This window comes from Cibotium barometz, chromosome 44, assembly GCF_041138505.1.
Source record: "Cibotium barometz isolate CiBa-2024 chromosome 44, ASM4113850v1, whole genome shotgun sequence".
NCBI lineage: Eukaryota > Viridiplantae > Streptophyta > Polypodiopsida > Cyatheales > Cibotiaceae > Cibotium > Cibotium barometz.
The window spans coordinates 41,187,375-41,259,463 of NC_141089.1; the positions used below are offsets into that span (position 1 = coordinate 41,187,375).

The 72,089-nt window shown below is 42.3% G+C and overlaps 2 protein-coding genes across 2 annotated transcripts; one reads left to right on the plus strand and one right to left on the minus strand.

Moving 5' to 3' along the window:
* The first annotated feature begins 14,781 nt into the window (after nucleotides 1-14,781).
* LOC147613294 (glycosyltransferase BC10-like) lies at nucleotides 14,782-42,218 on the plus strand. The gene is made up of 2 exons (XM_086782580.1): nucleotides 14,782-15,885; nucleotides 41,472-42,218. Exons 1-2 carry the CDS (start codon nucleotides 15,262-15,264, stop codon nucleotides 42,108-42,110), a joined length of 1,263 nt encoding a protein of 420 aa, XP_086638706.1. The 5' UTR covers nucleotides 14,782-15,261; the 3' UTR covers nucleotides 42,111-42,218.
* On the minus strand, nucleotides 26,128-28,860 carry LOC147613295 (uncharacterized). The gene is made up of 3 exons (XM_086782111.1): nucleotides 28,760-28,860; nucleotides 27,459-27,845; nucleotides 26,128-26,214 (listed from the first exon to the last, which is right to left on the minus strand). Exons 2-3 carry the CDS (start codon nucleotides 27,762-27,764, stop codon nucleotides 26,128-26,130), a joined length of 393 nt encoding a protein of 130 aa, XP_086638237.1. The 5' UTR covers nucleotides 27,765-27,845; nucleotides 28,760-28,860.
* Nucleotides 42,219-72,089: the final 29,871 nt, after the last annotated feature.

Below are 72,089 nucleotides of genomic sequence, written 5' to 3' on the forward strand. Positions count from 1 at the left end.
TTCTCTCTAAGAAAGTAAATCCAAGTCATTCTGTTGAAATCATCAATGAATGTCAGATGGTTTTGTGCAGGACCCCATACATCACTATGAACTATCTCAAGTAGCTTGCTACTACTCATGTTGCCTTCTTTAGGAAATGGCAACCTTGCTTGCTTTCCAAACTGGTAAGCATCACAAACATGCATATTCCCATCATACTTGAATCTAGGCAGCCCACCAACAATGCCTCTTGCCTGCATGTTCTTTAACCTTTGTATGTTCACATGTCCAATCCTTTTATGCCACATGTCAATGTCTTGTACCACATTTCGGCTTTTAGAGAACATGGCCGATTTCAACTTAGGAATCCCAGCATCCAACTTAAATAACCTGCCTTCTTTCTTGCCTTTGGCAATGACTCTACATCCATTTTTGAAATCCTCAACAAAGTAACCATGCTCGTTGAAATGAACCTGTAAACCTTGTTCAACCATTTGACCAACTGAGGCCAAACTTTTTGTAATAGAAGGCACATACAAGACATCTGCCATAGACTTTGTTTCACCATTGTGCATCACCAATGGTACACTTCCAACATGAGTGATAGCATGCTAGGAATCATCACCTGTCTCCACATAGCCTTTCACATCCATTGGCTTCATATGTTCAAACCATTTGCCATGACAAGTCATATGGTTTGATGCTCCAGAGTCCATATACCAAGTCTCATCATTGTCACCATTTGTCATCATAGATCCCACGACATGTTTAATGGTGGCAAACAAGTGATTTGCACTGCCATCATGACTGCTTGATGCAAAATTTGCATAATTTCCACCATGTTGTGCAAAATGTCCACCATGTTGTGCTCTACCCCCTCTCAAATCATTTTGTTTGCAGTAACAATCACGTGCCATATGACCAAGCTTTCCACAATAATGGCATTCCACATTTTGCATAGATGCTTGTCCTCTTCCATGAGGATTACCTCTTCCTCTCTGAGGTGTATATCCACGACCACCTCTAGCACCATATGAGCACTGAAAATTCTATTGTGGTGACCTATCCTGCCATCCACGAGACCATTACCACAACCTCATGATGCAAATCTCCCCGTGCCTCTGAATCCCCTTTGTGAATAGAAAGCCTCATTCCTACCATTATCATCATGGCTAGTAGATGCATCATGAGAAGAGTCACTAAGTTTGATTTCCTCAACAAGCAATAGGGAAACCAACTCATCAAAATCTGGTAAACCTGTACTCCGAACAAAGATAGATGTAAGACTTGTACTCCTTGCCAAGACCACGCAAGGCAATGTCTACCAAATCATCATCAGGCATGGGGGCATTGATAGTTGCCAATGCATCTGCATATTTCTTTATCTCTTGTACATAATCATGAATACTCCTTCCTTTCCACTTCACATTATGAATCTGTTGTCTCAACTGAGACTTACAAGCACTAGTATCTGTATCAAACAGCTTTACCAATGTATCCCATGCACCCTTGGGATTCTCAGCATCATGTATATGTATGAGTATAGCATCCGAGATACATATAGACAAGTAATGCAAAACTTTGTATGCTCTCTCTGACCATTGCTTATGAGCTACAACTTGTTGTTGTGTAGTTGTCAGGGTAGATTCGGCTCTGGCTCTGCACCTATAACAAGATTCCAAAATCCTTTTCCTTTCAGAAAGCTTTTAATCCTATACTTCCATGCCTAGAAGTTCTTTCTATCCAACTTCTCACCCACAATGTGTACTGGGTTATCTGACATTTGCTCAATGTGCAAATGCACATTGAGCAAATATGTCAGCACCTTCCACATACGTCCAATTCTGTAAATGAGCCTTCCTCAGCTCATCCACACTCTAATAAGTGTTCCAGATACTCCAAAGTACTCAACAAACTTCACTGTTGATGTAGAAAATCACACTGATTGCATTCAAATTGAACTAGCTTACACAATCCAAAGTACCCTGTTTTGGCATGCTTTCCAAGGCTTCAAATTGCAATGTATGATTCAATCAAGTGTGGATAACTTGCATTGACACCCAAACAAGCTCAATGTTGCATATTAACACCAACCAAGGTGCATATATACCAAAAATATCAAATCCCCTTCTCTGTTTTGAGAAAAACCAATAAAACCAGTAGGAAAAGTGCTCTAATTTCTTTAGTTCTTGTCCAAATTGAGGGACCAAGCATTCATTAGTTTAGCAATGATGTCTACTAACTCCATGTAAAAGGAATTAGACCAATTGTAAAAGTCGAGAGAGTAATTAGCCAATTAATGACCCTCTATTTCACTAATCACAACCTCTTTAATCAGCTCATAATTAGCTCCAAAATGCATAATTGCTCCAACTAACCACATAGCAACCTTCTCATCTCTGTGTGTCACAAAATTTCTAAGAAAATTTTGAAGTTAATCAATCACCAAGCTTGAATTTGGCCTCCACTTTGCAAGACTTCCAAAAGACTACCCTATTTCTGGCCTTTAGGCTGCGCCGCCTACTGTAGGAGAGGTTTGGAGAGTTAATTGTGGCTATTGACGACACATGAAGGTTCCCAACACTCCTAGGCATGCACACAATCCAGCAATGTGCTGATTTTTGCAAAAGACTGGCTTCAATTGCACCAAAAATGGACCTCTATTCTCTATTTTGGTGAGGGCTTCAAAACAGTAAATTTCCAATCACTCCAATGCATCAAACTTGCTCCAAATTCATTGTAGGGCTTGCACATGAGTTGCCAACACATTCCCATTTACCAGATACATGAGTCTTTGTCAGATTTGCAACCATTTGCCTCATACATTCACCACAATCAAGCTTCAATGGAGAGCTTGCAAAACAGAAAATTTTCTTTGCTTTGGGCAACCCAAATCTGATGTTGTTTGTGTTTTTGCACTGCAATCCGCTCAAGGATGTTTAGTATTCCTTACCCGGTAGGCCAAGCTCTCAGATTTGATGAAAATCGGTGTGCTCCAAGCTTCATAGCTCCAATGGCAAGCTCCATAGCTTTTCTTCACAGCTTCTTCTCCCTCTTCTCTCACTCACTCATAAACCCTAATAGAGAGCACCAGGCTCTGATACCATGATGAAAAATAGGTAGAGGGAGAGGAGACACACCCACAGGAGCAAACCCTAATGTATTAATCAAACCCTAACCATAGAGGGAAGCCATGTCCCATCTCACACAATGCATAAAGCCATAATCCATAAGCCACAACACACTACATGTGTTGTGTCCACACACAGCTAACCCTAGCTAATGTCCACACACTATGACCAGCTCAACGCGGTCATTTATGTCTCACACATGTTACTACCTAACATGCCAGCACATAGTGCAACTGGCACAAGCTAACATCGAGCTTGAATCTCAACACAGACTGCCTACCCACCATAAGAAGACGGTGGGCATGGAATCCATTCCATGAGAAGCAGAAGAAGAACCTGAAGCTACAATTCAATTTTATGTGGTTCGCTCCTCTAATGGTGCAGCAGCTCTGTACTAAAGACACAATGATCAAGCGCTTCAACGAATTCATCCGCCATCGCTATGATCAAGTCTGTAAGATTCCTCCCTCTAGCTTTTGAGGTGTAAAGGTATAAGAACCTCCCCTTTAGTTCTTGTAATTATTCCCCTCTCTGAAATAGAAGAAAGATCTTGTTTTACCCTGTTTTGGCCTCTAGAGAGATAATCCAAAATTGAGATATATTTTTATATAAAAATTCTCCTAGTGTCTAAAATGGATTCCCCTGAAACAGAAGTTCAAAAGAAACTTTCCAATGTACATTAGGAATTAATTGAAAATTGTATAAGGAGCCTTAGCCTAAGGGTCTACATTTTCAGAAATTTTTGGATTATGGTCCAATTAAGGTTCCAGTGGGCCAATTGGATTAATCCAAGTGTTGGGAGGATGAGATAAATCCAAAGAATAAAAGAAAATACCCAAAAATGACTAAATGCTCACATAAGATGAAGAGTTGATTGAGACAAGGTTTATTAGTTAAAAATTATGAGATATTACTAAAAAAATGAGATATTTTGGAATAATGATGCATTTTTTACACCTTGGTAAGGAAAGGGGGACTCTTGAGGTAGGCGCCTCTTTCACATGTGTGAAAGGGTTTTTAATTCAAAAAAAAATGTGATATTTTTATCTCTCTCCTCTCCTGGATCAAACCAAATAAAAAAGGGAGCCATGTAGAAGAATGTGGAATAACGAGAAATGATGTGGAACAATGTGAAAGATGAGAGTTCATTAGAAACTGTATTTATGAAACCTATTTTTAAATGACTATTTTATGTCAAAAATGCTGGGAAAGCATTTTTGACCATCTTGTGAATGAGGTCGTGGAGACCTAAGTGATAAAGTTGCACAACAGCTGACGGAGAGTCAATGGAGGACGTCTCGTGTAGCAAGGTCGGCTGAGGTCTTGACCAGCCTCGGTTCGATTTAAATGGTGAGCTTCTGGTACAGTGAATGAGGGACCAAGGAAGCGGCCTATGAGTGAAGCGCTAGGTGACCTGTGTGACGGAGCCTAGAGGGTGCTGACCATATGGTGCTCGGGCTTTGGGTCGTCGAAGATACCCACGCGTGCATCAGGGAAGCAAATGGAATAAGGAGTTAGAGTTGTTTTCTGAACTCGGGCATGGATATGGTTGATTGGCCTTGCTGGTCCTCAATGGATGAGTCCATGGCTCTTTTATATGGATCTGTTGGTTGATCTTACTGATCTTCAAATGGAGAGTCCATCTGGATTTTCTTAAGTGAATATATTTTCGAGTACTATGAGCTAGGAACTATTGAAAAGGCCCCTGAGTGAATAGGTGGTGAGCGTTCTGGTTACCAATGATGCCATAGGTACACCGATGAAGGAATGATTGGAAATTAGAATTCAAGCTAGATATTTTGGAGGATTATGATCCGTGATACTATGGTTTCATTAAAAGATTGTTTTAAAGACAGATGAATCTGTGAAACAGGGAATTTCATATTGGGTGTGTAAGTGGTGTGAATCTGTGAAACAGGGAATTTCATATTGGGTGTGTAAGTGGTGTGACTATCTTGAAGTTTGCTTGAAGCGCCAGCTAGGGGGCCTGGGAACTCTTTCCCCTGGTACCCGCGGGGGCCTGGGAACTCTTTCCCCTGGTATTCGGGGCAAAACATAACCAAATTTTTAAATGGATCCTATCACTACAATGGTTGGGCGGTTGGCTAACACATGGGATGGGGTTAGGCTAGACTAATGGATCTCTAAAACGAGACTCAATTCTATTAAGTTACGATAGTTGAAGTAAATACCGGATAACCCTTATTCTATGGAAAAGAATCAACGGATGTGCCTCTTGATGAGGAAAAAATCGTTGGACTCTATGATCTAAGTGCAAGTCTCTTCCTTGATCTAACCATGAGACTTACGGGTTCGATCGGATCAGTTTGGTTAGTTAAGGCTCTTGACTACGTTAAAAAAAAATATCTTGCAGGAATCACCTATGTCTGCTAGGCGAGGGAAGTTTTTCTGGGCTCGATTTTGGAAGAACCGAGGGATTAGTCTCTTGTCTGGATATCCATGGGCGAGGCCTCGAGTGAGAGGCTCTGCCCTACGCGCAAGAAGTGCTACTTCCGCTAGTACCCCCGAATTCATTGCGCGGAGGGGGAAAGGATGTTTCAGCTGGTATCAGAGTGAATTGGCTAAAGAGGATCAACCGAGAAGCAAGAAATGTAAAAAATTTATGTACCAGTAAAAGATTGTAATTTTGTGATGAAATTCATACAAATTGATACTCAAAATGAAGATTCATAAATTGGAAATTGGGTCTTCACATGAAAGTACCGCAATTGTATGGAATCCCTGACTTGCTTGAGGCCTAGATATGATGATATTTACCTTATAACTCCAAGAATTGTGACTACCCGTATATACCGTGGGGTATATCTGCAGCTCTTTTACTCACAATATATACGAGTAAATCTAAGACCTTGAAGTTATAAGCAAAATGCTATCTAGAGGATGAATTCGAATGCTAGTTGATATGGTTTTAGAATTTTGGTTGAGAATTGATGAGTTGATTTGGATTCTGATTGAAAGATGATGATTTTTGAATTCTGGTTAAAAGAAGACAAGTTAAACAAAGCCACAATGAGGATGAATGGGATGAATCCCAGTGATGATGTTAGTAACTGGAATGACGATTATGACTTCAGCAAATCCGTATAAGATTAGTGGATTGTGCTGACAGATTGTTGCTGTTTAACCTTTGACCTAGTGAATCTAATTAAGGAATGACAAATTGAGAACTTGCATAACTGGAATGACGATTATGACTTCAGCAAATCCCTATAAGATTAGTGGATTGTGCTGACAGATTGTTGCTGTTTGACCTTTGACCCAGTGAATCTAATTAAGGAATAACAAATTGAGAACTTGCATAACTAAAATTTTCGTGATAGGAATGTTCAGATGGAATTTCCGGTCTGAGATCAAACTTAGGATATGGGAAGTTCCAAAATGGAAGAAAGGTCTTTTTCTCGAAACGCAATCCCCTAGAATTTAACTTCAAAAGTTCCAGCCTTGAACAAAGAAGTGAAATGCTATAACTGTCAAGGATTTGGACATCGCAGTATGGATTGCCCAGCTCCTTAGAATCAAGATTGTTGGGGCAGGGAAGTCAGGGACCAAGATTCTAGACTCCAGCTCCTTCCTTCCAGAGTAATCAGGTTCCTTTCCGTCAAAATCAAGGAAATCCCAGAGGTAGACCCTCTAACCAGCCCTTAGTTTCAATCCAAAGTAATGCAAGACCTTCGCCCTCAGAATAGGGAAAGTCAAAGAGAGATGTTCCCAAATCAGCCGTCCACTTCCAAGGCAGTAACGTTGGAAGTGATTGAAGAAGAAGAAGATGAAAGAGATTATACTCCACCTGCTCTGCTGCTACTGCTACTGCTGCGAGATGAGGACATCTCGCGTTTTTTAAGTGGGGTAGGATGTAAGATTCCTTCCTCTAGCTTTTGAGGTGTAAAGGTGTAAGAATCTCCCCTTCTATTCTTGTAATTATTCCCCTCTCTGAAATAGAAGAAAGATCTTGTTTTACCCTGTTTTAGCCTAGAGAGAGAAAATATCTAGAGAGAGATAATCCAAAATTGAGATATCTTTGGATATAAAATTCCTCCTAGTGTGTAAAATGGATTCCCCTGAAACAAAAGTTCAAAATGAACTTTCCAATGTACATTAGGAATTGATTGAAAATGGTATAAGGGACCTTAGCCTAAGGGTCTACATTTTTAGAAATTTTTAGATTATGGTCCAATTAAGGTTCCAATGGGCCAATTGGATTAATCCAAGTGTTGGGATGAGATAAATCCAAAGAATAAAAGAAAATACCCAAAAATGAGTAACTTCTCCAAATCTTGTCCAAATTGAGTCAAACTGAACTTGGAAAATTCTAAAATCCAGTTGGACTTGGTTAGTGGCCTCCCTCACCTATAAATAGACCCTGTCATTTGTAATTGAATATTGGAGCTATACTATGCCAGTATTATATTAAAATAATCATATTTTTTATTATCCCTTAAATTTTTCTCTCTCTTGGGAGCTTGGAGCTCTCTCTCCCTACAACAACTCTTGGAGTTGCTCTTCCCCTCTTGGTGGACCAATTGATTGGTCGGGGGCTTCACTGCAATTAGAGAATCAAGTCAAACTTGGAGGTAAAATCAAATTTTTTGGTTTTTTTTAATTTTCTCAATAACTTTCTTCTTCTCAACCCCTCTCAAGCTTGAGAAGCTTTCAAAATGATTGTTCTAATTCAAATCAAGATTTTTCTAAGTTTCTTAATGTTTAATTAGCATTAAGTTAACCTTTATGCTTAAATTATAATGCTTTCTTTAAGTAAATCTCTCTCTCTAAAAGAATAGCCATCTTTATGGCTAAATCCCTTGGAAAAAGATGCTTCTCAATGATAGTCTCTTAATTCAAAGCCAAACTCTAGGCTTGATAAGCTAGAGATTAAGGAAATGATATTTTCATGATTTTATACTATTAAAATAATGGTAAAATCTTTTAGATTGTTTATGAGTAGTTGAAAACTACGCTAATTCATTCTAAATGAGAAATGGATTATCCTAAAAATTTGGGAAAAGAGGAATGTTGAAATTAGCTTAATGTAGTGGGATAATCGTAGTTATGTTTAATTTTATGGTTAAAATTATGATTTAAATTCATAATTTGATTTTAAGTATAAAAGAGGAACTACTATCATATTTTCATCACAAGCTTTTATTCTTTTAGAAAAAAAAATGAGAATTATCGGTAATAGCAGCGAAGCTATGGCAAAATTTTTGAAAAATAATACATATCTTATTTTTATGCATAATGCTAAAAGAGGACTTCCTACCATACTCTAGGATTGCACATCCTATGCAAAAAGAATGATTTTCATCATATTCATGAGAAATAAATTTTTTGTAACTTTGCATAACTAATTGATTATGAGAAACGAGTAAATTTTGGTAAATTTATTTTTATACAAAAAGAGGAATTCCCATGATATTTGAGATCCAAGTAATTAAATGGTAAAAGAGGAATTTTTGGTTAAAAAAATTATGCAAAAAGAGAAATTTTTGGTAAATTTATTTTTATGCAAAAAGAGTAAATTTTGGTAAATTTATTTTTAAACAAAAAGAGAAATTCCCATGATATTTGAGATCCAAGTAATTAAATGGTAAAAAAGGAATTTTTGGTAAATTTATTTTTATGCAAAAAGAGGAATTCCCATGATATTTGAGATACAAGTAATTAAATGGTAAAAGAGAAATTTTTAGCATAATTCAAAAGTGAAATTTTGAGCATTATTAATTTTATAGAAAAATATGGATAGAATTGATTTTTGTAAATCCCATGAATCTTTTACTCAAAAAGAAGAATATTGAATATATTTCACTTGAGAAATTTGAGAAAGAATATGAAGATATCCATCGAGAAAAAGTACCTTTAACTAGGCCAAGCGATTGGCAGAAACTTAGAAAAGTCCTAAACGGTACTAAATGTGAATAAGATGTAATGATATGTGAAAGGATGTGATGTGATGTAAATGGATGATAATGAGATGTGATGATATGTGAAAGGATGTGATGTGATGTAAATGGATGAGAATGAGATGTGATGTGATAGATATGCATGTGAATGAATGTGGGATGTGATGTGATGTAAATAGATGAGAATGAGATGTGATGTGATAGATATGCATGTGAATGAATGTGGGATGTGAATGGGTGTGATGAGATGTGAATGGATGAGATGAGATGTGAGTGGATGTGGTGAGATGTGAGTGGATGTGGTGAGATGTGGTGAGATGTGAATGGATGAGATGAGATGTGAGTGGATGTGGTGAGATGTGGCGAGATGTGAATGTGATGTAATAAGATGTGAATGGATGTGATGTGATGTGGATCTGGTTAGATATGAATGGATGAGATATGATGTAGATAGTGAGATGTGATGTGATGTGGACTTGGGTAGATGTGAATGGATATGAAGTGATGTAAATAGATGTGAACATGATGTCATGAATGGATATGAAGTGATGTAAATAGATGTGAACATGATGTCATGATGATATGTGGATGTGATGTGTATCGGAATGAATGTAAATGGATGTGATGTGATATGAATGGATGAGATGTGATATGAATGGATGAGATGCAATGTGGATATGTTGTGATGTGATGTGATCAGGATAGATGTGGATAGATATGATGTAATTGGATGAGAATGGATGAAGGACGATGGGAATATATATGATTGGATGTGGAATAAGCAATGTGAATTGATGTAGAAAAATGTGGAATAACGAGAAATGATGTGGAACAATGTGGAAAGATGAGAGTTTGTTAGAAACTGTATTTATGAAACCTGTTTTTAAATAACTGTTTTATGTCAAGAATGTTGGAAAAGCATTTTGACCATCTTGTGAATGAGATCGTGGAGACCTAAGTGATAAAGTTACAATAGTTGACGGAGAGTCAATGGAGGACATCTCGCGTACCAAGGTCGGCCGAGGTCTGGACGAGCCTCAGTTCAATTTAAATGGTGAGCTTCCAGTAGTACGGTGGATGAGGGACCAAGGAAGTGGCCTATAAGTGAAGCGCTAGGTGACTTGCGAAGGAGCCTAGAGGGTGCTGACCATACGGTGCTCGGGCTTTGGGTCGCCGAAGATATCCACGCATGCGTCGGGGAAGAAAATGGAATAAGGAGTTAGAGTTATTTTTTGAACTCAGGCATGGATCTGGTTGATTGGCCTTGCTGGTCCTCAACGAATGAGTCCATGGCTCTTTTATATGGATCTGTTGGTTGATCTTACTGATCTTCAATAGAGAGTCCATCTGGATTTTCTTAAGTGAATATATTTCTGGGTACTATGAGCTAGGAACTATTGAAAAGGCCCCTGAGTGAACAGGTGGTGAGCGTTCTGGTTACCAATGATGCCATAGGTACACCAATGATGAAGGAATGATTGGAAATTAGAATTCAAGCTAGATATTTTGGAGGATTATGATCAGTGATACTATGGTTTCATTGCTTTACTATTGTAACTCCTTCTCTCTTTGACTGTTGTTTTGACTGCAACCCTTTCAACTAGCTCCAAAGATAGATAGATAGATAGAGAGAGAGAGAGAGAGAGAGAGAGAGAGAGAGAGAGAGAGAGTTTTGGATGAAGAGACAGAGAGACTTCTAGAGAAATATAGTTCTAGAGAGATAAAGATAGATTTTTGGAGCTGAACAAACAGCTCCATAGTGCAAATAGTAAAAAGAAGGACACAAGAAGCAGAAATGAGGAAAGAGGAAATGGAGGCTCACATGAGAGAGAGAGAGAGAGAGAGAGAGAGAGAGAAATGTCATGACTCTAGAGAGAGGGGTCCACACACAATGCCATCTCCAAGATTCAATTACCAAATTGGTAGCTCCATCCTTGCATGTGTGCACATACACACACAGTGTGTGAAAGAAATTTCATGATTCTAGAGAGAGGGGTTCACACATGATAGCATCTCCAAGATTCAATTACAAAAAAGTTATTTTGGTAAACAAAATTATAAAGGGATTTAATTCTTTTCCCACTCTTTTTGAAACACTTAGATAGGAATGTCAAAGACAATGCTTCTTGTACCACCAATCCATGATTACACCCACAATAATAATAAAGGGGATCCAAGGAAAGACCTTTTTTCTTAGAGGATAAAAAAAGAGAGGCCATGGGAAAGACTCCCTTTCTTAGTGAAACAAAGGGGGGCCAAGTAGCTCCCCCTTTTTATAGTGGACCATAAAAAGGGGGGCCAAGTAGCTCCCCCTTTTTATAGTGGACCAAAAAAAGGGGGTTCAAGCAAGGCCCTTTCGTGGAAAAAAGGGAGGGGAGGGCAAGTAAATCTCCACTTTAATTAGTGGCTGAAAAGGGGAGCCATGTAAATCTACCAGGTAAAGCCCCTCTTTCTTAGTGAGAAATAAAGCCCCCCACCCCCTTCTTAGTCAGGAAAAAGGCAGGCTAAGGAAAAGTTTCCATTTAATTCACCTTTTGAAGGAGAGAATTTTTTTGCCTCCCCTAAAGGGAGGGGGACCTCAAAAGCTTCCCCCCTTTTGTTATGCCTTTTTGACCACCTTTTCTTGTAGTGAAAGGAGACACCCAAAGGGTACCTTTTAAACTAAATGAAGTAGGAAAAGGGTACCATTTGGACTAAGTGAGATCATGCCATCTTGCTTAGAAATTTGGTTAATGTCCTTTATTTATCTTCATCATCCTTCATGTATTTTGTGTCTTCCTTGCCCTTTATTCCGATCTTCCTTGTCCTTTTTTTTTAACATCATGTGTTTGTTACCGCAATCTGTAAAGCCTCAACCCGTCTCTTCTTTTCAGTTTGAAATTGCTGGGCTTGACTTTATTGCTCTTTTGAAGTGATTCACTAATTGATAATAGAAAAAATCTCATCTTACTTGCGAGTGCTAGTGTCTGTATCAAATAGCTTTACCAATGTATCCCATGCATCCTTGGGATTCTCAGCATCATGTCAAAATAGGTTAATTTTTTATGCTTGCTTTTTTGTTGGGAGAGATTATTTTTTATGCTTGCTTTTTTGTTGGCGGAGAGAGAAGGTTGTGTGATGGTGGGGTACTTTGTGTGTCATGATCTTTTCCTCCACTACCAAGTACCTAAAATTTTGTTTTGCATAATCAATAAAAAAATTTAGTATCTTAAATTGTATTTTGCATGATGAATAATTGACTCATTGGTAATAAAATGATTTTTTGATTCCCAAATTATTTTGAAAATGGTAAAAAGTAGGGGCAAAAATCGATGCTAATTTACGAATGGTAAAAAATAAGGGCGAAATGCCATGTCATCATGACGTGTTATATGGCTAGTCAAGTCCACAAGGGTGAACATGATCATGTTGATGAATGTGCAAGGTTGTAGAGTTGATCGAAAGGCACGCCATAGTGCCAAATAGCATGGGCTTTGCTTAAATGTCGTGCTAAGCATCTCATTGGCATTCTTTCAGGAAGAGCTAAATCAGCTTTGTGGCTAGGGACAACGAAGTTAATGACAAAAGCTGTCTTGAAAAGAGGTGATAGCCTAAGTGGGTGAGATGAGGGGCCCATGTCATGGAAGGTTGTATGAAAATAGCTTGTTGAGGCGAGCGGGGGAAAAGCTTTTGGTAGGCTAGAGCTAAAATTTCGGGGGGGCGGGGGGGTGGGGGCAACCACTTTAATTAGTGTGTGAAAAGGGCAACCACATAAAGTTTCCAGGTAAAGCCTCTCTTGCTTAGTGAGAAATAAAGAGCCCCCCCTTCTTAGTGAGGAAAAAGGGGCGCCAAGGAAAAGCTTCCATTTAATTCACCTTTTGAAGGAGAGAATTTTTTTGCCTCCCCTAAAGGGAGAGGGACCTCAAAAGCTCCCCCCCTTTTGTTCCGCCTTTTCGACCACCTTTTCTTGTAGTGAAAGGAGACACCCAAAGGGTACCTTTTAGACTAAACGAAGTAGGAGAAGGGTACCATTTGGACTAAGTGAGATCATGCCATCTTGCTTAGAAATTTGGTTAATGTCCTTTATTTATCTTCATCATCCTTCATGTATTTTATGTCTTGCTTGCCCTTTTTTCCAGTCTTCCTTGTCCTTTTTTTAAACATGTGTTTGTTATTACCGCAGTCTTTTTGACACTAGGAGGGTTGGGTGTAAAGCCTCAACCCGTCTCTTCTTTTTAGTTTGAAACTGCTGGGCTTGACTTTATTGCTCTTTTGAAGTGATTCACTAATTGATTAATAGAAAAATCTCATCTTATAATTTATATGAGCAAAATAGGTTAATTTTTTATGCTTTCATTTTTGTTGGGGGAGAGAGAAGGTTGTGTGATGGTGGGGTACTTTGTGTGCCATGATCTTTTCCTCCACTACCCAAATACCTTAAATTTTGCTTTGCTTTATCTTAAATTGTATTTTGCATGATGAATAATTGACTCATTGGTAATAAAATGATTTTTTGATTCCCAAATTATTTTGAAAATGGTAAAAAGTAAGGGCGAAAATTAACACTAATTATTTTGAAAATGGTAAAAAATAAGGGCGAAATGGCATGTGATCATGTCATGTTATATGGCTAGTTGCATCGGATAGACAAGTCCACAAGGGTGAACATGATCCTATTGATGAATGTGCAAGGTTGTAGAGTTGATTGAAGGCACACCATAGTGGCAAATAGCAAGGGCTTTTCTTAAAGGTCGTGCTAAGCATCTCATTGTCATTCTTTGAGAAAATAGCAATAGCATGGGCTTTGCTTAAATGTAGTGCTAAGCATCTTATTGGCATTCTTTGAGGAAGTAGCGAAATCATTTTTGTGGCTTAGGGGGACGACCAAGTTAATGACAAAAGCCGGCTTGAAAAAAAAAGAAAAGAAAGAGGCGATAGCCTAAGTGGGCCATGTCATGGAAGATCTTATTGTCATTCTTTGAGGAAGTGTCTTTGTGGCTAGGGACTACGAAGTTAATGACAAAAGCCGGCTTGAAAAACACAAAAAAAAAAAGAGGTGATAGCCGAAGTGGGCCGAGGCGAGCGGGGGAAAAGCTTTCGGTAGGCTGACGGCGTCCGCCATGTCTGAAATGAACTTCCACGGCCTGCTGCACGGGGAGCTTTCTGCCGCCCTCACGTGAACCGGGGCTAATAAAGTGCAAACGCAAAAGCTTCCTGGTCACCTGGTGTATCTACGCTGCTCGACAAACTTAATTACCACGTCGTTGCTAGATTATGAAAGCCATGGCTTTCTCACAGCGTTGTCAGCCCTGAACGTTAACGCACGTTCTCACGGTGCGACGGCCAAGTAATATGATGTAATGACCTAATTTGTACACACTCGAGGGGCACGTGCCTAAAGCATGGGCGTGCAAAAATACACATGGGCACTCAAGGATAGGCGCCCATGTTACATACTCGTCATAAAAGTGTTAAAAAACCAAAACTTGAAAAAGGGGAAAATTTGATTGGTTGGGAAATGGGGTGCCCAGCCTCGGTGACTGCACCCTCGAGTGTGTACCGGGCCTCAAGCAATTCCTAACTGGTTCGATTTCGGCATCGTTAGGAATTTTATGAGCTAACCGTGTGAAAGCCTATTACACGTGTAGTGGGTTTTTCTTTTTTTCTTTCGCGGTCTTGAATTTCAGACAGGGGGTCAAAATAGCAATCATGCAAGAGGATCTTGCATGATTCTAAGACCCGTTGGATGGGATCGGACGGTTGAGATTGAAAGATTTGGGTTCAAATGTACATGCTGGCATCATATATTCGTAAATCATTAATTATATGGTGAAGGGTTTAACTGTCTGGAGGTTTCGTTTGAGCATTAGTGGACGTGTTCTAGACTCTAAACCGTCGATTTCAAAGAGGCAAATTTTGTTTGCAATTATTCTCCGACCTTGCTGCAATTCTGAACCCGTAGATCATCTCTTCAGAGCTTTCACACTTTTCTGTTGAACAATCATCTCTGCCAAATTAGTTTTCAACAGAGATTTCTGTATTGAATTTGGGTCTTCACAGAGGTTCTTCATCACCCTGTCCATTAGCGGCTGGTGGAAGAGTTTTCCTGTCAGATTAGGTTTTATTTTGTGGCGCAGATTAGTTTTTCCAGATAAGGGTGATGGCATATGAGCAAGATTAGGGCAACTGCACTTGGGATCGAGGGCATTACAACTAATGCAGTGATGATTATGAGCGGATGAGCAGGATTGTGTATGATCTGCTGTGGTTGGAAACTCATCTCCAACACATTAATAATGCAAATGCGTTCTGCGCCATCGCCATCACCATCACCATCACCAGCAGCAGCAGAAGAGAATAGCCATCTGCTGCGAGAATCCATTAGATCGGTGAAGCGAGAATGGCCTATCAAGCTCGCCAAGATGCTCTTCATGTTCATCCTGCTGGGCGCGGGGGTGATCTTGGGCGTGTTGTTTGCCCTACACATGTCTCAGTATGTAACTCCAGGGACCTCCTTCTTCTCCAACTCCATGGCTCTGTGCAGACAAAACCCAAACCCAAACCCAAACCCTAAAATGTATCAGTGGATGAAGCCACAGGATTGGCTTGGAGGGCGTTCAATTCATCACAACATGTCTGATTCTGAGCTTCTGTGGCTGGCTTCGATGGCACCCAAAAGGAAAGGGATGCCCATAAGGAGGGTGGCCAAGGTGGCCTTCATGTTTCTAACCAGGGGCCCATTGCCTCTTGCACCCCTGTGGGAGAGATTCTTCAAAGGGAACGAGGGCCTCTACTCCGTCTATGTGCATACACATCCTGGTTTCACACTTGATGTTCCCCCCTCTTCGGTCTTCTATCGCAGACAAATTCCGAGCAAGGTGAGTGTTCCATAGCTCTTCTTACGTTGGTTCATCAAAATTTCCTACAGTTCGTATAGATAAGGTACACAATCTATTGGTTATAAACCTATGGTATGGTAAATGGCTTGATCTATGCATAGATAACATTGATCGGATTCTTGTAAATGTCTATGTTGAGGGGGACTTGTGGTGCGGTAAATGGCTTGATCTATGCATAGATAACATTGATCAAATTCTTGTGAATGTCTATGTTTAGGTGGCACGCGTGTTTTCTCTTCAGTGCTAGGCTTCATCAGGGCTGAGTCTACTGTTCACCTCTAGAGAAGTGATAGGAACTCAGTATGATGGTTTGTATTTGAAGACTTGTCCACAAAGGTGGTGATATCTTTATGCATGAACCTACACCTACTCTTGTGTGCTGATGACATGAGTGGGAATTTTATTGTCTTTGCCATGCACCATGGAGTGGATGATGTGAAGCTTTGTGGGTAGACACTCATGGAGTTAAGATTGCATGTAAGGTTTTTGTTCAAGTATGAACCTGAACTTTCCATCGCGCCGCCCGGGGGGGGGGGGGGGGGGGGGGGGGGTGATGGGTGGGTGGGTGGGTGGGTCTGTGTGTACACACACACATGACATGTATGAAATTATTTTTTAATACAAAAATTACTTTTAAAAATAAATAAATGTATGCGTATATTTTATATAGACACAACACATGCACACATGCAGTGGGTGGAGGGGATAGTCCTAAAAAGTGCTTCATTTTTGAAGCTCTATAAGATGGAAATAACTACAATTATAAAATAAGTGCTCAAGTTTTCAAGCAGATGTATTTTTTTTGAGCTTCAGCGACCCATAGAAGGTTCAACAGTGCTGCTCATACAATATTACTTAGGTAATCCCAGAATGAATGCACTTTGGTTGGTACCTGATGTGCATCATTACGGCATCCTCCAATGGATGGGTACCTTTCACAAAGTTTTTTTGGCCTTCATCAAAAGCATAACAGTATGAGCTATTACCAAAACTCGCTGACTTTACTTCCTACCCCCCCATGTGTAATGGCTGTGCCTGCTAGTTTTCACCAGTCGTGATTCATCAATTACATGTACCAGGTTGTCTATTTCTTACAATCAACAGCTACTGCAGACAGTAATAAATAAGGGAGTGCATATAAGACCACCTGAAGCAGAGTTTATGGGGTCCATAGACGTTCTATGTGATGAAGGACATTGGCCAATATTTAGAGGGGGGGATCCTTCTTGTGGTTACACGGATGTTGTAGTTGCCAGGAAAGGAAACTCCTATGAGCAAACACTATATTGACAAGTCTGCCAACGTGGGATAAGGCTGAAAATTGAAGAATACTAAATTTTAAAATCCAAAGCGGGTGTTTTGTTGAGGATGGTATGGTACTGTAAACTGGTGTTGAATTCCATGAATTTGACAGTAATTTGTGAACTCTGATGATGTGTATTCGCCGCCATTATCAGTTCCAATTGCTTTTACCCTCCTGCTTAACTGAAAATGGCATGGATGTAAGGTTTTTTTTTGCTGAAATGTGTTACTGAGACCTGTATTATGAAACCAACATACAAAAACTCCATGTTAAGCTTAGACAGTTTGTCCTCTCTATGGACACACTCACTCTTAGGGATTCTCGTGACCGAGCCCTAAGCATGGTGGCCAGCCCTTATAGGGCATGGGCCTTGATGGTCAGCTTCTAGAAGAAGGCAAGGGGCCAGTCGGCCAGTCCCTAGTGGGCATGGGCTGTTGGCCAGGCCTAGAAGGCGTGGACAGCCAGTCGGCCAGCCCCAAAGGCCTGGGCAGCCAGTCAGCTAGCCCATAAAAGGCCAGCAGCAAGGCGGCCAGGCCAAGCAAGGCCATGGGCCTGGACAGCAGCCAGAGCAAGGTGGCCAAGAGCGAGACAAAGGTGCCTATTTAAAGAGCATAAAACAGGTCGTGGAAGGAATAATAGCAGGCTGACAGCCACTAGAACCCAGCATCTTAATTGACTATATAAGCATGGGCTTAGTAAAGTGCTGAAGTGTTCCAAGGGTCACGACAGCCAAAGGGAGCATAACGCAAAGGTGAACTTGAAGGTCAAGAACCTGATCATCTTCAGGCTGAAGGTTTACAACCAAGGGAAGATCTACAGATTTGAGTCTTTTTCTCATCATTCAATAAATCAAATACACCATCCTTGGTGGGGGCCCTGCCCTCGTATTTGGGACCCAATTGGGTGTACCGTGTCTTTATTGTGATTCTCTCTCTCTCTCTCTCTCTCTCTCTCTCTCTCTCTTGCACTCTTACTTCCGCTACATCGTGCAATCATTAGGAACCAAGGTGCTGAATATTCATTATTTGAAGTGTAATCCTATCTGTGAGCTTCCGCATCTTACTTCCGCTACATCGTGCAATCGTTAGGAACCAAGGTGCTGAATATGCATTATTTGAAGTGTAATCCTATCTGTGAGCTTCCACATGTTATAGTGGTACCAGAGCTTTACCTTTGGTAAAGAGATTCAGCCAAAAAAAAAAAGACGATTTTTTTTCTCTTGTGTTGTTGGTTTTTAGACACCGGTTGCACTCCCATTCTGGTGTGACTCCTGTCCCTCGAAGGACGGTTGGTTTCTAGCCTCCGGAAGCGACCGGAAACGTTTCCCCCACACATAGTGGATGGTATTGTTGCTGTCAGGGAAAAACTTGGCCACTCTCACTATGGCGAATTCCGACGATGAGAGAGAACACCAGATCCCAACAGAAACTATTTCTTCGATAGTGACCGCTTCTAGAAGCCAGGTCGTCAGTGATGACACAAACGCCATGTTCCGGGAATTTATGTGAATCATAGCGCAACAAGGGGGACAAATGCAGGCATGTATGGCTTCTGTACATGCCTTGGAGAAAAGGATACCTCTTCAAGAAACCTTGACACCCATTTTCCTCCCCCTCCTTCGCCAGTCGTCACCGAGGTCCCTTCCTAGATCTGAGCTTCGGCTATCTTCATTGAGGAGTGAACACAACATTCCTGTGCATTACATGAATTGTAGGTACGGGAGGTAGAGCTTCGAACACAAGTGGTAGCCCACGTTGTAGCACTAGAGGACCAACGTCGATGCGTGGAGCACAAGCGATACTTTGCAGTTCTCGACACACGGATAGTACTCTTGACTTCTTCGACTCATCTTCATGAGAAGGTGAATTTTAGTAAGTATAACAGTAAACTCGATCCCACAACTGTGTGTACTTGGATTCATCAGTTTGAAGCATAGTAACATGGAACGCCGTTCCATAGCCTTGGGAACGAGGGAACGCGTTCTATAACCTGTGTTGTTCTCGTTCCCGTTCTGCAAATGTGCATCCTTGGCTAAAGGCATTCTGGGTCTAATTTTTGAGTAAATGAGAATTTTTGTATTTTTCTATGATCATATCATATCATATGAGAGTGGTGTATGACCTTGCATCTAAAAGTCTTGGCAATATATGCCCTTGCATCTCCTTCGCTTGCAAATGGTAGCCATATGGTGATGATGTGTCGTTCCCATTTTCTTTTCGGCTTCTCGTGCCTGTCCCAGAACAGACCCCCGTTCCATCTGTCCATTCCCGTTCCATGTGACTATGGTTTGAAGCCTACTTTGCTGTTGGTAGGAAGTTAAACATAGAGAAGGTGGTGTTATCTAGTTGTTACATTGAGGGGGAAGCCATCTCATGGTGGACTCATTGGGCCTAGGTCAATTCCAATTATGGACTTGCTGCCTACGTTTGGGACAAATTGTAACGACGTAGGCACCCAAAAGTACTGATCCTAGATTGAATACACTTGTGTAATGTGCGGAAGCTTTGGGTAGTCTTCTTTCAGCCCTAAACACTCTTGAAGACCTTCTGATGCAAAAACGCACCATGATGCAAAAACGCAGGTAGAGAGAGAGTAGAGAGAGAGAGTGAGAAGTGCTGGAATTTCAGTATATACTATGGTACAAAAAGGTACATGTCTTTGCAGCCATGGGCTGCCTTCATAAAAAGGTTCCTAACCCTAAATTCTGTCCCCTATGGGACCTCTAAGTGACCCACACCCCTAGTGGGTGGAATGACTCAAACATGGAGCACTTGGTGCCTTTTATAGCACTCTTGGACAAGGTAGGAGCTGGCCGACTGCTGGTCGGCCAGTTCTGAATTCATTAAATGGCTTTTCACTCAGCCGACTTGGATATCTTGGCTTTGTCTTCATGCGCCTTCAGCCACCTTGCTTCCTGGTACAGCCGACAGCTCCTTTACTCAGCCGACTGCCCCCTGGTGCTTCTCCAAGTCCAACTTGGCCACTTCTGTGTCTTGTGCTCCACATTCTGACTCTATCTGGTTCCTAGTCTTTATCTGCTTGCCTCTTCTGGATCTAGCCCTGGAAATGTCCATGGCATCTGTGATGCACATGACATCCCCCTCTGCTAAACTTGATGACGGGAATCCAACCTGCTCTTGGATGACTGTCATCATCCCAATCCTGTTCCGAAGTCCCTCTGTCATCTTCCATCCTTGGCAAACCTTTTTCTTTGAAAATCCGATCTGTTCTCCAAACCACTCTGTCTCTGATGAAGATCTATGCATCTGGTCTTCCTCTAGTCCACAATCCATTCCTGCCCTGGCTCTGAACACCGTCTTGGTCTTCGTTCCTGGAACTGAGTCTGGCACTCTCACATCACCCTTGGAGGATCAACCTCCCTTGGGACCGTTCCCTTAGAACCCATCTGGCTCACGGAACTGCCATCCCCATCTGGCACTGTGGAACACCACCAACAAACCTCCTGGGAGTTCTTCCCGATCTGTGTTCCCGCCTTGGGCTTCGAATCCGTGTACTTTCCTGTACCTTGGACCTGTACACCATCATCTGGGACTGATTCAGCGTTTAGCTTTGCTGAGCCTGATGCTCTGATACCAATGTAATGCGCGGAAGCTTTGGGTAGTCTTCTTTCAGCCCTAAACACTCTTGAAGACCTTCTGATGCAAAAACGCAGGTAGAGAGAGAGTAGAGAGAGAGAGTGAGAAGTGCTGGAATTTCAGTATATACTATGGTACAAAAAGGTACATGTCTTTGCAGCCATGGGCTGCCTTCATAAAAAGGTTCCTAACCCTAAATTCTGTCCCCTATGGGACCTCTAAGTGACCCACACCCCTAGTGGGTGGAATGACTCAAACATGGAGCACTTGGTGCCTTTTATAGCACTCTTGGACAAGGTAGGAGCTGGCCGACTGCTGGTCGGCCAGTTCTGAATTCATTAAATGGCTTTTCACTCAGCCGACTTGGATATCTTGGCTTTGTCTTCATGCGCCTTCAGCCACCTTGCTTCCTGGTACAGCCGACAGCTCCTTTACTCAGCCGACTGCCCCCTGGTGCTTCTCCAAGTCCAACTTGGCCACTTCTGTGTCTTGTGCTCCACATTCTGACTCTATCTGGTTCCTAGTCTTTATCTGCTTGCCTCTTCTGGATCTAGCCCTGGAAATGTCCATGGCATCTGTGATGCACATGACAACTTGCAAATGAATGAGAAAAATGACACTTAAGATAAGCTAGCCTCACTCAACACATTACTGTGGCCGGAACAGGACGAGCCCCCCTTAGGAAAAGATTTATTCCTCATAGTATTTTCTTAGGTACAAGTACGAGAGTGCTATGCATGAGATTTCCAATACATGCATGAAAATAATGACAAACAACAAGAGAGGGCTTATCCAAGCTATACAGCCAAGATTAGGTACACCTGGGAGCTTACTCCTCTTGAAGAATCTTCACTGAACCGTTCTCTCCACTAGGAGAGCCTTCTGTGAAATGCTTCTTGGAAAGCCTTCAAGGAATCCTTGTTCTCTACTCTTGAAGAGACTTCAAATGGGCAACCTTCTCTCGCTTCTTGAAGGAGAGAATCTACTAAGGACCATGATGCAACTATAGAGAAGACGACCAATGGAGAGTACTCTATCTAGTAACAAAGGCATTTACGGAGGTATCTTCATTGAGGTCGGGTTGTCTCATACATCCTGTCCAGGAGCCTGGATACCCTGCAGCCCTTTTTTGGAAACCCTCAACAGGAACAAGGTGTCCACAGCTGAGCAGGTACAGCAGTCGGGGGAAAAGTCGTATAGCAGGCAAAACTGTCGGAATCAACCATACAACAGGCAGTAGGAATCAACCATACAACAGGTGGCTGGGATCAGCCGTACATGAAGATCTTCGAAGGAAGAGCATCGCTCAGTAGTAGCCGTCGCCTGGGAAGAGCCGTACAACAGGTATAGAATCGTATAGTAGGCACAGTACTGTACAGCCAGGTCCTCCAAAAAGAGAAAAACAAACTCACACATAAGAGCTGTTGCTGGGAAGGGCCATCCAGCGAGCCTCCGTTTGATCATGGCCAAAGGAGAGAGCACGTCAACTTGCTTTATGGGTCTGGTGGGTCAGTTTTGGAAAGCCCACGTAAATGGAAGATTTCCTTTTTTGTGGAGGAAACTGGCAACTTCCCCTTCTTTTCTTTCACCACATGAGCCCTTAATGCTAAAAAAGTTGCCCACTTCACATGTGGTGCCCAATATTGTTAGCAGCTTATAATTTGGTCACCATAAAATGTACCCTTTTTGGCCTCTTTTTGTATGCTTTAGACCCCGTAAAATACCATAAATTTGTCATCAAACAAGGGCACTAGGTGTCCCCGGCCCTACCTATCCCTTCACACATCCATGCAGACAGGACACAAAAACACGTCATTCTCTAACAAAAATCCACTAATGCATTCACATGCATCCATGATTTATGCACTTGCATGTAGGTGGAAATACCTCATTCTCAGTACTTGTACTTTTTTTAGGCACCTTGGAATCCTAGGAGTCCTGTCACACAAGAACATGCCTAGATTTGTGACACCAATTTGTCATTGACCTCAAGAAGCGGTTTCTACTGCCTCACTATCTTAAGTGATTTGAGGATGAGTATCGGGGATTGCGCTAGCGCTACCTGTCCTTCAATTTGCAAATAAAGTCACTCACCTAGCTTTACAGTTGCAAAAATTGGATTCAAGCAAAAGAGGTAAATTTCTCTATGGTTTGGCGCAAATCCAGTGGGATGTGCATATGTTTGAACCGGAGACTTTTGATTGGGCACTTTCGCTTGCGTAGAGTGCCGAGGTGAAGTATAACAATGAAAAACCAAAGACGACCTAGCTCGGAGTAGCCAAAGCAGCCAGTGTCTCTAGCAAGGGCCATAACTAGACCCAACCAGGGTCTACCCTAGAAGCCAAGAGTCTATGGCTAGAGAAATCGAACAGCGGACCTTGCCTTACTCTAGACTAGAAGGCTCTTGTCGGCAAGATAGGTGGTAAGATCAATCCCAAAGAGCAGGAATAATAATCTCACTTTGTCCATTTGTTTGAGGATGATAAGCAAAAGAGAAATTCAGCCTTGTCTCCATGTTGTCATAAAGAGCTCCAAAAGAAGCTAGTAGTCTGAGGATCTCTAGCCCCTACAATGGATTTGGGTAATCCATTATGTTTGAAAATTTGCTGAATAAACAATCTCGCCATATGCTCTGTGCGAATAGTCTTCTTCACGCGAATAAAGTGGGCTTGCTTACTGAATCTATCAATAATAGTCCATATTCCATCATCCCCGAATCCTAACTTTGGCAGGCCAAGGATAAAAGGGCTCTGTTTCAGCTTTGGTCCACAAAGATTCCATAGCTTTATTTGTCGAAACATGCAATGGGCTAAGCACCACTGTAAACCATTCATCGAACTTCCTGGCATGATGTCAATCTAATGATCTTCCGATCTCTTTGGCTTCTTTGCCTCTTTTTCCCTTACTTGTCCCGAGGAAACATCATTTGAAAGAGAAAGCCTAGGAGCAGCTTCCTTGTCTTCTCCATGCGAAATAGAGCAGGTAGCTCTAAATCCTTCGGCAATGGTGACTCCTTTGGCCCGAAGATAGGCTTTAGCAGCTTCAACTCCTTCGGCTTTGGTGGCTCGATTCTTGATGAAATCTTCAAACATTCGAGCCCTTCTTTCGTCCTTTTCCTTCCTAGCTCTCCAAGCTAGGAATTCTTCATCTTGGAGAAATTGTCTGAACTGTTGAAAGTCATGGTACTCTTTTGATGCTATGGCTCTGGTCTCATTTCCCATCTTGAAGTCTTGTATTGGCCTCATAGTTGTGTTCCCTTCATTAGGCCCTTGGTCTCCCTCTACTCTCGACATGGCTCTGTCACCCCAAGAAAGTTTCAAGAGAAATCCTGATACCACTGTAAGCCCAGCGGGGCGTGCAATGACAGACTCAACCACGTGTCCAAGAGCTATAGAGATAGAGAGAGAGGGGGGAGAGAGAAGGGTTTGTTAGACATCATCCCCTTCTTACTGGCTTCCTGTTTGCTGTCCTATTTTAGCCTCTAGGGCTGACCATGTTAGCTTGAGGGGCTGGTCACCCCTCACATATATTTTCCCACATTATTCCCCATTTTATGGAGTCTTGGGTATTTTCCCCAGTCGTGGAGGATTTTATCTCCAGTCGGCTGCCTACTCATGGGCATATATATAGCTGGCTTGCCTCCCTCATTTCTCACTGCTTGCTTAGCATTGTTTGCTGCAGTCCCTCACATACGAGGTTTTCTCCCCTCTTGCTCGGGACATGTATTCCTTTGGATGATGATATTGAGAGCAGGTTCTCACCTGTGTTTCCTCTCCATCTCTCTCTCTCACTTTCTCTCCTGTGTTTCCACTTTCCCTTCTTCTGCTGCACATTCTATCATGGTATCAGAGCGCCGGTGATCTTCAGTGTTGGATGCTCCCTCCTCTCCCTCCTATGTTTTTGCGTTTTCAGCAAGGTGGACAGATCTGCGTTTTTTTCAGCATTGCTGCTGGTCGCCTGCCTCTTCCTGACGTTTGTTCTCAGCAGCCCATGGTCATCCATAGCCGGTTTGACCTTTTGAGACTCCCTTCACACCTGTTTTTTGCACTGTTTTCAAGGCAGTAGCACCTAGTGTGCTGCGTTTTCTACAGGTGGCTGTCTACAGCAGTTTTGCAGTAGTTTTCAGATTCATCTACCCGTGTAGTGCAGGCGGCCTGTTCTGTGCAGGACAGCGGCCGTACATGTGCTGCGTTTTCTTCTCCTACAGGTTTTCTGATGCTGTTTGCAGATCTGAGGGTTGGTGGTACCCTATTTCTTCTGCGTTTCTAGATTCAACCCTTTCTATTGCCCCGTATACCTCTGCGTTTTCAAATTTGCAGCCATAGTTGCTGCGTTTTTCTGAATTGATCTTGTTGGTAGCTCTACCTTCACTCTGGCCTTCATCTGTTGGACCCGAAGGTACCTTCTCTTCAGCGTTTTTCCTTATAGGAGGTGTGGACACTGGTTGGCCTGAATTTTCAGGTTTGTAGCCCTTGTTTGGTTGCATTTTCTTCTCCAGTGGACACAGATCACTTACAGAGGGGGTTTCTTGTTTGGATTGTGGCTTTGGAGGCAGTTTGGTACATGAGAAGGATTTTGAATTTCTGATTTCAGTCAGCATTTTGCTGATTTTGAGTATCTATACCTATGTTTTGTTCTTGGCCTCCACGGTTTCCCGGTTTCTTCATGTTCCTTGCCTTCTGTTGGCGGTGGAGTGCTATTTTTTGCTGGATCACTGCAGTTTATATTCCTGCTTCCCTTCCTCATTGTGAGGAGTCTACCTCTGCCTCTCTTTGTGATGCTTCTGAGGATGCCCCTCCCCCTGTCAGTTCTGCAGGTTTGTTGTTTTGGAGGATGGTTTTTTGGACCTAGTGGGATGCTTTGGATCTATGGTTGCTAACCGTGCCTAGAGCACAGTGGTACTTCCAGAGTTTTTTGGATTTGGATCAGAATCAGGTTGGGACTGAATCAGTGTTTAGCTATGCTGAGCCTGATGCTCTGATACCAATGTAACACGCGGAAGCTCTGGGAGTCTTCTTTCAGCCCTAAACACTACTGGAAACCATCTGATGCAAAACGTAGATATGGTGAGAGAGTAGAGAGAGACAGATGTGCTGGAAATTTAGGTATATTCATATAGTACAAAAAGGTACTTGTCTAAGCCCTAGGCTGCCTTGAAGAAAAGGTGATAACACCCAAAATTCTGTCCCCCTATGGGACTCCCACTGACCCAATCCCTAGAGGATTGAATGGTTCTATCTAGGAGCATGCTGGCCTATTTATAGCTTCTTTACTTCCTTGGAGAACTGGCCGACTGCTGGTTGGCCAGCAGTCTTGGTCCCTTTATCCACGATATTCAGCGTTGCCCTCTGGTTGGCCAGCCGCCCACCTTCTGTAAGCAGTCGACAGCCCTTCCTGGTTCAGCTTCAGCTGACAGCGCATCAATCCATCTCCTGGCTCCAAGTCTAATTCTGCTGCCTTATCTGCACTCCTTGCTCCAGCTTCTGGTTCTTATCTGGTTTCTGGCTGCCTCTTCTGGATCAGCACCTGAAGGTTGTCCATGGCATTGATCATGCACATGACAAGTAGATAGGGTAGTGGTCAACAAAGAGATGGAGTTCTGTAAAGCCTGCATCTGTGCGGCAATTTGTGCTTGACGTTCCGAGGAAGCATCCCAAATAGCGCACTGTAGTGCCGGGGGCAGCCACTGAAAACCATCAACTGGCCTCCAAGTCGGGGGGGGGCATAGAACTGACCCACAACCCACACGACTTGTACCAGTTGATCAAAGCGCCCGAAGCTCTGCAAAACCTGACCATGGCTGAGGCGAAGCGGTGGAGGTTCTCCTCTCCTCCCTGAAGATAGACAGCAGTGTCATCCGCAAACTCCGAGTCTAGGAGCTCCTCCGAGGTGCGAATGGGGAGCTGGAGGCCCCGCAAACCTGTATCCTGTGCCGTCAAAAAAGTGCTCATGGCCTCCGCCACAAAAAGAAAAAGAAAGGGCGCCAAGGGGCACCCCTGCCGCACCGAGCGCGAGAGCTGGAACCTCTCTCCGCGCACGCCCTGCATCAGCACTTGGCTATGAGCCGATGTGTAGAGTGCAGAGACCCCACGGATCCACTGAGGGGGGAAGCCCATCCTCTCCATAGTGCCTTCCAAGAAGGCCCAGTCCACCCGATCATATGCCTTCTCGAAGTTGAGAAGGAGCACTGCCAGATCCTCCTGCCGAAATCTAGCCAAAGCCGTAGCCTCCCAGAAAGAGAAGATGTTATCCAGGATGCTCCTATCCTGGATGAAGCCTGTCTGCGTGGAGTGGATGATGTCCGGAAGGTGAGGCTGAAGCCGCCTGCTGATCGCCTTAGCTAGGACCTTGTAGGCCGTGCCTAGCAAGGTGATCGGTCTCCACTGTCTAATCTCTAGTCTGTCTCCTCCCTCTTTGGGGATCAAGTGAATCAACCCCTCTGCCATGCTGTCCGGCATGTCTCCCGACTCCATAATCTCCTGGAATGCCAATCTGAAACCCCTATGCAAGAGACCCCAGTACCTCTGGAAGAAAGCCACTGAGAGACCATCCTCTCTTGGGCATTTGCCCCGAGGAAGTGCCTGAAGAGCCTCCTCCAGTTTCGTATCCGAGAAGGGGGAGAGAAGGGAGTGCTGCAAATGGGCCAGCACAACCGGTCTCGTGAAGCTCCAGACTGCCTCCCGAGCCTCTCTCACCCTGTCATCTGCTGGCTCAGCAGAGAGCAGATCCCTGTAAAAATCCGTGGCTATCGCCCGAACCCTGGGGGGATCCACCACAACCTGGCCATCAGCCTGCCGAAGACGCCTGAGACCCTCTCGTCTGAAGCGAGGCCCTGTCGCCTCAAAGAAATCTTGAGTCACTCTGTCTCCAGCCTGTGTCCAAAAAGAAGCCCGAGCATGGAATCGGAACTCCACCCTCCTCTCCTCGATGGATCTGATCTCTGTGCGAGCTGACTCCATCTGCTCTGAAATCCAAGGGCTCGTAGGATCCCTCTCCTGGAGTCTTTGAAGGGATGCTAGACTCCTCCGCAGGCTCCTCTCCTGCTCTCTGAAGGCCACCAGACGGTCCAGGGCAGCCTGTTTGAGCATCCTACTGATCTCCTGCAAGCCCCTGGCAAGATCACTGGCTGCCGATCCTCTCCTGAATTGCAGCTCCTGCCAGACTTGCTCAACTCTAGTCGCAATCTCGGGCTCCTCTATGAGACAATCTGGAATCCGGACGCTCTGGCCTCGCTCTCCTCTCGTAGGGTCCTCGATCTAGAGAAGCACTGGAAAGTGGTCTGAAAACGAGGAGCCTGCAAGTATGCCCAGAGTGCCACCTCTATCACAAGCCCACTCATCAATGTAAAACCTGTCGATGCGGGAAAGGTTAACTCCTGTGGCCCGTCTATCCGAGCGCGAGAAAGATAAACTCCCCTGCAACCTGCCAAACTCCGAGAGCGTCCACGGATCCTGGCCTCTCACCTGCAGCACTAGTTCCTCCCAGGCAGCGAGCTCCGGCCCATGAATGGTCTCCTGGCTGCCCCCCATCCTGTCCTCTGCATCCTCCAGCATGTTGCAATCCCCCCCTAGGCACCAATGGTCTGCCATGGGGAGGGACTGCCTAATGGTGGTCCAGAACTCGGCTCTCCCGGTCGCCCCATTAGGGGCGTAGAAGTTGAGGAAGCCAATGCGGTCTTCCCCAACCCGAAGGATGATCCACTGCGCTCGACCCTGGACCAGAGTGCCAGAATCCACAACCTCAGATAGAAGCTGCTCGCTGACTGAGATGCATACTCCACCCTGGTTCCCCTGGGAGCCATATGCCGGTGACCAAAAAGTGTGACTCCTGCCTGGCAAGATCTTCCCGCAGGTGCGGGTACGCTCGGTAGAAAGGTGGTGTTCCTGGATGAAAAAGATATCTATGGGTCCTCCAACGAGAGCCCTCTGGATCTCCTGGCGAAGTCTGCCCCGACCAATGTGGCAGCGATGTCCACCGAGACCCTGGATGTTCCATGAGAGGATCCTCATGGATGAGCTATGGCAAGTGAAGCAGCCGCCACTGGCTCACCCCTCTCAGCCGGCCCGGATGATCTGCCCTCCACTCTGTGAGTCTTGGGCGCCGGCTTGGAGGGAGAATAGTCACTGTCTGTCCGGGTGCGGAGTCTCTCCAAAAAGAGGGTGACCTGTCCCTGTGTCCAGCCCCACTCCGCCTTCGTCCTGACCAGGGCATAGGCGTGAGACCAATCCTCTGCATATATGTATCTAAAGGTAGGCTGCACCCTCGGGGCAGCATGGAGGAGAATCAGTAGCACCGCCTCAACTGAGGTGTGGACCGGATCCGCCCGCCAATCTCCTATACCAAACAAGCTCATGCGGGCTGAGTGTAATCGGGTCTGCAATAGGTCTGTGAGCCCCAAGTCACTGAAGTGGTGAGAAAACTCCAGTATCTGATCACGCAAAACTTCCTCTACAGAGTTGCAATCCCATGCTGTGTCTGGGGCAACACTGAGAGGAAAGGAGAAGGCCACCATGTTGCTCACCACTGAAGGAGAACGAGAGGGACGGCACACCACGCAAACTCGCAAGGGCGCGACCAGTGTCTCGAACGGGCCAGCATCCAGCTGGAGGCACCTGAAAAAACTGTAATCCACTGGGAGCCCCATCACTCGCGGGGGCCCCCCCAGGGGAGGCTGGAGAGAACTCTGTGGTGGGCGAAGCTAGGATCGCCATCTCCACCGGCCTGGAGTGGCGGTGGAACAGCTGCTGGACTGAACTCTGGCCTACCCAGCTGCGCTGCCCCGGGGCAGTGGGTGGTCTCTCCAGGGAGGGATGGGGGCTCGCGGAGAGGAGGGGGGAGAGCGAGGAGAGGATGGAGAAGCATCTGCCAGAGGATAGGTGTCAGGGGGGGCCGCCGGGTGAGGCGGGAGGGGGGGGGGCTGGGGGGGGAGAGGGGGGGGGTGGAAGGAGTGCTCTCCGGGTGAGGGGAAGAGGAGCCGGGGGTCGCAGAGTGCGGCCTGGGATCCTCAGGAATTTGCTCCATGGAGGGGGGGGGCCCCCCGCGGGGGGAGGCGGGAGCGGGGTCTCCACGTGGGGGGCTCCACCGGCGGCCTCAACGGGCACTGAGTCTGAATCCTCGTCCATTGGGGTGGGACCTGCTGGCCGCCTATCCCTGACTGGAGCATAAGTGCGGGTAGGTGCCTGGACGCCAGCCGGAGTCGCCTGTCCGCCAGCCTGTGCTGCCTGCTGGCGTCTGCGACGGTCCCTGCGGGCCGGGCGTTTCCGCCAGCGAACCTCCTGCCATCCGCCAGCCTCCTGGGTCGTCGTGGCATCCTCCGCCGGGGCCTGCTCGTGAGATGATGGCGCCTGCTGAGACGAGCCAGGGATGTCCGGTCTCTGAGGTGGATGGCCACCCCTCGGGTCTCCTGCAGGGGGTCCAGAGGCGGCAGAGCGTGAAGGATGAACCCCCTTGCGGGGACAGGCGCGTGCGAGATGGCGCATCTCCCGACAGGTGTAGCACTGGCCGGGGAGGCCTGAATACTCCACGTGCTGTATCAGATGTCCTCCAGAAAGACAAGGGAGGAGGATCATCTTTGGGAGGGACTCCGGTGACGGAACCACAACACGAATGGCCGGGAGTCCTGCTGCCCGAGCTATCACTGAAGCCGCTGTCTGAGGCGTCTCCACCACCTGCCCGAACGCCTTGCCAATGGATGACAAGAGGGGCAAGTACTCCCTACGGAGTCCAGGAAAGCAGATAGTGATGGGAAAACCTGTCGCGCCTGCTAGCGGGTCAGAAGTGGGGTCGAAACCGTGAGTCCATCGTGCCAGGAACGCCCGGGATGAGCGGAGGGCAATGGGGCTCCGAGCCAGCACCATCTGAGCTGCCTGGGGGGGCTCGAAATTCACCTGGTAGTAGCCACGTCCCAAAAAATTGACGCTGACGATCTTGGCAGGCACGCCAACGAGGCTGCCTTGCAGAAGGTCGCGAAGCTCTCTCCGCATCGGATGGCTACCCACTATCCTGCAGACCAAGGAGGAGGCCTCAAGAGCGGATACTGTGGAAACAAACAACTGATGATCTGCAGCTGTGAACTCCAGACGGAGACCGGAATCGGCAGGGGTAGTCGGAGCGGCTTCCATGGAGTCCACTAGAGGGAAAAGGCCAGAAACCGGGGTCACCAACGGGAGGGACACAGCCCTACGAGGAAACGGAGAGGCGGAAGGTTAGAGGATAGCGGGGGGGGGGGGGGGGGGGAGCTGAGGCGGGGGAGCTAGTGGTGGGGGGAGGGGCGAGACGGAAGGGGAGGAGAGGGAGAAGGCGGGGGGGAAGAGCCGCGCAGCGGAGGAGAAGGCGGGGGGGGGGGTAGAGATGGCGGGGGAGAGAAGCGAGGCGGAGGAGAAGGCGCGGGGGGTATAGATGGCGGGGGAAGGAAGCGAGGAATGAGGCGGGGGGGGGGAGAAATGGCGGGGGGAGGAAACGAGGAAGGAGGCGGAGGAGGTGAAGGCGGGGGGGGGGGGAGAGAAGGCGGAGGAGGATGCGAGGAAGGAGGCGGGGGAGGTTGCGAGGAAGAAGGCGGGGGAGAGATGGCGGGGGAGGATGCGAGGCAGAAGGCGGGGGAGAGATGGCGAGGAAGGGTGCGAGGAAGGAGGCGGGGGAGAGGACGGAGGAGAAGGCGGGGGACAGGCGGGGGGGAGAGGGGGGCGCGACGGCGAGAAGCAGCGGGAGGGGGAGAGGCGGAGCTCGCAGGAGCAGATCACAGTTGGGGTTTGTACAGCTGCGTGCACCGTTGGAAAGAGCATGTCGAACTAAGTTAAAAAGCTATAAGCGGCTTTTTCAAAAAGCAGCTCCAAGGCCAAAAAGCAAGGCCTTGAAGTTGTAAAAGCATAAATCAAGAACTTTGACTATTATTAAAGGAAAAGCAAGGAGGTAAAGCAAAAGCACGGGAATAAAACAAAATCCAAGTGGAAAAAGGAAAGCAATGTGCGGTAAAAAGCAGACATCCCCTCAAGTATTTAAAGGAGCATGTACCCTCTTGGTGTATCATAGAAGACTCGAGGCGAAACTTGGAGAAAGAAGTTGTGAAGACTCATCTTCATCATCATCCTCACCAACTAACCTCTCCACCACAACCGGCGGCTATCAACCCTTCAACCCCTGGCGTTCTGCCACCATATGCCCCTATCTGGAGTACTTAGCCGATTCCCGCCGCCTTCACCTGTTGCTGCTGTGCGTTGCTTGTACCTGCAACGCCATTATTCGCCACCTTGCTCAGGACTGTGCGCCGCCAATAGCGCTAATGCCACCACCACCTCTGCCTACTGCTACTCAGCGCCGCCTTGTAGCCAGCACCTGCCCCACTTGTTGCGCTACCATCTGCAGTAGCAGCACCGTCGTTTCTCTGCTGCGCTGCCGTCAACAGCATCATCCCAGGCCTCTGCCAGTAGTGCTGCCACCTGCGACGCTCTGCCCAGCAGCGCCTCCTGCAAACTTGCTGCCTCTGTGTGGTTCTGTGCGCTGTTTCTACCCTGCAGCAGCTTCGCCAACCTGTGTGCTACCTACTGTTATAAAGAACAGCAACACCTTCTACTGCTACCCGTAAAAACACTATTTATGCCAAAAGTACCACCCTGATTTTTACTGTGCTGTGACTCTCAAAAACCCCATTGAAGGATTATCATCTCCTCAGTGTGGGAGTATCTTGGGATTACTTTGTCCGGATTGGATTGAGTATAGAAAGTTTTGTGGATACTTGGGAACATCAGTTGGATTCATTGGATTTCGGTACTAACCCGGTGTAAGCCTCTTGTGGGTCATCCTCGTGGTGAGCTCCGCATCATCAGTTATCTTGTGGCTCGACATTGACCTCGGCCTGATCTCGACATCGACACATTTGCTTGATATTGTATTCATTTGTTGTATTGTTCCTGGCTTGGAGAAGCCCGTGGATTGTTCCTAAAATAAATTCCTGATGAAGAGGGGGCGGGGCGTGTTCCCCGCTTAGGGTGGTGTACCGTGTGAATCTCCTATTCCCATTTTTCTCTTCCCCTTCTCTCTCTCTATCTTTATCTCTCGTACACATGGTTGCATCTGTCACTGCACGGTTCATTGGGCTTACGGTGGTATCAGAGCAGGATTTCTCTTGAAGAAATCTTTTTTGGAGTGACAAAACCATGTTGAGAGTTGAGGGAGACCACGGGCCTCAAAAAGGGAACAACTTTGAAGACAACCCAGGACATCCAGAAGAGACCCAAGGCTGCCAGTCTGTCTCCCATGAGACTGTAGTCATGACATCAGCTGAATATCGAGAATTTCAAAAGTTCAAAAGGTATCTTCAAGATGAAGAGTTCCTAGCTTGGAGAGCCAAGAAGAAACAAGACTACAGAAGAGTCTAGATGTTTCAAGACTTTATCAAAGACGAGACCACTGAATCCGAAGGTGTGGAAGCCGCCAAAGCTTACCTACGAGGTAAAGGGGTTTCCTTTAGAGAACCCAGAGTCACCCGATCCATCACTTACGGAGGACAGAGAGAAGCTACCCCTAGACCGGCTCTATCAGATGCAGCCCCTTCCGACCAAGCAAAAGAGAAGAAGGCAAAGGAGCCTTCAACTGGCAAAGTAGACTTCAAGCCAGGAGAGAAAAGCGTAAAGTTTGATACCTTTGATTGAAAGCAGGACACTCAGAAAGCTCTATCCTTCATCAAACAGTTTGACGCCACCTTTGGAGGAGAGGACTTTTCTGAAAAGTCCAAACTCTGTGGCTCGTATGTACTTAAAAGATGCCGCCTTGAATTGGTGGCTAAAGGTGGTCCAAGAAGGGACCGAACCTACCTTATGGGCTGATTTCAAAACCATGTTCTTCGTGCTACCTTTTAGGCAGATGTACAGAAGGAATGGGATAAGGTAAAACAAAAAGCGGGAGAAAGTGTGGCAAGATATCTTAATAACTTTTCAGCCGTCTCATAGAAGTTTACCTCATATACTTCTATTCCACCATTGATGGAAATGCGAAAGTTTGTAAATGGATTGCAACCAAAGCTTTATCAAGCAGTCTATATGATGGGACCCAAAACCTTGGAAGAAGCCCAAGACAAAGCCTTGCAAGCCGAAGCTCTATATATGCCTTGGATGGTGGGTAAATCAAAGAATGAGAATCGAGACTCGTCCCAAAAGAAGAAGTTCAAAGGGGGATCTCAAGCAAGGAACGAGTCACAAGAAAAGAAGAACAAAAATGAGGAAAAACCCCCATTGTACCAAAAGAGGCTATCTCGCAAGCAACTCGAAGATTATGTTAAAGAAGGTAAATGTTTCCAATGTGGAAAGAAAGGACATATGGCTGCAAAATGTCATGATAAACCGAACCAAGAAGCAAACGACGCGCCCCAAAGTACTGCATTATCTAAAGAACTTCAACATCAAGATGATACTCCACCAGAGAAGAGACAACTCTTCAAAGCTTGGGGCAAAGTGGCAAACCAACCAGTACTTATCCACTTCGATAGTGGAGCTACCCACCACTACATCCACGAGTGGTTGAAGCCATGAACCTCGCTTTGGATAGGTTTAGAACTCCTATTATAGCAGGTGCCGCTTTTGAAGGAATGTCAGCCGAGGTGACTCCTATCTTGTGAAAGCTCTGCTTACAGATTGGAGACTGTGGATCATGAGAACTTTGTGGTTGGTAAAATTGGACATTGTGATGTGATTTTGGGTATGCCTTGGCATAAGAAGATAGATCCGGCCATTGATTGGGCTGGAAATAAGATTAGGTTTCCTTTTAAAGGCAAGAATGTTACTTTAAATGTAGGAGTTGAGGGGAACTCCATTCCACTCATTAGTCATGTACAAGTTCCTAAAGCAATAAAGCAATCTATTTCTCGTACTTGATATATGTAAGAGATACAAAGGAATCTGAGGGTGATGAGTCACTCTCAACTCTTGATCATGAAAGAAAAGACTTCCTAAAGAAGTATGAGGATTGTTTTGCAGATACTCTTCCAAGAGAGCTACCTCTAGAGAGACCGGAAAATCATAGGATTGACATCATGCCAGGAAGTTCACCTATAGACCTCCTTATTGAGTGAGTCAGGCTCAACAAGAGGAGATTATGAAGCAAGTGGCAGAGCTTTTGGAAAAGGGTTTGATTCGACCTAGCTCATCACCTTTTTTCTCCCCAATTTTTTTGGTTCAGAAAAAGGATGGCTCTTGGTGTATGTGCATTGATTACAGGGCTCTTAATAAGATCACTGTAACGAATAGGTTTCCTACCTGGCCAATACCTGGAATACCTAGTAGACGTGAATGATGTATACTTGTTTGCTGACTAGCTTGTGTCTAGTTTTTGCAGAAGGTGAGTATGCATTTAATATGTAACCCCTGCTACAGGCTATGAAGAAAATGTACCATCAAGAACAAGGACATCGGTCAAAGAAAGGCATAAAGATGTTGCCAGAGGGGCAAAAGACACCACATATATGAGGAATGACCAGATGCACAAGAGCACCAGATGGGGCTAGTACCATGATCATATGCATGCCACAGTTGAGGACAACTATGATGTAAGAGCGAGGGAATGTAACTATTTGGTCCTCCATGCTCTTTTCACATGATAGAACTCATACCTAGACACATGGATAGGATGATGGGTGGACACATGGAAACAGGGTTCCTAAAGTTGGAATTGGAAAAAGCACTGGACTGGGTCAAAAAGCAAGAAAAAAACAAAAGTCAAACTTTGTTGACCAAAAAGCAGAGGGCACCGTTGGAAAGAGCACGTCGAACTAACTCAAAAAGCTATAAGCGGCTTTTTCAAAGCGGCTTTTTCAAAAAGCAGCTCTAGGGCCAAAAATCAAGGCCCTGAAGTTGTTAAAGCATGAATCAAGAACTTTGACTATTATTAAAGGAAAAGCAAGGAGGCAAAGCAAAAGCATGGGAATAAAACAAAATCCAAGTGGAAAAAGGAAAAAGCAACGCGTGGTAAAAAGTAGGAATCCCCTCAAGTATTTAAAGGAGCATGTACCCTCTTGGTGGATCATAGAAGACTCCAGGCGAAAGAAGTTGTGAAGACTCATCGTCATCATCATCCTCACCAACTAACCTCTCCACCCCTTCAACCGGCGGCTATCAACCCTTCAATCCTTGGCGTTCTGCCACCATACGCCCATTGAAGGATTATCATCTCCTCAGTGTGGGAGTATCTTGGGATTACTTTGTCCGGATTGGATTGAGTATAGAAAGTTTTATGGATACTTGGGAACATCAGTTGGAGTCATTGGATTTTGGTACTAACCGGCTTAAGAGTGGCTACCATCAGATTAGAGTGGTACCTCAAGATGTGCACAAAATGGCTTTCAGAACATCATTTGGTCTATATGAGTATTTGGTGGTTCCATTTAGTCTATGTTTCATTTTCAGATTTTGCATATTGCAGGCAAGAAGAATTTGGTAGCGGATGCTTTGTCATGTAGGCCTCAAGTGCATGCAGTGACTACCGCTTCTTATCAGGACTTGTCAGGAATGCGGGATATGTATGCTTTGGACACATATTTTCAGCTTATTTGGGCTGATTTGAATGATGGTAATGCTGTCTCATCTTATTTGATTCGAGATGGTTTTCTGATGATGCAAAACCGTATTTGTGTGGTCCAAGAATTGTGCCAAAAGGTTATGGAAGAGTGTCATGCTCCTCCATATGTAGGTCATCGTGGTATTCTAGCTACTTCACAGGCTTTAGAAAGCTATTTCTTTTGGCCAGCTCTACGCAGGGATATTGAAGCTTATGTTTGTGAGTGCCTAGTGTGTCAGAAAGTCAAGTTTGACAGGCACAAAACACTTGGTTTGCTTTAGCCCTTACCCATTCCACAGGAATCATGGATTTCATTAAAAAGCATTGCATGGATTTCATTATGGACTTGTTGCGATCGGCACATGGTAATGATGCTATATGGACTATCATTGATTGCTTTAGCAAACAGGCACATTTTATTCATGTGAAGAAAACAATCAAGCCAGAGCACATGGCAAAGTTATTTTTGGCTCAGATTTTCAAACATCATGGTATGCCCAAATCTATTGTGGGGGATAGAGATCCTCGGACCACCAGTTTATTTTGGCGGGCATTTTTTGATAACATGGGCACAAAGCTGAGTTTTGCATTAGCTTATCGTTCTCAAACGGATGGTGAGAGTGAAATTGCAAATTCAGCTGTACTTGGTTTGCTCAAGTATTATGTATCTGAGCAGAAGTTAGATTGGGAAAAGTATTTGCCTCTGGTTGAGTTTGCATACAATAACGCTGTGCATTCTTCAACTAAAAAGCCTCCGTTTGAGATAGTCTATGGCAAGGTGGTGCTTCCACCTATCTTACGAACAAAAGATGAAATCTTTGCAGCAGATGAGTATGTTCGAGATTTGGATATTGCGTTTGCATAGGTTCGGATAGCCGTAGAGAGATCTCAAGCTAAGCATCAAAAGGTAGCTGACACGCACATGCAAGAGGTTATTTTCAAGGAAGGTGAGTGGATATTACTTAAGTTTGAGAAAGCATGTCTTTGAAAGCGGCCACGCAAAGAAGGCCGGTTTCCTAAGCTTTCAAATAGGTATTATGGGCCATTCCAAATCTTGCAGAAGATAAATGAAGTGGCTTATAGATTGGTATTGCCCGATCACTGGAAAATACATAATGCATTTCATGTCAGCTTGCTGAGGCCATATGTGGGACCACCTCCTATGGAACCAGTTTTGGAAGAGGTGGATAAAATTGAGGAGGTATTGCAACTTGAGCATATAGTTTTTCATAAAGAGTGTAAGTATGCAGATGGCAAGCTAGTACGCAGGTATCTTGTGAAGTTTTAAAACTATTAGGCTATGGATGCAAAATGGATAGATAAGGATTATTTTACAGATTATCTGGAGCTTCTGAAGGCCTACTTGGAAGCTTTTCAGTTGCGGTCAACTGCTTAGAAGCCGGGGGGAATGTCACAAAATTCCTCACAGCTTCTGTTTTTCTACTGCTCATGTGTGGCATATGGAGCCTAACATGACATACATGTATGTCTGGTGGAGCTTGACATGGTGTGTCTGTGTGGCATATGGAGCCTAACATGACAGTACATGTATGGCTCATGGAGCCTGACATGATAGTACATGTGTGGGTTGGGGGGCCTAACATGGTGTACATGTATGGCTCATGGAGCCTGACATGATGTGATTCCCTGGGACTAGCTATCCTGGAGATCTTCTGTATTTATGTGCTGGGAAGGTTCCGGAAGGATCATGAGCCTTGAACATTTTATTTAATACAACTGAGCAGATGGGTGTTTCTTCTAGTCTAATTGCACTCGTGTGTGCATGACTTTGATTTTTCCTTTGGGTGACTTGTTTTGTTTGCTTGGACAAATTCTGAGATTTTTGCCTGCATTGTCCATAGGGTTGGGGACGCTTGGGCACCTTGTGGACGTTAATGTGCATACCTGTTGGGGACTGACAGGTGGTCTACATGTGTTTTGCAGGTGGTAAGTGTCCCTAAAAACCCAATTTACAACCTTATGATTTCACACATTAATAATTATGGGTGCAGGTTCACACACACTTATAAGTGACTAGAGATGTTGGCCGGCGTCTACTGGATGCTTCCCTACTGCTGGCCGACTCTTTTACAGCCCTAAAAAGTGGCTGGACAGGTCATAAAACAGGCAAGAAGGGCTGGTCGATTCATCTGGACAGATTCTCTTCTGATCAAAGACTTCTAGGCTGTGTGCTGCTGCTGGTGGCTTTCTTCTGTGGTTACTGAGAGCTGGTCAACTGCTGCAAACAGCTCTTGAGAGCTGGTCGACTTGTTCTGTGAGCCATACAGGAGGAAGGTGAAGATGCAGAGTTGTCCTGGGCTGATGTGGAAGTGCTATGGGCTGTCCATAGTTGTCATGCATGTGCTTTATGCCGGGAACGCTCTCTTGTGCTGAGGAACGACTTCGAATTCAGCATATGTTTTTGTTTTTGCTTTCATACTGTACTGGAAGAGATAGGTGCTAGACAGTGGAGAATCCATGGGCACCCGTGAAGTTGTATTTGGAAGCAGACTCCTTTTTGGTAGTCTAACCATAAAGGAGGGGGGGAGGGGGGGGGGGGTCAGCCCATCTTCTGGCTCCTAGTGTGGTGTACTGTGGAGAGTTGTCATCCTTCTTTTGTGTGTCATGCTTATGTGTATTTTCAGTTTTCATGATCGATAAGATTTTCGTGTTACAGTTGCCCTTCCATAAGCCCCCACGATCCTGAAAAGGGCGGGGTTCATGCTTATTTTATACTTGAGAGGATCCTTGCTTTTTGCCAAAAGCAATGCTTTTGCTTTGTTTTCTTCTTTTGCTTTGCTTTTTGTCCTTTTACTCTTTGCTTTTTCCTTTTTGCTTTTTAATAATAAAATATTGCTAAAACTTTTGACCATCTTTCGGATTTCCAAAGTTCTTTTATGCTTTGCTTTTTTGGCTTTAGGGCCTTGCTTTTTGGCCTTGGAGCTGCTTTTTGAAAAAGCGCTTTTTAGCTTTTTGGTCCGGCTTAGTCTCCTCTTTCCAATGGTGCCTTTGGCTTGCGGTCAACCTTGTTTGACTTTTTACTTTTTCTTGCTTTTTGACCAAGAATGGTGCTTTTTCTTAATCATACCTTATGGACTGTGTCCCTATGTCTTCTTCCACCTGTCTGGTGTCCGGGCATGGGTTTCATCATGTGAAATAGAGCTAGGAGGGCCAAATAATTACAAGGTCTAGCCGGCCAATAGGATTGGAGGACAAATGTCCATGACTGATAAAAATGCCTAGAATAACCTAAGAAATATGGGAAAAACCTCCAATAACATCAGATAAATATTTGGATAACAGGGGAAATAAAATGGACATTAAATGCTGGAGATGACATGTCCAACACCTTCTCTCACCTCTAGCACGGGGGTCCAACTCCCATACGGGTAAGGAGTTGATCAATAGTATCTCGAGGAAGAGGTTTGGTGAAGAGATCAGCAAGGTTGTCTGGAGAAGGACAATACTCCAGTCTACTGATGCCGTCGACGACCAGCTCATGAACGAAGTGAAAGTGGACCTCAATATGTTTGGTCTTGCCATGCAAGGATGAAGGTCGAGCCAATGCCAAGGCCCTCTAGCTGTCCGTAAGAATACGGATTGGAGAATCTGAGAGTACATTAAGATTGCTCAACATCTGGAACAACCATAATAGCTCACAATAGCTATCCAGATAAGCTCAGTAGATGATAATGAGATTGTATTCTGCTTCTTGGATCTCTAAGAAGTAAAACAGGAATCAAGAGTGAAGCAATAACTAGAAGTGGATCGTGATCACCTGCCCAATTAGCATCAGAGTATCCAACAAGCTCAGTGCCTTCTCTGAAAGAGAGACCATAGTCCAAGGTACCGGATAAGTATCAGAGAACCCTCAGAGCGGCCTGCCAATGAGAATGTCGAGGAGTGGAAGAAAACTGACTGAGAACACTGACACTGTAAGAAATGTCGGGCCTGGTGTAAGTCAAATAAATAAGAGAACCAACAAGCCTCTGGTAATGTGTATTGTCCTCAAAGCGGGGAGAGGGATCATCACGGGAGAGCTTGGAGTTAGGATCCATCGGACAAGAAATTGGACGACACTCGGTCACCCCAAATGTCTCCAGGAGCTGCTGCAAATATGCACAAGTTATTTTTGTTAATAAATAAAGATAACCAAATTTTTTCTTTGCTTGTATTAACCAGCAGCGCATGCAATAAAATTAAAAGGGTACTTACCACGTGCATAACACATAAATTTGTACCCATCAATTATAAGAAAACAATTTGATGTCATGGGCGTTTATGGCCCTGTAAGCAGTTTCACTTGCAATTAAATCTCAGGCTTGTCCATGCTAAAAAGTAAGAGTCACAAGCACATTCCATTCAAATCATCCAGACATCATACTAGACTACTGGACCAAACTGAAGAGCTCTTCTACTAATTAGTATGTAAAATCCCCCATCTTAGGAAGCATTGTTATCAGTTAACTCTCTTGTCCCACTGCTGGAACAAGTCTTCGTTATCCCTCTAGGATACGACTTTCTTTTTCCTGTAGGACAAGGTCCATGTCAGACCAATGACACGGTACACCCCCCCCCCCCCCCCCAAGAGTAGGGATTTCCTGTGATGGAATGCTCCTTGCTTCTCTCCCTAGCTGCTCCTGTATGGGGTGGTCGAATAGGCTCTAGACAGGGAAAGGAGGAGGTTGGCTCAAGGTGGGTGATTTGTGAGGCCATTAGTTTAGTAGAATCTTGCTTGACATGCCCTGGTCCCCATCTCATGGAAAATAAAGCATGTATTCAAGAGCTTCAGACTTGTGCTAGAGCAAGAGCTGAAGAAAATGTGGCTGGCTCTTTCTACAAGAAGATTTCTTGTTGATCTGTTTTTTCATTCTGCAGTTGACTGGCAAGCTGATTGATTACTGACTCTCCATTGTTTTACGTGAGAATTCATTAATGTATTTGAGAAGGAGAAATCGTTGCTCCAATTCCTTGATAATAAGTATATGTAATCTTATTAAACTCTATGACTCCCCACAGCACCCCACCCCCCCCCCTCTCTCTCTCTCTCATGTTTGCTCATTAAGATTTTAGGCTTGCGATGAGCACATACAGTAATCAGATCTTGTTGATTTGAAATGCAGGATGCACGATGGGGTGACATAACCATGTGTGATGCAGAGAGGCGACTCCTTGCAAATGCCCTACTAGATTTTGCAAATGAGAGGTTTATTCTTTTGTCGGAAACGTGTGTCCCACTCTATGCTTTCCCCATTGTGTACAACCATTTAATTATCTCAAAAACTAGCTTTGTAGGTTCATTTGATGATCATGGACCTTATGGAAGAGGAAGGTATAATGGGAATATGATGCCCCTTGTCAGCTTAGAGCAGTGGAGGAAAGGCTCTCAATGGTTTGAAGTAAACAGGCAACTTGCCATTTACATAGTTTCAGATACATCATATTATCCAAAATTTAAGGAGTTTTGTAAGCCTGCATGCTATGTAGATGAGCATTATCTTCCTACAATGTTAAGCATAGAGTTCAGTTCGCAAATTGCGAACAGGAGTGTGACATGGGTTGACTGGTCAAGGGGTGGCCCACATCCGGCCATGTTCGGAAAAGGTGACATAACTGAGGCGTTCATCACAAGGATACGGGAACATGGGAGTTGCTCCTATAATGGCCATCTGGGGGCTATTTGTTTTCTATTTGCACGCAAGTTTTCGCCTAACACATTGGATCCTTTGCTTCAGCTAGCTTCAGAAGTTATAGGCATCTAAGGGAACCAGGCATATGGCTCATTGCCTGAGTGGTGTATTTTTGGTGTATAGCTCTCTGAAATTCTACTTCTTATTTATCGAGGTAAAAAAAAAACTTATTAAAGACCATGTCTTGTGCTCTTGGTGTACTTTCTGGTTTACTTCTCCAACAGATGCTTCTTGCTATATATATGAGTGCACATATGGTTATATGCCTAGGGTCCAAGACCCAATTTAAGGCCACCTAAGATGACGAATCTTTTGGTCTCTCTCCCATCCTTTTAATTTCCTTACAGGTAAAACTCATTAAATTTCTAGCCTTAAAATTTTAATCTAGCAAGGGAGGAGGAGACGGACCAATTTACAACGATGTCCCTCTACCCTACTTGATTTGGTAATGTGATGGATTCGATTGGAAGCAAGAGCAAATAATCTCTAATGGTTGAATTGCGCGAGCGCGCGCGTGTGTATGAAAGAGAGAGAGAGATTGCATGTGCAATTATAATAAATTTATAGAGTAACAAATACACTAAATAGTTGAATAAATAAAATAAGTAAACAAACTATTGAATATTTTAGAGTAACACATGCTAGTGTTAAGCTACCTCCTCCTTGAGCTCCTGGTGACCTATTGTTTGAGTTACTTACCTCATTATTCAATCTCTCATCCATTCTAAAGCCAATTTCTACCTCATTGTTTGCATCCCAATTTGAACATTAACAATGTAGCATATTTTTGAAGAAATTTGAAAGAATTAATAATCTGCATTAAGATTGCAAAACATTTTTCACAACAGATAATCTTTAGTACAAAAAGCAAGTGGAACCGCAAAAAGCCTCAAAATTCACGACATTAGTTTATTCCCTCAATTTTTGTATGGTTTTGTGTTATTTAAGGAATTTTCGTGCTTATTCAAATAATGAATTGAATATCCCTCCATTAGTGTGACTTCGTATGGGCCCGGCTATACTTGGTTGAGAAGTTTTCAAGTGATTAAAAATGCAAGCTTTACACATTTATAATGATCAAGCTATTGAACCTTGGAGTTGATCTCAAAAGGGGAGAAAAGTCGAAGTGTCCATATAAATTGGAAGGGTATGTGTTTCATATAAATTGGAAGGTTTTGTACATCATGATGACATTGGTGCACATAACATTTTGGAACAAACGAAACGTTTTTGGTGTGTCTTGGAAAAAGTGCATGAGATGTTCCACACTTGGGACAAAAGAGAAAAACCTTAAGTTGTGTCACACTTGGAACAAAAGAGCAAAAGCTTAAATTGTGTCATGTTATATTCAAAGGGGGAGAGAATCTGATTGGATTTGGCATGAATGTACTAGAACAACTAGTTATGCTTGACCTAGCCATTTATCTTTTTGAATGGCCTTTTATAACTCATGAAAGCATTTGACATAGTATTGGTACTCCCAAAATTTGTTTATATGTATTGTGATGGTAGCCAAAGGATATTTCAAGTGGTGGTGATAGATTGTGTTTGGTGCTAAGCATTAACAAATTTAGTATTGGTACTCCCAAAATTTGTTTATATGTATTGTGATGGTAGCCAAAAGATATTTCAAGTGGTGGTGATATATTGTGTTTGGTGCTAAACATTAACAAATTTAATGCAGGCATGATGGTTATATTGGGTGATTTCCATACATTGGTATTTGAAATAAAGAGGTACCAAACTAGTTAAAGTTTCTTCTCACCTCAAGCTAGCTAAAATTAATCTTGATAGAGTCACTTACTATGAATAGACATATGGCTTTTGCTCAAACCATGTGCATTGTTGTGAATGGGTTGTAGCCTTAAGAATTGTATCTAAGAGAAAGAGGAATTGATTGCTACTTAATGTCCCTAGTTCTTGGTTAGAGTTTCTACTTGAATTGCCATAAATTCTCCATTGAGAAAATTGGACATTGTAGAGAATGCTTAGGGAATGATTTTGATGGAATACATATGTCAACATAGAGTAAAGAGACTAGTTTAGGCTTTGATCATTCCACTAAGTTTTTTTAAAAGGTAGATCATCCGCTTTCAAGATGGCTAGTAAGAGAACAAAGTAAAAATGCTCTCAAATCCTAAAGACAACAAATGAGAAGCTACATATAAAGGTTTCGAAGTGTCATCAAGAAAGCCAAATGATCTCAACAAAGATAATTTCTTAGATGAAATGAACCAAAGTAGGGAGAAAAGCTTGGGGATCCAAAAGGATATACAACCTTTCCAACTAAGTTGTGAAAACTTCCAAATGGGTGGATACGGTTAGGAAGCAAAAATCCATGTACAACCAAAATGAGATTATGGTAACCATGCTTACAAGGAAGAGAAGCATCGGCAAAATAAACATCTCAATGTGAGAGTTAATGGAAATTATTCACCAAAGGAAGTCAGGATACAAGTATGCCTCAAGAGCTTCCCTTAGCCTTGCTAAAGAATGTGTCGTTGGGTCTTGCCTTAGAGCCGCAAACTGCATCTTCCCTATGTAGGTGCGCTAGCTCGTCCGCCGTTACGTCCTCCCTTTGTTGTTACACTAGAAAATGGGTGAAGGGAGATCTCTATGTGCCTAGATGGAGGCAAGAAGAGATGGTCCTTCATGATGGTTCTCTCTCACAAAGGCAAGGAATGAAGAAGCTAATGGAAGAGGGAAACGTCAAGCAATCCTATTTGCAAGCATTCATCTAGCATGCATGAATCTAATAGCATACAAGCAAGAAAAAAGAGGAAAGAGGGAGAGCTCACAAGTAAACTATTGCAAGAAGTAAAATTATCCCGGAGGAATCGCCCGTGCTTTCCGGGCGGCGAGGAAAGTTTTTCCGGGTTTGGTTTTAGAAGAACCGAGGGATTAGCCTCTTGTCTGGATATCCGTGGGCGAGGCCTCGAGTGAGGGACTCTACCTCGCGCAAGAAGTGCTACTTCCGCTGCTAGCACCCCTGAATTCGTTGCGCAGTGGGGACATGGATCTTTCAGTGGGGATTGATGAAAGACCTTGTAACTCATCGAGAATTTTGTCTTCTTTATATCTTCAAAGGTTTAGAGATGCTAGGTAGGCATCCACTCAATGCACTCATAGTAGTCGAAAGTTGCTTCAGGGTGGGACCTTTGTTGAGGTCAAATGCGAGGCCTTGATCTCCTTTGTGATAATGGTCCCACTGGGGAAACTTTGCTGCCAAAAGGGTGATGATGAGGTTGAAGAAGCGTATGGTGGCAACAATGACGGGATTCGGCACTTGATCATATGTGCCAATGAAAGCATGGGCTCCAAGACATTAGGAGGGGAGAACCATGGGAAGTTGAATTGGAGTTTAGGATTCTCCTTTTGTTCAGTGTCGAACATGTTCTAGGCGCAACGAACAACGGATGGGAAGGTAAGTGTGTGAAGGTTGCCAGGGACTTTGCAGTACTCCACCCAAATAAGTGGCTTGAGTAGGAATGGTCACCGGTGCCAAACCGACAGCTAGCCTAAAAGAACGAACATGAGGGGTCGAGCATTGGAATGGGGCTTGATGTAGCCTAAAAGAACGAGCATGAGGGGTCGAGCATTGGAATGGGGCTTGATGTAGCCTCTGCATTGTCTGTACAGATGTTGAATCTTCCATGTGGCATGCTTGGCATCAAGGTAGAGCCAGAGGACGTGGATATCCATGCTCTTGGTGAGTGGCGCCTGTTGGAGTTGTCATCCGAGTAGGATTCATATGGCCTACTCAAATTCTGTGTAGCCAAGGGATCACACCAGTTGAGGGGATTAAGGGGGGGATCCACCTCCTTGTGCTCTTGTGAGGGTTGGGGTGGATTCTCGCCCTCCTCTAGGGGGGTGGGTGATAGGATGTTGGCGAGGTGAGTTTGTTGAGGTGGAAGGGTTTTGGAGGAAGGGGGGGCGGTGCCAAAGAGTGAGGCATCAAGGAAAGGGGGTGGGCATGCAAATGTAGAGGGAATGTCTTGTGAGGGCATGGTCAAGCCCAATCCAAGATGGAGGGATGAAGGGGGTGAGGGTGGGGTTGGTGAAGGGGGTGGCGAAGGAACTTGAGGAGGGGTGGTGGAAGGTGAGGGAAAAAGGGGTAAGGTAGTGGGTGAAGAGGTTGAAGGAGGAAAGCTAATGCCCACGACGATGAGTTTTGAGTGGAGGATGGGGGGCTCGAGGGAGTGTTGACATGCACCAGAGATGGTGAAGCAGGGGGATCACCTTGGGCGGGGGATCTGGGCCTTTGTCACCAAGCCATGATCATCGTTTATCATCATTGGGGTTGCAGGCTAGGTATTTGGAGAAGACAAAAGCCCTCGCCTCACGGGACTCTTCAAGGTGATGTCAAAGGGGAAGGCGATGTGGGAGTCGTTGAACTGGTCATGGAAATTTCCAAGTGGCAGTAAATGCGGTGCTAGCAGAGGACGAGGAGGCCTGATGGTGAGTAAGGGGGAAGATCACGGTGGTGGAGGGATCTGTAGGCATAATAGAGGGTGGACTAGCCACTCCGTTGTTCGAGGAAGGCAATAGTGGCAACGGCATTGGAAGCAGGATACGGGTACGAACAGAGGCCATGGGGGACAAAAAGCTTGATGGTGGCGTTGGCATCAGTGGCTTGTATCTGCTCGAGGAACATGGCCTAGTTGATGAGGTTGGCGGTGAGAGGGTTAATGGGAAGGTTGAAGAGGATGGTAGGGTCGATAAAGGAAATTCGGTTGTGGAATAAAAGGGTGACGAAGGAAGTTAATGGAGGGGAGAGGGAGTTTGGTGATAGGTAGGAGCAGTGAGGGGGTAGTCCTTGAGGAAGAGGTTGTGTTAGAGAAGGTTGAGCTATGGATAAGGTTGAGTTGGAGGGCACAGTAATGGAGTTCAAGGAGTTGGGTGGGTTTTGGGGTGGGGCGGAGAAGGGGGCAGCTTAGTGGTAGTGTCCATTAATGCATTAACTTTACACTCGAGGGTGTTGGATGTCTACCCCGTAGCTGGGGTTGGAGGGCACGCTCTTCTGTTGCTTGTAAATTGGGCATCCTTTTGTTGTAATGTTTGCTCAGCCACCTATATATAGGAGTTGAAGGAGGCACCCTCGGCAGTCTGGGCACGAGAGTGTATATCCTGAGCTTCATGCTAGGCGAGAGAGTAAGCATGGTGGGCGGATTGGGCATTCTTGTGGGCCGCATGGAGCCACTCTATAGTTTGGTGATGGTGCCCAAAGTGAGAGTATTCTCACAGTTCTTCAGGGATGTCTGCAGTTGGTTGTTGGCGAGGAGGGTTGCTTGGAGGTCTTGCTAGGTTTGGAGGTGATCTGCTTGGGCTAGGAGCATGGCTTGCTAGGTGGCAGTGACGCTTGTGTTGCCTCTGCATGTAGTCTGTCATGGACATAAAGAGCTCCCTGGAAAGGTTTGAGAATCCTTCTGCAAAGTTTGGGAGGGCACCGTGGGAGGATCGGATACCTTCAGAGTATGCCTGTTGGGAGCAGAAACACTCAGCTTGTACCCAACGGCGGAGGGTGTCCATCGTATAGCCTTTCAAGGTAGAAGGTGATGCAGATGATCCATTGTATGGCATTGCAAGGTAGACGGTAGAACGTGATGCAGATGAGCTGGGGGTGACAAAGGAAGGGATTGGATTTTTGGGCTAGGTGTTTAGAGAAGGTTTTCTTCGAGAAATTGGGCGGTGTGTGGCGAAGTTTCTCCTCTTTAGAGGCTTTGTGGGACGCGACGATGGGAATCCTCCTTTGCTTGTGGATCGAGATGGTGGCACTTGGAGGGGTGCGAGGTTGGTGAAGATTGTGGTTTAGGGATAGGGGGTGGGCACTATCTACTCTAGGCAGGTGACAGATGTAGGTTCAACAATGGCCCAATACCAAGGCTCGGTGTAATAGAGCAACTTGTGCTCAACTTCATGAGATTGTGGATGGCATGGCCATCAATTGCTTCATCAGGGCTTCACACTGAGATGGGAGATCTGGGTGGGGTGCTTGCTGTACGCCTTGATTCTGTGGGGGCTAGTGTGCCATGTCTTCTTCTGGGGAGTGTGAGCAATGATCTCAAAGGAGGAGTCTGAGTGTTTGGGTTAGGCCATGAGAGTGGTGGTGGGTGGGCAAGCAGGTAGGAAGTAATGAAAACTTGAGTGAAAAAATTGCAATAGTTTGGCTAGGAAGCAAGAAGAAAAGTGAGGGAAATGAATGGAGGTGGACCCTTATATAGATTTTCAAGTAAGATATATCCGTGGCATCACAGAGGAACGAGTGTTCCTTGGTGTGGTGGAGGAATGATTGTGGCTTTGTTGAGGAACATACATGGCATAAAAAATGAGCAGTTGTGGATTGACCAGTGTGAACGACCGTGGCTTGATAAGTGAACGGCCATGGCTTGATAAGTGAGTGGCCGTGGCTTGATGAGTGAGGCCGTTCACTTTGATGAGTTTTTCTTTTAGGGTACTCTGTGAACAGGTTTTGTACCGTGGGACTATGTGATCAGCAAGTAGGTCCAATTGGGTTGGGGCAAGGTTGGTAGCTTGTTGCTTCATGAAGCCTTGGTGCCTCATAGGAGGGAGCTATTTGATAGTGAGGGGTTAGAGAGGCAGGTGGGGTAGGTGTATGATAAGGGTAGGTGGGGTCACCTCGAGGTTGAGGGGATGCCACTAGTGGAGACATTGGGCAAGGGTGGCATGGCCTTGGCATCCTCCTGGATCTTTGCCTTTACCTTATCTTGCAAAGTGCTAGTGGTGGCAATAACTGAGGCTAGCTTCGGCCTCCATTGGAAATGTTGTGGGGCTAGGAGCTTGGGGGTAGGGACATCGGCAGTCGTGTGGTAGCCAGATTTGCCGATGGCCTTCACATGACTTTTTGGCTATGAGAAGGGTTTTAGGTACACACCTACAAAAGTAGTTGCAGTGTGAGGATGAGGTGGGTTGGTGAGACTGCTATGCTGGGAGATTGGGGGTAGGGAGGGTGCACATCAAGGGTGCACATCAGTGGGAAATCGTGGTAGCCAGATTTGCTGATGGCCTTCATAGAACTTTTGGCTATGAGAAGGGTTTTAGGTACCCACCTATAAGTAGTTGTGGTGTGAGGACGAGGTGGGTTGTCGACTACTATGCTATTCAAAATCATGTGTACCATGTGCATGGATATGGTGATTAGTGCTAATCAAACACTAATTTAATATGATTAGAGTAAATTAATCTAAGGTGGATGTCTAAGTTTACTCATGATGATGAGTATGTGCAATAGACTCAAGCACAATCAGGTTACAAGATTAAGACTTGTACTCATATAAAGAGGCTTGAGATGTGTGCAAGTGATATGATCTCATTGCTTGAAATGGCCCCTTTTATATGAGGAGGTTCACCCTTAGGCTTATATATCAATGTGTGATAAATCCCTTTGCTCATGTGGCTGTATGGTATGCTTTGCACTTTCTTGGCTACTCATTCTCACTCCTTAGCTCTTCCTTGTGCCCTTTGGCACCACATTTCTCAAGACCCCTCCTTGGTGCCAAATCTTTGGGCTACTCAAAGGTGGTTGGATGTTGGTTTTTACAATATATTTTTACTCCCCCTCATTTCTAACTTGGCTGGGTAACTCGGAGGCTCTTTGGCTTGGTTACTCTCTAGCTCAGAGGTTACTTTTAAAGGTGGTGGTCGGGTTGATTTTCACTCCCCCAAGGTGCTACTTTGGCTACTCTTTGGTGGTCGAGTGTGCTAAAAACATACAAATTTGTCTACTGATTTGGTGGCTTTCATAACATATCATTTAGGTTAGTGTAGTGGTTTGGTAGCTTGATATTGCTTAGTGCTGGCTCGAGATCTCCTTGCTTTTGATTCATAAAGACCCCTTATTGCTTCCTTCGTTCTTCATGGTTGATGTTGTGTCCTTTTTCTTCTTTACATTGCTGGATGCTTGTTGGCTCTTGGTCTTTGCTCTTTGGCTTGACTCTTGGCTCTTTGACAACTCCTTTAGTGTGAACATCATTCTTCTTGTTTCCACTTGATGCTTGGTGATTTGATGTGATCAGCTCTCACCCATCACTTAAAATAGACACAAAACCATAGTACAAAGGTAGCAAAATACATGCTTAGGGCTTAGCCCCTCACCATGAAACCTATAAATTTTGCACTCTTACAAAAAAAACAGCCCCACACACTCACAAAGAACTTAGCACACAGAAAATGTCATCTTCCTCACCATCCTCACTCTCATCTTCTTCTTCCATACCTAATTTTGAAAGAAAAAACAAGAAACAAGAAAGATAAGAGAGAGAGTTGTGCCAAAATGAGAGAGAAAGAAAAGTGGAAAAAGCATGCACATAAGGAGTTGTGCATAACATCCTCAACCAATTGAATCAGGCACAGCCCTTGATTTATTCATTTGAGAAGTCTTCAGGTTATTATTTAACTATTCGAGTTCTAAGCGTATTCCTATTGTTCAATTTCATTATTAAAACTCTACTGATTCTAGCCTATTCGGCCCATGGGTTAGCCACCACCCTACCACTGGAATTGGTAGAACCAAACAATTACTCACCCACCCATAATTGAATGCCTTTCTTAACTTTAGCTTTAGAAAACAGATACGCACACACTCCTCTTTAAAACTTGAACTTATAAAATGATCCATTGAACAATTAGTTATTGATTACAGATATCATAACTTAAAATTTCAATCAGTTCCTTGTTTCTCAAAAACTGGTATCACTCTGGACTCTCCGTCTAGACCAGCTGGTTAGCAAAAACAAGATCCAGTAAGATTACAATAATTTTTTTCGTCATCATACATATATATCTTCCACGACATACGCATGGGTGTCCTAAGCACCGCGAGCCCATGCATCGCCTGGTCAGAACCCTCCAGGATCCTCCTTAGGTGTCTTGGCACTTCACTCAGGGAGGACCGTTTCGTCGGCCCTCGCCCATCGTACTGGAAGCACACCATTTTTCACCATACCGAGGCTGGTCAAGACCTGGGCAGGTTTTTACCGCGTGAGCTATCCTTTGAACACTCCCCGCCAGCTGTTGCAACCGAACTTCCCTTAGAAAAACACATATACCAAATGCTCCCTCCAGCATTATGGCGTAAGACAGTCCTTTAAGAAAACAGGGTTTCTATGCAAGTTTTCAATTTTGATCTTCTTTTGAATACAATGAGTATATCCTAAATCCGTATCCAAGACTTCTAGATCACACGTCTTAATTCCAAACAGAATTCCTCGAATTCTGTAACCTTGATCCTCAGATCAAATTCAAGGGTCTCAACTTAGTTTCAGATTCGGTCGATGATTTGAGTGTATTTTTTTCTAAACTGGTCACATCGTCTTCCCTTGAAACTGACAAAGAGTTTGTTCTTGGTCATAGGATTTGAGTCTGGTAAGGTTCTTCCTGAACTATCTTTCTCAAAAGGGTGATATTTCAATTACTACTTTTCTGAATTTCATTCATTGGATATTTGCCAACTGATTTCTAAACTAATCACAAAATCTTATGAAGAATAAATTAATCATTTATCTGAAATTCCGACTTCAATAGTTTTTCTTTCTGAGTTTTCTCATTACCATCCGAGTGAATATGAAACGATAGGATTTTTCTCTCACAGGGTATTTACTTATTCACTTATCAATTATTCATGGAAAGTAAACATAGAATTAAAGAGAACCGTAATTTTGATATAAAAATCATTTATGCATAAAAATCAATATGGGTGAAAGTAACACTTTTACAATAAAAATTTTTTTTATGCATCATTTTATGTATAAAAATCAATTTTGATAAAAGTAACACTTTTATAATAAAAAAATCTTTTATGTATCATTGCATAAAAATCAATATTGATGAAAGTAACACTTTTATATTAAAAAAAAATCTTTTATGCATCACTTTATGCATAAAAATCAATATTTATGAAAGTAACACTTTTATAATTAAAAACATTCTTTTATGTGCCATCACTTTGTGCATAAAAATCAATTTTGATGAAAGTAACACTTTTATAATTAAAAAAAATCTTTTATGCATAAAAATCAATTTTGATGAAAGTAATACTTTTATAATAGGGAAAAATTCTTTTATGCATAAAAATCAATATTGATGAAAGTAACACTTTTATAAAAAAAATATTTTATGCATAAAAATCAATATTGATGAAACTAACACTTTTATAATAAAAAAAATTTCTTTTATGCATCATTTTATGCATAAAAATCAATATTGATGAAAGTAACACTTTTATAATTAAAAAAAATCTTTTATGCATCATTTTATGCATAAAAATCTATTTTGATGAAAGTAACCGTTTTATAATAAAAAAAATTCTTTTATGCATCATTTTATTAATAAAAATCAATTTTGATGAAAGTAACCGTTTTATAATAAAAAAAATCTTTTATGCATCATTTTATGCATAAAAATCAATATTGATGAAAGTAACACTTTTATAATAAAAAAATTCTTTTATGCATCACTTTATGCATAAAAATAAATTTTGATGAAAATAACACTTTTATAATAATTTTTTTAATGCATCACTTTATGCATAAAAATCAATTTTGATGAAAGTAACACTTTCATAATAAATAAAATTCTTTTATGCATCATTTTATGCATAAAAATCAATTTTGATGAAAGTAACACTTTTATAACCATGTGGGAAAGAGGCCAACTCTGAAGATCTGGATTAAATAAGAGGAGTTTGAACAATCTCCCAAGGGTTTTACTCTTGATATGCACTTCTTATTTCTTGTATGCAACTGGGATATCACTTTTCTTGGGAAAAATCATCTTTTTTATGGGAGGATGAAATTTGGGAACTAGTATGTGACTTTTTGAATAGGAAGTGGGATTAAGTCTGATGTATTTTGGTCTACCAACTGGTTGTTACCTTCTAGGCTATCAGGATAGATTTTCTATAAAAGAGTGTTAATATTTATAATATATATATTTACTGTTCCCAAAAAAAGAACAAAAGTAACATCTTGGACTAAGTGTATCTTCTTAGGTTGATCTAGTCCTTTTCCAAAAGAAGAAAGGTGGGACCCTTCGATTGTGCATTGACTATACAAGTGTGAATCAATTGAGTGTGAAAAATAAATGCCTGATTTTCCATGATTGATGAGCTCTGGGATAGACTTTATGGAGCTCAAATGTTCAACAAAATGGATCTTAATACATGATATTATCAAATCATGATCAAAGAGTCTAAACATGTTCCAAAGATAACTTTAATGAGTTTAGTAATAAGACGTCATTATGAATTCATAGTAATGCCTTTTGGGTTGGCCACCGTCAATAGGGTTAGTGGTGTCATATATATTTAGACACACTTGGGATGATTATATGGTTATATTCTTTGAAAACATTCTTGTGTACTCCAAGAATGCTAAGAGACATGAGAAGCATGTAATTGAAATCCTCAGAAAGCATTATATTTTTGCCAAGAATGGAAAATGTACCTTTTCTATAGACCAAATTGATTAGTCTCAAAAGATGATATGTATGCTAATTTTGATAAAGTTCAATCCTTAGTTGACTAGTGAGAACAAAAACCACTAAAGGAAATTAGAGGATTCTTATGTCTCACTTGTTGGCATATAATCTTCATGAGAGATTCTACCAAGATAGCTTCTTTACTCTATTGAACAAGAATGCACCTTTCTATTGGACCCATGAATGCCATAGTGACTTGATAATTTAAATAATGTAGCTCCAACCTTTTTCTTAGTGTGCTAGAGTTAGGTGGGCCTAGAATTAAGAGAGATGTGATGCAATATGTACAAAGGTGCCTTGTACATATATTCCTCCTTGTATGCCAAGGAGTTCAAGCTAAAAGAGTAAAGTTTCATGGGAAACTCCATCTACTTGATATTGTTCATATTCTAGCCTTGTTTTTTTTTATCCCTTTTCTATCTTTTTTTCTTGTGGTAACTAGACTCTCTCCTCTTCAAGTGTACAAACTAACATGATAAATACAACGAAATATTAAAAAACACTACAAGTTTACAAACTAACAAACTTAGTTTCATCAAATCAATATTCTCAACAAGTACATCAATAAAAGGAACCTATAAAACAGACTAGAATACCTGCAATACGTGATGATAATAGTAGCATTCTTGATAGTATTCATGTCTTGTGGTAGCAACAAAGGAAGAACCAATAAAAAATGACTAGTGGCAATGAGTATTACTACCCACTACCAATAGTCAAAGTCATGTTGAGAGTCTATATAATGAAGCCTTGATGAATATAATAGGCAAGTTTCAATCTAAGTGGGAACTATTTAGAATCCATGTTTCCAAGAGGCCAAGTAAAAGCCTCAAAAAAGGATTCATTTATCGTTTGTAAGGGATCTTGGGAGGTTCTAGAAATGATGATATTAAATAATTTTCAGAGATGAATTTTAAAAATAGAATGCTGTGAATATAATTGTGTTTAAAAAAAGCATCGAGTTAAATCCTATAGGAAGCAAATTGAAATAAAAATAATTTCTATAACTTTTGAAATAAAAATAATTCCTTTATGCATGTTTCTATGCATAAAATCTAATTTAATAATAATATCAAGGATATCCATGCATATTCATAGGTGAATATGTACATGGAGTAATTAGAATATTTCTTTTAGATTCAAAAATGGTGGAAATTACTCTTTTGGAATAACATAAAAACATACTCTTTTCCATAAAATTCTGGAAAATTTTGCCATAACCTCCTCTGTATGGCTGACCATTTCTCATTTTTATCATTCTATTTTTAACTTAAATTCACCCAAATTAGATTCATAGAACTCTAATCTACACAATTTTCTAAATTCAAGAGAGTAAACAATAAGAAGAGTTCAATTAATCCCTTAATCTTTCTAGGATTAAGAAAGGCTGGAATGTAAAGAAGAGAAGGGGGTGGCCTTTTCCTCAAAGGCATAGCATTTGAATTTATTTCAATCAACTGTAAAACATGAAAATCAAGAAAACCATAGATTTAAAATTAAACAAGTAAGAAAATTAGCTTACATAGAGCTTGTAAGCTCTCCTTTGGCTTGAGGGATTTAGGGTTCTACTCTTGTTTAAAGCAAGAGTGGCCACCAATTCTCTTTGGAGAGGATTAGGCCAAAAACAATTAAAATTATTAAAAAATTCAATGTAAATGGCTCAGGACGACAGGAGCAGAGTAACAGTGCATAAACACCATTAAGCTTATACAAAGGGGGAGGCTTCTATTTATAGGAAAAATTGAGCCTCTAACCAAGCAGACTGATTCTAGAATTTTCCAGATCACTTTGGTTAATTTTTGACCATTTTTGGGTTAGTTCAGCTTACTTTTTGGATCTAGTTTTGAAATAGGAGAGAGAAGAGATGAAATATCTCATTTTATTGATTAAAATTTTAGGGTAATGTGATGAGAAAAAAGGTGCCTCCTTCATGAGGGGAGATCCCCACTCTAAGGTGTCAAAATTCAGTTTTTTGATTGTTTTCTTTGGTCCTTCTTCATCTTATGTGAGCATTTACTCATTTTTGGGGGGTTTTTCTTTTATTCTTCAATTTATCTCCTCCCTACATTTATGTTTTTGATTAGTAAATCTCTCTTTTAGAAAGATTAGTCATCTTTATGGATGAATACTTCTTGGAGGGATAGATCTTAGTACTAATCTCATTTTTCTTAATCAAAACTCTAGGCTTAACAATCTAGAGATAGAGATTAAATATTTTTATGATTTTTATTCTAATAAAAATGAGGATTAATTCCTTTAAGCTAATTTATGAGTAAGAAAATTCATATTAATTCATTTTAAGTTGAAAGAGAGTTATGCTAACATTTGTGTAAGTATTTTCATATAGGAATGATAAATGGATATTTTTTAAAAAATAAACAAGAGGTTTAAACGTAATTATGCTTATGTATGCATAATAAATTTTTAGTCTAAAAAGAGGAAGTCTCACCATATTTCATAATTATGTATAAATATTTAGAAGTAGAATTTTTGAGAATTCTCAAAAAATGTAGCAAAGCTGTGGCAAAATTTAGAAAAAAATAAATTTAATTCTATGCAAAAAATTGATAATGCAAAAAGAGGAATTCTCATCATATTCTATGCATAGGGATTTCAATGCTAGAAGAAGGATTTTGTTATATTTTTTGGAAATATTTTTATAGTATTTATGCATAAATGTTTAAATGGAGAAAAGAGGGAATTTTTATTATATTTATTTTTAGATGTGCATGCATAAAAGTCTAGATGCAAAAAGAGGAATTTTCACAATATTCTATGTACAAACATTTTAAATATTAAAAGAGGAATTTTTGTCATATTTCAAAATAGGTATATTCATGGTATGTATATACATGGGCACTTTTATTTCTTAGGTATATACTAGGAATTTTTGTCATATTTCAAAATAGGTATATTCATGGTATACATGGGCACTTTGTAAGAGCGTCTACTTTGTAAGAGATGGAAACCCCAGGACATGTATATACTAGGTACGTATATACCTAGTTTCTTGTGCTTGTTTAGGAACCTCCTTAGAAGATTAAATCCTTGCATGTCCTGGGGTTTCCATCTCTTAAAAAGTAGGTGCTTTGGTAGCAGTGTGAGATGAAACTCTCCTTCTACTTTGCATTAGAGTGATTACATTCCAGAGGCATTGTGTGAATGAAGCCATCTTGTATACTCTTCAGCAAGTTAATGTTGGTAGTAGGTTTAGCTTCACTTCCCTTTCCCATTGTACCTGTTCTTAATGGACAATCCTTGTACATATGGTCTTTCCCACAACCTGTACATAAGGGGGTTAAGATGGGATTACTCACTAGAGTACTAGCCATTGCTTTCTTGACTAGACACTTAGCTATTCGCGATGAGGTCTAGCACAGTGATAGCACTGCATCATAGGTAGTCTTCTAGCCATGCTATTCAAGTCTTGTCTCCACAGTATCACGAGAGTATTAAGTACAGGGGGTACATATGCTTTCCTTCCATTATGTGGTGACTTAGGATTTGCAAGGAGGGGTTACTTGGCTCCATGGGCTTGAAGATTTTGTTGTTCATAGCTTCTCCCTCCTCAAAGATTTTGGTTAGGGTCAACTAGTTAACACGGGTTACTTGAGGTAATGATGGTTATGGCAGAAGGACTAGGGGTGGCATGGGTACTTTGGGTACCTTAAGGATTCCTTGGGTACCTTAAGGATTCCTTGGGGCCACTTCATGGCCAGGTTAAGGTGCATTATGTTGTGTTGGGGCTAACAATGCTAGCAGTTTTCTCGAGTTGGGGGTGGCAAGGCCTATGGTAGATCCTTTTCTTGAGTAGCTCTCTGGTGGTAGAAATTGAAGGATTCATCATTGCCCCACCTTTGGCAATAAGCATAGTGGAGAGTGGGTCGGAGTCTCAAATGTGGACACTCCATATACTAGTGTGGTTTTCTCAACAAATTGAGCACCATACTAGTTCTCTCTTGGAGTAAAGACGAGGATTCCCAACTTGGTTGCGGCTTTGGCCTACTCTCCATTGTTGGGTCATTTGTTGCATAAATACAATTGCTAGCTGCTCCACTTGTTGTCCTGATGAAGAGCACTTTTTCTCCTTTTTTTTCTAATTTCATGTTTGTAGTTTTGAAGGAAGCTTCAGATGTGATCGTGCAATTCTCAAGAACTAGCTCCTTTGAAATTGTCCTTGAAATCCATGGCACTTATACAGCATTACTCAAAGGATGTATTCCCTAGAGCATATAGGGAGTTGTGTAGGGCTACAACTTCAAGGCCCTCTAAGAATCGACCAATCACTCTTTTGTCAGAGTACTTTTCTCTATCATTAGAGAAACAAGAGTGAAGGTATTTGACCTAGTTGATATAGTCCCGGATGGATTCTCCCTCTTTCTCTCTAACATTGTGTAACTGTTTGATTAGACTCCATCGAGTTCCTTATCTAGAATACCCAAATTCAAAATTCTCTTTCAGGGCGCATCAAAGGTAGCGTGTTTTAGTGATTTTGAAACCATTGTGCTATATTTTTATCAAGGGTGAGGCAGAAGGCACTCACCTTAATCTGATTGTCCACATGGCTAAATGCCTCACAAATCTAGTTGAACATCTCCAAATGATGTATGACATCTCCAAACTTACACTAAGTTTGATGGGTCTGGAGACCTGTGCTAGTTTATTCCTCTCCAATCTTAGCCATTGCACCAGCTGTGTAAGTGCTGGTGGTGTGATTCCTATAGCTACGCCCTCTCTATTTCCATGGCCATCCTCAACACTTCCGGTGTCAGTCCTACCATGGCAAGGACTGTGCAAGTTTGGGTATGATAGGCCAGGGAGCTACGCGCCTAGAGGATAGTATCCCATCTGTGGACCATGCCTCAGTGGTGGTGGGAAGATGTGTGCTTTGTAAAGGTCCATATGGTACTTGGGATACACTTTACAAGGTGGGTAGTGGTTGTACATTTGTGCCATGTGTTGGCTAAAATGTTTATGTAGGCTCTTTCTCTTTTTGATATAAGAGGTATCTGGACCTTGGTGGCTCTTAACCTAGGTTTGGTGCTGGCCTATAGTCTTGGTATGAATCTACCGTCATGGTTGTCGGCATGGCTCCCTAGGCTGTTGGATCCGTCTGGATTGGGTTACTTTGGCCCTACCCCACCCCCAGTCTAGGATCTAGCAACAGTGTGACAGTTCTCTGTGGTTGGCTGAAGATCCATGGCTGTGTCCCTGGGGTGAGGCTCTTCCAACTACGCATTTCCAAGGATAAAGTTTCTCAATCTCAAGGCAATACTCCTTTGCAAATGTGAAGGAGATCTTGGGTCTTACTCATGAGCCAATGCTCTGGCCATGCACTAGGAAGCCCAATCCTCTTGTCTCTAGGTTGAGGGTAGTGCATCTTGTGCTTGGACATTGTTCTCTTTCATTGGTGCTATCAAAATGACTAACACCATTTGACTCTACGTTGTGTTGACCAAAGGGTTAGACCTCACAAGTGATCGTGCATAAGATTGTTTAGCATCTTCATCAATAAAGGTTTGTTTCGCACACCAATTTCCTTGAATGTGTCAAGTGATGGTGTAGAATCACACTCTAGATAGGGAAATTTTTGACCTGTAGAAGCTCAAGAACGGCCGTTCTCTCAAAGAGAAATGGATGTTGTTTCATGAAGGTACAGGAATGGCTTAGTTTGAGAGTTACGGCCACACATTGAACTTGGTACAGTCGTGGATTTAGAGGAGAATGGGTGTTCATTGGTGAAGTAATGAGCATTCTGAGAAAATCATGATCGTGGATAAATAGAGGAAACACGTTCCTTGGTGGAGGAATGGTCATTCACTTAGGAAAAGTGCAACCATGGCTTGTGTCAGAAATTTTTTTTTCTAATGGCAGGAACAAATGTTCACATGGGAAAGTATAGGCATTCCCTATCAGGGAACGGACGTATTTTTGTGAAGGTACGAACGTATGCTTACAGACACTGGTAGGTATCTTAAGTGCACCAAAACAACATATCTTTTGATAGAGCTGACTTCAAATAATATTCCTTGATAGTTTAGCTGTAATTCTTTTATAAACTTTTTAATGCACTTTATGCTTTCTTTAATGCACATTACTCACATTGATGAGGTAGATATGGAATGATTTTGCCACAGAGAGTGAACGGTAGGCATGCCTTAAGAGAGCGTACATACATTTGTGAAGTAAACAGTCGTTCACTTCTCAAAGAAACTAGTTGAGACTGAACCACGCCCAGTTTTTTCTTTGGTTTTCACTCATTTCAGCTCCTCAATGATGTTTTTTTATTTTTTTCTTTTTGTGGGTGGATTAGGCTAGGTCCTAATCTATCCGATGATGCATAGAATGGCTAATTAATCCTAAGATTAATTATGGGATTAGGTTAGTATGAAGTATTTAACTAGTTATAGAAAAACATAAAATTAAAGAACTCAAGAGTAAGATTTAGGGCACTCCCGCTTTTGGTGTAGCCTCCCAAACTTCTAATATTCCGATTTCTCCATTAAACTCCATCGTATGAAGAAAAAATAATCAAAAAAATAAAACATGCATCTTATAACCTACTCCTACCAGTGGATTTGTATTCCACTTGAGCAAATCAAGACTCTACCAAAGAAATATAATGTGGAGGACCCTAAGCTAAAGGTATTTCCTTGGCTAGCACCAAAGATGTTCACTAAAATGAGCATACTTCCTTGCATGAGGGAAGAATAATAGAAAAGAAAATATACAAGGAAAGGGTTGGTTTGGGAACATACACTTAGCTCACCCTAATGAGGGTTAACTCCTTGATGTAAAGCTGATAGGGGCTCACTCTACCACCACTTATATCACCCAAGTAGAGGTTTCCTTAAGCTAGGTGGGGAGCAATGAGAGAAGGAGCTATGGAGATCTCAACTCCTACTACTCAATGCCTTCGTAAATGCAAGAGTGAAAGAGAGAGATAGACAAAGTAAGAAGAAGAAGAAGAGGCAAGCAAAGAGAGCATCACCTACATCCACAAACACAATCTTACCACCACCATAGCCACAAAAGAGTGAGAGAGGGGGAGGGAGAGGGAGAGAGAAACTCAATTGTGATAACGGGATTGTTTCTTTTCAAATTTCATAAGTCACTTATATACATGAGCTCTCCTTTTAGAATGGCCGACTACCCATTTAACATTGGGGGGACAAAATTGGTTCTCCTAGCTCTATGTACACCTAGTCTTATGCTCACGCTGGCTGGCATTACACATGTTGTAAGCTTAGTCATCCCATATATCTTTTACATGTAGTGCGTAGCCCGATTTATAGAAAAATGAGTTACATGAAGCATAACCACGCTTTAAAATAATGTTACTAGTGTGGTTAACATGCAAGAAGGAGAGGATAAGGGGGCGCAAGGAGAGGATAAGGGGGGAGTGAGGATAGGATAAGGGGGAGAGGTATCCCCCTTTATAAGGGGGGAGGGAGGCATGAGGAGGAGAGGATAAGGAGGGGAAGAGGTGTGAGGAGAGGATAGAGAGGGGATATGAAGGCTTGAGGAGCAAATAAAGGGGGGGAGGCATGAGGAGAGGACTAGGGGGGAGAGGCATGAAGAGGTGTGAGGAGAGGATAGGGAGGGGATGTGCATGCGCGAGGAGCAAATAAAGGGGGGGAGGAATGAGGAGAGGATTAGGGGGGAGAGGCATGAAGAGGTGTGAGGAGAGGATAGGGAGGGGATGTGCATGCGCGAGGAGAAGACAAAGGGGGGGGGGGGAGGCACGGGGAGAGGATAAGAGGGGGAGAGGCATGAGGAGAGGCATGAGGAGAGGATAAAGGAAGGTAGGTGCAAGGAGAGGATTAGGGGGGAGAGGCATGAAGAGGTGTGAGGAGAGGATAGGGAGGGGATGTGCATGCGCGAGGAGAAGACAAAGGGGGGGGAGGCACGGGGAGAGGATAAGAGGGGGAGAGGCATGAGGAGAGCATAAAGGAAGGTAGGTGCAAGGAGAGGACAAGGGGGGGAGAGATGCTAGGAGAGGATAAGGGGTGGAGGGACCCCCCTTTATAAGGCGGGTCGCCCCTTTTTTGCAGACCCCTCAATGGCCACTTGGGGGTAGGGTCTTGCCACAACCTGGGTTGTGCGAGCCTGCCACCACAACCCACCCAAAGGGAGTGGGCTGAGCTTTCCTACAACCCACTGAAAAGGGGGTGGGTCGTTGGGTGATCTTGCCCACAACACCCCACCCTAGGGTGGTCGTTGGGGACCATTGGGGGGTCCCCCAAAAATAGGCAACCCCCTTATAAAGGGTCGTCCCTCTCCGCCCCTCCTTGTCCTCTCCTTGTGCCTCCCCCCCTCCCCCTTGTCCTCTCCTCACGCATGTGCCTCTCTCCCCCCATCTTCTCCTCGTTCCCAAAGAGGGTGGGTTGTGGCCAACCCCTTGTGCCTACCACAAAGAGCTCCCTCAACAAAAGCACTATATTCTTTTTTTTTCAAAGAATCTTGTTCTTTTTCATTTAAAAAAATCAAACCCTATGTTTTTGGGTCTTTATGGAAAACAAGGGCATTTAATGACATTAAATACATTTAGCATTATCAATGTCATAATGCATTTAACTGTCAAGGTGGTATATTGAAGAAAATGTTGATGGGATGTCCATGTATAGAGAAAATTTTTGAAGTTCTGCAAATATATAATGGCAAAATTACTTTTGAGCTCGGGCTTACATCGGTGATTATTTTCTTTCTCCCATGCATGGAATGGAATAAATGTATGATGGCTGGACTAAACCGATGAAGACACATGTAAAGTTCCTAGGCATTGTAAGGAAGAGCTATTGTGGAGGGGTTTTTGAATGCACAATAGCCTATGCGAAAGCTTAAGAATCAATGTCGAGGCAAACCAATTGTCATGAAGTGATTAGTTTTTGCATATATTTCACATGTTAGTCACACAATAGGATGATGCAACTTACCAATTTCTCAAATTGTAGGTAAATTAACAGAGAAAGTACCCTAAGTAGGGATTTCTAACCATGGCTTTGGATCCTTGCAATGTTTTTTCTACAAAAGAACATCTACTACTACATTCCTGCCCATGCACATTCAATGAGGATGATGATGTTGAGATGTCAAGCTCAACACGAACTAACCCTTATTGTCTGGCTGACCGTTTCTAGCACTTACATCACTTGCATGTTTGGTAGGATGCTGACATGCCACAGTGATTCAACAGATGGACTACACCACCGGGACTACTAGTCCACCACCACTGAGTTATGGTATACTTATCTTGCCATCTCTTTCACTCAGTGTGTTCACATTATATATTGCATGTACATAGTACTTTAGTACTTATGTTGTATTTCCCCTATCTTTTTGGTAGAACCCTTTTGTTGTGAAGAAGAAGAAGAATAATTTTCAGTCTCTCATCTTGTGTGTTCTCTTTTAGGGTTTGCGTAAGTGTGTGTGTGTGTGCTTGCAAGAGCTCAAGCTCTCTTCCCCCCTGCATCTTTTCATGGTATCAGAGCTTGGTTCATGCTAAGAAGATGAGCGGCAAGCAAGAGAAGCACATGAAGCGGTACGAGGGGGTAAGAGAATCATTTAGTCTCCCTTGTAAGATTCCTCCCTCTAGCTTTTGAGGTGTAAAAGTGTAAGAACCTCCCCTTCTGTTCTTCTAATTATTCCCCTCTATGAAATAGAACGAAGATCTTGTTTTACCTTGTTTTGGCCTAGAGAGAGAAAATATCTAGAGAGAGAATCCAAAATTGAGATATCTTCGGATATAAAAATCCTCCTAGTGTCTAAAATGGTTTCCCCTAGAACAAAAGTTCAAAATGAACTTTCCAATGTGCATTAGGAATCAATTAAAAATGATAGAAGGGACCTTAGCTTAAGGGTCTAGATTTTAAGAAATTTTTGGATTATGGTCCAATTAAGGTCATATGGGCCAATAGGATTAATCCAAGTGTTGGGATGAGATAAATCCAAAGAATAAAAGAAAATACTCAAAAATGAGTAAATGCTCATATAAGATGCAGAGTTGAATGAGTACAAGGTTTATTAGTTAAAAATTAAGAGATATTACTAAAAAAATGAGATATTTTTAGAGAAATGATAAATTTTTGACACCTTGGTAAGGAGGGGGAGACTCTTGAGGTAGGTGCCTAATTCACACACGTGGATGAGTTTTAATTTAAAAAAATTATGAAATTTTTATCTCTCCTCTCTCCTGGATCAAACCAAATCAAAAAGGGAGCCAAACTGGTCCAAATAAAAAAGGGAGCCAAACTGGTCCAAATCTTGTCCAAATTGAGTCAAACTGAACCTGGAAAATTCTAGAACCTGGTTGGACTTGGTTAGTGGCCTCTCTCACCTATAGATAGATCATTAGTCTTTTGTAAAAAAAATTGTGAACTATACCATGCCAGTATTACATTAAAATAATGATATTTTCTATTATCCCTTAAAAATCCTCTACTTTTGGAGAGATTGGAGCTTGTCTCTCTCTCTTCAACAATCCTTGGAGCTTTCTTATCAACATACTAAACAAATTGATTGGTTGGAGGCTTCCTTATAAGATAAAGAAAAAAGCCAAATCTAGAGGTAAGAAGTAATTTCATGGTTTTCATTAATATTCACAATGATTTCACTTCTCAATCCCTCTCAAGTTTTAGAAGTTTCAAATTAATTATTTTCAATACAAATCAAGCTTTCTATAAGAATTCTAATGGTTAATCATAAAAAAGTTAATCTTTATGCTTAACTAGAATGCTTTTTATGTATATCTCTCTCTCTCCCAAAAGAATAGTCATTCCTATGACTAATTCTTTAGCAAATGAATGCTTCTCATTTTGATAAATTCTTAATTCAAAATCAATCTCTAAGCTTGTTAAGCTAGAGGTTAAGAAAATAGCTTTTTATGCTTTTATGTTAATAAAATATGGTAAATTCATGATTTAATTTCATAATTTAGATTAAAGATTAAGGATAGTTCTTCTATCCTAATTGTATTACAAAGTCTTATTCTTTCTAGAAATATTGAAAATTATTAGTAAATAGCAGCGAAGCTATGGTAAAATTTTTGAAAATTAATACATAACTCAATTTTATTCATAATGCTAAAACAAGACTTCCTACCATATTCTATGATTGGACATCCTATGCTAAAAGAATGATTTTCATCAAATTCATGGGAAACTAAAATTTAGTATTTATACATAAATAATTAATTAAAGAAAAGAGAAATTCTTGGTATGTTTATTTTTATGCAAAAAGAGGAATTCCCATGATAATGGAGATCCATGTAATTAAATAGAAAAAGAGAAATTTTGGTATACTAAAATAATGAATATTTAATTTAAAGAGAAATTTTAGATAAATTTATTTTATGCATGAGAAAATTTAAATGATAAAAGAGAATATCCCATGACAATTGGAATTCAATCATTTAAATGGTAAAAGTGGAATTCTTGGCATATTTGAAATAATGGATATTTTTATTAAAGAAAAGAGAAATTTTAGATAAATTTATTTTATGATAAAAGAGGATCCCATGACATTTGGAATTCAACCATTTAAATGCAAAAAGAGGAATTTCCATGGTATTTGAGATCCAAGAAATTAAATGGAAAAAGAGAAAATTTTAGCATAATTCAAATTATGAGTATTTGTAAAAAGTGGAATTTTGAGTATTATTGGAAAATATAGGTAGAATCGATTTTTGTAAATCCCATGAATCTTTTACTCAAAAGAAGAATATTGAATATATTTCACTTGAGAAATTTGAGAAAGAATATGAAAATATCCATTGAGAATTAACTAGGCCAAGCAATTGGCAGAAATTTAGAAAAAGTCCCATCGATATATCGAAAGTAGAAAATGTTACTAAATGTGAATAGATGTGAATACGATATGAATAAGATGAGAATACGATGTGATAAGATGTGAGTGGATGTGATAAGATGTGAATGTGATGTAAATGGATGTGGATGTGAAGAGATGTGGATGGGATGTGATTGGATGTAAATGGATGTGGATGTGATGAAATGTGGATGGGATGTGATGTGATGTAAATGGATGTGGATGTGGATGTGAAGAGATGTGGATAGGATGTGATGTGATGTAAATGGATGTGGATGTGGATGTGATGAGATGAGATTGAGATGTGATGATATGTGAAAGGAAGTGATGTGATGTAAATGGATGAGAATGAGATGTGGACGTGATGTAATGTGGATGTGATGTGAATCGGAATAGATGTGAATGAATGAGATGTGATGTGATGCGAATCGAGATAGATGTGAATGGATGAGATGTGATGTGAAATGGATGTGATGTGAATCGGGATAGATGTGAATGAATGAGATGTGATGTGATGTGAATTGAGATAGATGTGAATGGATGAGATGTGATGGGAAATGGATGTGATGTGATTTGAATTGAGATAGATGTGAATCGAGATAGATGTGAATGGATGAGATGTGATGTGAAATGGATGTGATGTGATGTGATGTGAATCAAGATAGATGTGAATGAATGAGATGTGATATGATGTGATGTGATGTGATGTGAATCGAGATAGATGCGAATGGATGAGATGTGATGTGAAATGGATGTGATGTGAATCAGGATAGATGTGATGTTATGTGATGTGAATCGAGATAGATGTGAATGGATGAGATGTGATGTGAAATGGATGTGATGTGATGTGATGTGAATCGGGATAGATGTGAATGGATGAGATGCAATGTGACTGGATGTGATGTGATGTGATATGGATATGGGTAGTGTGAATGGATGAGAGGTGATGAGGATAGATGTGATGAGATGTAATATTATGTGATTAGATGAGAATGGATGAAGGACGATGGGAATACATATGATTGGATGTGGATTAAGCAATGTGAATTGATGTAGAAGAATGTGGAATAATGACAAATGATGTGGAATGATGAGAGTTTGTTTAGAAACTGTATTTATGACCTATTTTTAAATGATTGTTTTATGTCAAGAATGCTGGGAAAGCATTTTAACCATCTTGTGAATGAGGTCGTGGAGACCAAATTGATAAAGTTGCAACAGTTGACGGAGAGTCTACGGAGAACGTCTCGCGTAGCAAGGTCGGCTGAGGTCTTGACCAGCCTTGGTTCGATTTAAATGGTGGATGAGGGACCAAGGAAGCGGCCTATGAGTGGAGCGCTAGGTAACCTGCGAAGGATCCTAGAGGGTTCTGACCATACGGTGCTCGGGCTCAGGGGGGTCGCGTCGAAGATGAAAATGTTACTAAATGTGAATAGATGTGAATATGATGTGAATAAGATGAGAATACGATATGATAAGATGTGAAAGGATGTGAATGCAATGTGATACTATGTGAGTGGATGTGATAAGATCTGAATAGATGTGGATGTGATAAGATCTGAATGTGATGTAAATAGATGTGGATGTGGATGTGAAGAGATGTGGATGGGATGGGATGTGATGTAAATGGATGTGGATGTGGATGTAAATGGATGTGGATGTGGATATAAATGTGATGAGATGAGATTGAGTTGTGATGATATGTGAAAGGAAGTGATGTGATGTAAATGGATGAGAATGAGATGTGGACGTGATGTAATGTGGATGGGATGTATGTGATGTGATGCGGATGTAATGAATGAGATGGATGTGAATGGATGCAATGAGATGTGAATGGATGACATGTGATGTGATGTAAATAGATGTGAATGTGATGTGATGTAAATAAATGTGAATGGATGAGATGTGATGTGATGTGAAGTGGATGTGATGTGATATGATGTGAATCGGGAAAGATGTGAATGGATGAGATGCAATGTGAATGGATGTGATGTGATGTGATATGGATATGGATAAATGTGAATGGATGAGATGTGATGTGATATATGGATAAATGTGAATGGATGAGATGTGATGTGAATGGATGTGATGTGATGTGATATGGATATGGATAAATGTGAATGGATGAGATGTGATGTGAATGGATGTGATGTGATGTGATGTGATATGGATATGGATAAATGTGAATAGATGAGATGTGATGTGAATGGATGTGATGTGATGTGATGTGATGTGAATCGGGATAGATGTGAATGGATGTGATGTGGATATGGGTAGATAAGAATGGATGAGATGTGATGAGGATAGATGTGGATAGATGTGATGGGATATAATATAATGTGATTGGATGAGAATGGATGAAGGACGATGGGAATGTGTAAGATTGAATGTGGATTAAGCAATGTGAATTGATGTAGAAGAATGTGGAATAACGAGAAATGATGTGGAACAATGTGAAAAGATGAGAGTTCATTAGAAACTGTATTTATGACCTATTTTTAAATGATTGTTTTATGTCAAGAATGCTGGGGAAGCATTTTGACCATCTTGTGAATGAGGTCGTAGAGACCTAAGTGATAAAGTTGCAGCAGTTGAGACGGAGAGTCAACGGAGGATGTTTCGCGTACAAAGGTCGGCCGAGGTCTTGACCAGCCTCGATTCCATTTAAATGGTGAGCTTCCGGTACGGTGGATAAGGGACCAAGGAAGCGGCCTATGAGTGAAGCACTAGGTGACCTGCGAAGGATCCTAGAGGGTGCTGACCATATGGTGCTTGGGCTCTGGGTCACCAAAGATACCCACGCATGCGTCGAGGAAGAAAATGGAACAAGGTGTTAGAGTTGTTTTGTGAACTCTGGCATGGGTCTGGTTGATTGACCTTGCTGGTCCAACGGATGACTCCTATATGGATCTGTTGGTTGATCTTGCTGATCTTCAACAGAGAGTCCATCTGGATTTTTATAAGTGAATATATTTCTGTGTACTATGAGCTAGGAACTATTGAAAAGGCCCCTAAGATAATAGGTGGTGAGCCTTCTGGTTGCCAATGATGCCATAGGTACACCGATGAAGGAATGATTGGAAATGAGAATTCAATCGGATATTTTGGAGAATTATGATCAGTGACACTATGGTTTCATTAAAAGATTGTTTTAAAGACAACTGAATCTGTGAAACAGGCAATTTTATATTGGGTGTGTAAGTGGTGTGACATTCTTGAAGTTTGCATGAAGCACCGGCTAGGGGGCCTGGGAACTCTTTTCCCTAGTACCCGGGGCAAAACATAACCAAATTCCTAAATGGATCCTATCAGTGCAGTGGTTGGGCGGTTGGCTAACCCATGGGATAGGATGGGGTTAGGCTAGACTGATGGATCCCTAAAATGAGACTCAATTCTGTTATGGTACAATAGATGAATAGTTTTGGAAAAACCGAGGGATTAGTCTCTTGTCCGGATATCCGGTGCGAGGCCTCGAGTGAGAGGCTCTGCCCTACGTAAGAAGTGCTACTTTTGCTGCTAGGGATAGGATGGGGTTAGGCTAGACTGATGGATCCCTAAAATGAGACTCAATTCTGTTATGGTACAATAGATGAATAGTTTTGGAAAAACCGAGGGATTAGTCTCTTGTCCGGATATCCGGTGCGAGGCCTCGAGTGAGAGGCTCTGCCCTACGTAAGAAGTGCTACTTTTGCTGCTAGGGATAGGATGGGGTTAGGCTAGACTGATGGATCCCTAAAATGAGACTCAATTCTGTTATGGTACAATAGATGAATAGTTTTGGAAAAACCGAGGGATTAGTCTCTTGTCTGGATATCCGGTGCGAGGCCTCGAGTGAGAGGCTCTGCCCTACGTAAGAAGTGCTACTTTTGCTGCTAGCACACCCAAATTCATTGCACAGAAGGGGCAGGGATCTTTCAGCTGGTATCAGAGCGAATTGGCTAAAGTGGATAAACCGAGAAGCAAGAAATGTCAAAAATTTATGAAGTACCAATAAAAGATTGTGATTGTGTGATGAAATTCATACTAATTGATATTTAAAATAAAGATTCATAAATTGATAATTGGGTCATTAGATGGAAGTACCGTAATTACATGGAATCCCTGACTTGCTTGAGGCCTAGATATGATGGTATTTACCTTATAATTCCAAGGACCGTGACTTCTCATATATACCGTGGGTATATCTGCACCTCTTTACTGACAATATATACAAGTAAATCTAAGACCTTGAATTTATAAGCAAAAATGCTATCCATATGATGAATTCGAATGCTGGTTGATATGATTTTAGAATTCTGGTTGAGAATTGATGAGTTTAGTTGGATTCTGATTGAAAGATAATGATTCCTGAATTCTGGTTGTGAAGATAAGTTGAACAAAGCCACAATGAAGATGAATGGAACAAATCCCAGTTATGATATTGGTAACTAGAATGACAATTATGACTTTAGCAAATCACTATGAGATTAGTGGATTGTGCTGACAGATTGTTGTTGTTAACCCTTAACCCAGTGGATCTAATTAAGGGATGACAAATTGAAAACCTGCATAACTAAAATTCTTGTGGGGAGGAATGATCAGATGGAATTTTTGGTCTGATGGACCATTACTGTGTTAAGAATATGAATGAATTATTCTCTGATAATGAGTTTTGTATGTTCTTCTATTAGAAGGGATCTTTATCTCATGATTCTGTAGGGGGCTGACCAATCTAATGAGCCCGAGAATCAGTTGGATCTAAAGAGCCCGAGAATCATTTGGATCTAAAGCCGGATTTGAATTATAAATAAAGGGACATTACAAGAATTTTCGTATTGATAGGATCATGGATCCAGGTCGTCGTGGTAGGAATGTTAATCCCCAACTCGATGAGTATGAGGTTCTAGCAGCTCTACTGTTGCTGCTGTTTTACCCACTGCTGAACAAGCTCGTTGGGATGGTAAAGATGCACAAGCTCATGCCGTGATTGCACTTTCTGTCAAACGTAACATCACTCCACATATTCGTTCAGCTAAAATAGCAAAACAGGCTTGGGATATTCTAGCTGGTTTGTATGCAGGTCGTAACGAGGCAAAAATCTCTTACTTGCGTAAAGAGCTAGAATAAAAAATTATGCAAGAAGATGATGACATGAATGTTTTTCTTGCTCAGATTAAAGATCTCAAGGAACAGTTGATTTCTACAGGTGAGATTATTCCTGATCATTCTCTTGTACAGACTGTTCTTGATGCTTTACCTGAGTCATATCAGACTTTTGCTTCCACAGGGAGACTTGTTACTAAGGAGAGACCTGATGTTGTCAAGTATGATACTTTAGTCAACAAGCACTTGCAAGAAGTGCAGTCCAGGCAAAACAGGGCTAGGCAGCGTGCAGTTGATCAGGCAAAGAAATCAAATGGATACGTAATAGAGTTTGCAGCACAAACTTCAACCACATGCCACTCATAGGGGAACATCTCAACAAAATTGAGCATAATGCCTTTAGAGTCTCCAATTCCATCAAGTATGGTAACAAAAAATCATTCAGCTCTTTGTCATTTGGGTTTCCTTCATAGAAGAGGAAGGAGATATACAAGTGTATGGCGGGTTCAACCCCACCTTTAAAGAAGTATCATCAATCAATAATGTGTGCATAGAATCAAAGTTGATCCCATTTCCATAGCTAGTGTGTTATATGGATTTAGAGATAAACTCTCATTTGGTTGCTTTAGGTGGCAGTATTCCTCCCTTTCACGACACTCTAACTATGACAGTTAATTTTAAAATCTATGTCAGGATTAGGAGATATTTAGTATGTGTATTCTGGAACCTCTAAACACATGACCAGTCATGTGGTGAGTGGTCTAGAGATATGTAGAAAATGGAAAAACTAGGTTGTATGGAAAAATGTGATAGTATTATTGCACCATTGTGCATGTTAGTAAAGTTCCATTTTTATGTAGGAGAAAAATGTACATGGATGTACTTCATGTTTCAAGGGTGGTTGCAAGATGTGTTTATCTAGTTTCACTTAGTGGTGGTCAGCCTCAAAACAGGCATTGTTTCAAGAAGAATAGGCAATCTTCTAATGAAACATCATATGCAAAGTTGGGCACCTAAAACTATAATATGATCAAATATCCAATAATTGCAAATCCCCTTTTCTTTGGAAACCAAAATTGTATATAGGCCCTCTCGGAGGTTTAGACAGATACACTGATGAATGTGAGTAAATTGCCTATAACTTTTACATTGTTACTCATATGATGTTTCTGCTTTGCATATCACAAATTCAAATAACATAGAGCTTAACTTGATTTATCAAATAATTTTTGATGTGTTCTACTATTTTCTATATTATTTAAAAGGCATTAGAATTGTTTAAAAACATACTATTTTGTCCTCCCACCACATCTACCATTTAAAATGCTCAATTTGTGTGGATCTAGTGATGATTAGATTGGGGAAGATTAGTAGAATGTGGGTGTAAGTAAAATTACAAATCTAACGGTTGTATTTTTGTAGATTTACTTTGGAAAATTTGTTATAACTGTTAGAGGCCCATTAAATCAATTGTAATTTAATTCTAGAAAATCAAATATTGAATCTTTCAATCTAAAAACTCTAGGGATCAATATACTTGTTGCCATGAATTTATTAGAAAACATTTGGCTTAATTTAAGTATGGGAAAGTCCATTTTCAATCCTCCTAAGTGAAAATTCCCATATTGTGTCCACTCTCCCCTTTTCAAGTCT

Bases quoted from the DNA above. Each gene is read 5' to 3' on its own strand.
- LOC147613294 (XM_086782580.1), top strand. From the start codon at position 15,262: ATGATCTGCTGTGGTTGGAAACTCATCTCCAACACATTAATAATGCAA. The intron at 15,886-41,471 runs GTGAGTGTTCCA...TTTGAAATGCAG, and splicing joins GCAGACAAATTCCGAGCAAG to GATGCACGATGGGGTGACAT.
- LOC147613295 (XM_086782111.1), bottom strand. From the start codon at position 27,764: ATGGAGTCAGCTCGCACAGAGATCAGATCCATCGAGGAGAGGAGGGTG. The intron at 26,215-27,458 runs GTTGTGCTGGCC...ATGCGCTGTCAG, and splicing joins TCTGGAGCTTCACGAGACCG to CTGAAGCTGAACCAGGAAGG.